Below are 72,089 nucleotides of genomic sequence, written 5' to 3'. Positions count from 1 at the left end.
ATAAGAGAATTCAGAAGAGAAGGGATGAATGGATTAGAGATAGGGTAAGTAGAAACAGAAACAGGCTAGGGGAGGGAAGGTAGTGACAAGGTCAGTCATAGACAATTCAGGCATTTACCATGAGAACAGATGACATCCTAGGCAGACATTTGCTCATACATGCACGTTATTGGACCTTTGTTATTTACATGAGGATCTAAGATACTCTGCATCCTTTCTTCTCTGCCACAGCTGGCAGGATTTGAGCCCAATCCAATTTGCCTAATGCCTTTCATTGTGTTCTGTCTCACCTGCAAAAGACTTGCAGCAAGGAAGAGATCAATAGTTCAATTGCATCTCCTTTTGCCTAACTCACAATCATAAAAGGTGGACTATTTTGTGGGGCTTTTTTTAAGTTTTATAAAAGCAGGCAGCCCCTTGGCAGACATCTAGTCCCAGTAAGGGGCATTAGATTGCATAATAGCAGTCTTTTGTTCTCTTGTCCCCAGCAGGCTTCAGTTTCTCCCTTCTCATGCAGATGTCATTCCTTGTCTGTTGGTAAATGTGACCATGACCTGCTAGACTTCAGCCTAGTTACCAAATGAAACATAAATACCTGCTATAATTTACTGGTTTCAGAAATTTGAAGTGGTTGATCTGAGTGTACAACACCTAGGGAGAGCTCAGTATATTGAAAACCTTGATCTGCTAATCAGAAATCAGAGGCAATGCCATGCAAAGTAGGAGGAAATTTATTAGTTCATGAGTTACATGTGGAAAGTAACTATTTTGTATAGTATAATGGAGGAATTGAAGGGTAAAATTTGCCAGTTGCAGTTACCAAGGCAATTCATACTTCACTAGAACCATAACATAATTAAGAAGATGCCTGTGATCAAAGCAAGTTGTGCTCCTCCTTTTGAACTCATCCACAGGAAAGGCTCAGTCAGCACTTTGCTTCTATAAAACTGAAGCTCTCAACCTTTGAAGTTATTAAAGACTGTAGAGAATTTTTTCCATTGAAAAAACACCCACAAAGTTTAGCTAAGTCTCTAAGTACTTTATATTTGAAATAAGCATCTCCTCTAAAATTTTAACTACTTCACTTGCTGTTCTAAAGCATCTTGTGGTGTTACTTCACACAGCTAAGCAATAACTGCATCACCTTGTAGCTCTTAGTGGTTCCTGTCAACACAGTTCAGACTATGTAGTGAAAAACATTTTGGGAAGTACAAATACACTATCTTCAGTTGCCTGTAGAATTAGGTGTTCAGAGACATTCAGATCTACCCTACCCTTAAGGCAAAGGATATCTGGGGTATTAGGTAGGTCATTTCTGCTACAAAGTCTAAAGATAACTGCAATGCAGCCACAAGCAGCAAAACTGTCAGCCACTGCTAAACATAAATGCTGTTTGTTCTGTGCCCTAGGTAGGACAGTGGTGCATTAGAGGAGCTATATGCTTTGGCCTGCACTGAACAAGATACTATGGAGACTACTGTGCTTTAATTACAAGTCCAGCTCCACAGTATGCAAGATTGTTTTCTGTAAGATTGGCCCTCCTCAGTTTCTGCTGAATAATGGATACAGGAAAGACAAAAGGCACTTATGTTTCTGTTGCTTGATTATGGATGAAAATCAGATGCATCGTAGATTAAACTAGAGATTTAAATTACAGATTTGGTGCTCAGATACTGTGGGAGCAAACCTTTGAATTTTCCCAGACATTGTTCTCAAACCGTCGGTAACTTTCACTGCTTTGCCACCCATCAAGTAGAAAAGCCCATGGAGGTTACTGGTAGGTGCACGGCACTGCCAACCTCCACAACTATCTCCAGGCACTCTGAACTGTTTCCCTTGATGTTATCAAAGATTTTGCTGGTTATTTTTGTTTCTACCTTGTAACTTTTCAGACAGTTCTTAATCCAGCCATTTACTGTTCAGCACAGATCTTCCAGCTGCCATCAGTCAACAGCTCTTGAAACAAACGGTCAACATTTTGGCAAGATCCTTTAAGATTCATTTAAGATTCTGCATGTGAGAAACAAGAGGTTTATGTGAGGCTTCAAATCTATTTTTAATGATCTTGATCAGGTACTTGTGTATACTGAAAACAGTAAAGCATACCATACACATTTAACAGGACTAGACCTGGTAGATTTTACACACTAACACTCACTTCATTTAGTTACATATTTACTGACTGTGGTCTTCTCACATTTTCCCTTCCTTAAAGGAAATAGAAAAAAAAAGATAAAAAAGTGAAATCAGCATAAAAGTAGTTCTGTTCCTTACCTCTGACAGTCTAATGACTTGTCTTCTCCAGTAGAGAAGTGATTTGCATTCACTTTTCCAGTAATAGTTATTGCTGATGAATGCTAAGAGCTAACATCAAGACTGTGCAGAATTCAGTCATTGTAACTAGCACACTGCCATTTGTGAGTAGCTGGGGGTTGGAGGAGTACTCCTGGTGCTTATTTTTAATATTCTACATTTGAGATGGTGGCAAGAGAGCCTCTGTTACATTGATCAGGTTTTGCAGTGAACAACTGTAGTTTCAGAAATCTCTGAGTAGAACGAAATGACTGCACACAACTTCACATCTACACCACAAGCCTGACATTGTATGGGTGCATCATCTTTGTAAGGGACATTGCAGTAATTATGTGAGGTCTGCTAGATACTCACAGGTGTGCCTGCTTACTGGGAAATGAAGCTTCCACTGTAAAAGTTTCTCCTGAGAATAAAGTAATTTCAGAAAGCTTAAATACAAACTGTGCTAACTAATAATAGAGTGTTCTTGACATACAAAACATTTCAATGCTATAGAGTCTTTAATGTTGCCTCAGTCATTAACTTGATTGTAGTTAATTTCACACACTGCCTGGAAGCAAAGATCTTGTAGTTGCACAGGTCCACAATAGAAAATGAAGACAATTAAACTGCATCTCATAAATTATGGGTTGAAGACAGTATACAAAAGTCCTAGAATGTGCCTGAAAACAGCTACCAAATGGGAGCTGCATTTGTCTTGGCCATTTGACAGCTTTTGTTCTGCATTCCACAGTTTTAAACACTAAATTGCTTTTACATTGACTCACTTTTTAACTTTAAACATTATACCCAGGAGGCTTTTGAGAACATCTGATAACACACAAGCAGTTTGCACAAATGGCAGCATTGTATTACACACTGGCTTCACAGATTCCAAATTTTCAGCTCTTAGCCAATGAAAATCTTACAGAAACCTTCAAATGTCACCCCAGATGTAACAACCAAGATTATTTTTGCTGATTCTTAAACATGATATCACTTTTTTCCCAGGACATTTTCCAAGACAAGTTATAATCTGGGTTTATGTAACTTTGACTTTGTAGATATCTTTCTATTACCATCAGTATCACAAGTCAAAACTATTGTGAAGAAAAACAATTTCTTCTGTTTTGTGGAATCATCAAATGGCAGTGATTGGTAAGGGACCTCTGAAGACCATTGTGTCCAACCCCCCTGCCACAGCAGCATCACCTAGGGCAGGTCACACAGGAACACATCCTGATGGGTCGTGAAAGCCTCCAGAGAAGGAAACTCCACAACTGCTCTCAGCAGCCTGCTCCAGTGCTCTGTCACCCTTACAGTAAAGAAGGCTATGCTCATGTTGAGGTGGAACTTCCTGTGTTGAAGTTTGTATCCATTGGCTGTTTTCCTATCACAGGACATCATTGAAAAGAGACCAGCACCTTCTTCTTGACACCCACCATTCAGATATTCACAAACACTCATAAGATTCCCCTTCAAGTCTTGTCTTTTCCAGACTAAATAGCCCCAGGTCTATTATATCATGACACTAACAACTTGCTCACTAATATGTTTTTGTAGTTTTTTTGCTAAGCTCTTCTAAAATTTTTTATGTTTTACTTAAAACATAATTCATTTGACACAGGAACTGTATTTAACAAAGTGGGAAAAACACTTTCTGGTTTGGGTGATTTGTAAATCCTATTACTTTATAGCTGTATAACCCACAACAATTGCCAACCACTCACAGCTGAGACAGGGACCTTAAATTGACTGAGGTTTCTATGTCACTGATAAAGAAATTCTAGAAGGAGGAGAAGATGTGGGGTTTTTTTCTGGGTAGCATTTGTAAAAGCACCTTGGTGAGTTAGTGACTGAATATCCTAGATGGACACTTACCCAGGAATCCAATTTTGAGTGCACAGCCAGCTTTCAGTGCACAGACCCACAGCCCTTTTGATCATGCAGGAAAGTACTTGTACAGTTTTGAAAAGCCCAGTAGGTTCTTTAGCTGACCTTTAGGCATTGAAATTCAGTCAAAATCTGGCTTAATTCATAATAGTGAGACTTGATTTACAAGCCTCTTTGATTCCAGCCCTAACTTCTGACTTACCCACACTGTGGCATGATAGAGAAAAGCAATACGACAGTCTTCATGCAGCCTACTCTTGATATGATAGCCAGCTTGAATCAGCATAAGGCCATTTCACTCACTTCAACAGGTTTTGGATCTGCCCCCAACTGACAAAAAAAACCTCTGAGGATTGCTTTTATTAGTGGCATTTTTCATCCATTTAATTATTTCTCACAATAGCCTTTAAAAGGATTTATTTTCTACACAATGCATAGATAAATTATACAGATAAAGCCTAACATGACACCATTATTTCCTAGAAAAATAGTCATGGCTTTTGTTTTATTTTTCAGATGTTTAATGCAACTGATCCTCCATTTTCCCTGAATAGAGAAACCTGTGTGCGTGATTATTTCCAGCAAAGATCAAAGAAGAATTCAATTTCACAGCTTATCAATAAGAAAAATCTTTCATTTTCCCCAACTAATGTTTATATTCATAGGTTGAAAACTGAGATAAACTGTTGCAGAAGAATGAAAAGGCAGTAACACTCCTGTGAAGATTGCAGTCTTGCAGTTAGAAAGAAAAAGCTTCTGCCCAACTCCTTGCTCCCTGACTAGTTGGCAGGCAGAAAATGAGGACAGTTTTAGTGTTTCTTCTTCTGCATCAATGCAGCAGTTAGCAGAGTGAATTTGTCCACCAGTTAAAACAGGAAAGAGGACTGAAGTGTGACTTCCTGGTTTGAGACAGGCAGAAAGGTGCTACTCAAGTCCCTGTGCTCCGTGGCAGATGACATTGATGCTGTTCTTCACTTTGCTCTTCTGAAAAACAAAGAGAAAAATATTTACTTTATACAATATGTACGGATTTGATGACAAAAAAAGCACAGATGTTATAAGCTGCTGAGCAGTTCTATCAGATATAATTTGCAATTAATTGAGGAACTCATAGGGATCCTAACCTTACAGGATCACAGCTTCAGAGAACTCAGCCATCTTTTCAAGCACGCCATGAGCATCAGCCCACTAAAGACAATAATTTATGTCTGACCATGGTATAGGTACAGTATGTGATATAAACAAGGAATATATATTAAGATGACCTGAACCTGAATTCATTAACAAGTTCAGAACATAATTAATTACTAGTCAAGGTTATGTCTCCAAGAATGACTAAGCATGACTGGCAGGACTGCTGTGATTAAACTAATGTCCACCTTAAAAGTGAAGGAGCTGTGAGAAATAAGGAATGTGCAGAATCCCAGAGCAAATGACACACATTCATCTTGCCCATGCTTGCAGAATCGTCACCGCTAAATAAGACATAGGACCACAGTTTTCTAATAAAAGCCTGCATTATATGAGAATGAGATTTATTATGTTGATAAGGATTTTGAAGCTGAGAAAAGTCAGTCAGAGAAGTAGAACTGGTTTGTAGTGATTTCTTAACATAACAAGCAAGTATTGGGATGAGATGATCCTTGTTTGGCAACCTGTAAATGGAGTAAAAATACCTTCTTCAGTTGTAAGCCTGTGACTCATTCCAAACTTCTTTAGTGAAACAGGGTTGTGCTTATGACTCTGGTGCAACTCATGGTTCATTACTCAAAAGATATTCTGGATAGCCTATTTCAAGAAAAAGAGATCTCCAAGAATGTAATTTTGATTTCAAATCCTCTTCCATTCCTAGAGAAAAAGTTTGACGTTAAAGTACATTTCTTTTGCCCACAAGAGGCAAAATAAATATGCTGGAGCCTCCTGGCCTGCAAACATGTGCCATTCCACCACAATTAAACAATATCTTTTAAAGTTTTCTGATGAGATGAGTACAAATTCTGTGCTCTCCAAATCACCAAGACCATATTAGAGAAAAATTAAATATGTATACATTTGAATTCATCTCAGATTTTTTTTACTGCAAGAGGAAGGCTTGGCTGCAGTACTTAAAATGTAGGAAATTAATGTGGGTTTTCTCCCCTCTGAAGTTTCATCTTGTTTATTTTACAAGGCTAACATCTCAAAAAGGAGAGTGATGCTCCAAAGCCACGTGTGAGTAATTTCCATAACTTAATATAACTCAAAATAAACAGATCACCAGAACTGACTCAGCAAAACACTAAAATGCATGTTTGAGTGCCTCTGTGAATAGATGACTTCTCCTAAAACTAATCTGGGCTCATGAGTAGGCAGTGGTACAAAGAAGTGACTTTTTTCAAATCAACCTTTTCATCCATCAGTCCCACTCTGTATCACCCATTACATTAGTGTTTTTCCTTGGTGGTTTTTTTTTTTTATCATCAATAATTTTATCTAAGTATTGCATTTAGAAGCAGATTACTGAAACAATAGGGCCCACCACAGCCAAAAGACTGGCAGGTGTCACCAAAGACAGACATATGCAGGACAAACTCCCTTATGAGCAGAAGAGCACTGCTGATCTTTCTTTCATGAAAAAGCTCAAGAACAAAAGAGAAGATGATAGCTTAAATCATGAGGCAAAAGATGAAAAGGAACTTACAGTACCTAACATTTTAACTAAAAGTTTAGAAGGACACCAGAATAGTTGTGCTGACAACCATAATACTTTTCTAAATTTCTTATTCTACCCTAATGTGCCAACTCAACAGTATTACCCATCTTGTCAAGACTTAGAAGGAAATACATAGTAAAGGAAAAGCTGAAAGGACAACAGTGAAAGAGTAAACATAATAAGAGAAATGCAATTTGACAGGGAAATTTCGGGGTTGTTTTTTTTTCCTCCTAAATATAAATGTAATTTCCTAGAGTACAGTTGAGCTCAGATTGTGGACCCACCAGTGTTCATCATAAAGGCATCAATGTCATTCAGCCTTCATTCTGATTTCGTTAGTCCTTACAACAGCTCCATGTCACCCTTCACTTCAGGTTTCTGGTTATTTCTATCAAAACTGACAGCCTCCCACTGCTAGTGAAGTCTGATGAACAAAACAGAAAGTTAGGAAGAGGAGGAGCTAAAGGAAGCAATATCTGAATTTCCTCTGCCCTGTAGAGTACTTCTTTGTGGATGAAGCCAGGCCCCTAATCTTCTCTGCATGGGAGTCCCACTTAGTCATGTTTTGGAGGACATTCACACTTCACCTTGAAGCAGAAGAAAAACAGAAGCCCTACTACTGCAGCTAGGCTACGTAGCTAAATTAGACCAGGGAAGAAAATGTGACAATGGCAGCTAGGACAGGACCAGTTCTTCCAGGTGTACGTTTTACAGCATTAAGTCAATTAATACCGAAGGAAAATACATTGCCTCTAGAAATTACTGTTTGCCATGAGAATCAGGATTTCACAGTGGTCTAAAAATGAACAGCCCACATTGTTTTCCCAAATATCATTTAAAAACACAGACACAGAAAGCAAGCCAATTACCAGCCAGCTGCAGCTATGCAATCTTCAAAGGCAAACTAAGATCTTACTTAAGCACTAGTCACAACTCCACTCTTTCCTGTGCTTGAAAAGAGCAAGTTACTCCTAAACCAAAATGTACTGATGACCTTTGCAAAGTGCTCTTCCACCTATTCCTGAACATCTTTCCCTGCTACCACCCCCATCCCCCATCACTATTTCAGTGTTTCTGCTTCAAAGCATTTTAAATTTAGTTCTGTCATTTCCCATTTTACTTCAGGGGCAAACTGTAGTTGAATATGGAATAATGTCATAATTTTCTGTCAAAGTTATTGTCATAAAATTATGAGATAGCAATTTCAACTTCCAGTGTATCTGCTGTTTATAGCATTGTTTAACAGCCCTTGACATACACAGTGCTGGAAGTGCTCTTCTCTTATTGTCATCATTATGCTGAAATGTGTGGATCTGAACCTGGATTCATCCAGTTGCATTTTTAAAGCTAGCCAAAGCAGAAATGCTGAAATTCAGACTGGCTCACACTGTTACGGAACATTACTCTGGCTACAGAAGACAAATAATACCTGTTCAGCACAAATGAATTGATATAAAGTTAACTTGCCAATAATTTTAAATCTTATCAGAACCTGCAAAAGGTTTTACACAGGGTCAGCATTTTTGCCATGTGCCTATAGCAATTTTTTCCATATCTGGAGTACTAAATAGGAATTTATTATATCACTAAAAATGCAGTCCAACTCTGCAAGCTACAGAGTATCTGGACAGAAGTGCAGGCTTTCAAATGGGAAGACCTCAAAATCAGTTTACAAATCAGAATTATCAGAAAACAAATTCATAAGTTATACACAGTAGAACAGAACAGAGTGAAGTTTAACCCAGTATCTGTCAAGGTTTAGTAGTACAAGTATCATAAAAAGCCCAGATATTCCCAATTTATGAAATGTTTCAAGGTCCATGAAAGGTAGATAGCTTAGGAAATTATAGCAGAGCACTGAATCTGAGTAGCAAAGGAGGGACACCTTGCCCAGCTGCACTGCAGTCAGGTGCTGTCCTCAGATGCACACACATTCCAATTTCTCTACATGGATGAAGGTCATGTGTAGCTCACATCCCCACAAATCATGAAATGTGTCATCATTCTACCTTCCTTCTACACTTCGAAAAACCCCCTCGAAATCCATCAGGACTCACACACCTAACATATCACCTTCCTAAAGCCTGACGCTCTCTTCAAAGATGCAACAAGACTTGGCAGCATTGCCAAGAGGAATCAACCTCTATGAGCATGCTGCTTTAAATTAGGTAAGAGCATCTAAACTTCATTATATCTGGTACCCTGGAAGGCTCAGCTAAATGAAGAGTTTACAATAATAGCTCAGCACAGTAATTACACCAGTCCTAGATCTGTTGTTTTGAACTTTATCCGTAACCTTCAATTGGGGTTTCGCATGGCTACCGTTGCAGAATTGTCATTTCAGTTCTGTTTTGCATATAATTTTGTTTAGCACTGTCACTTCCATCTACTACTTATACTACATCACATCTTTGTGACAGCTTCTCTCAAGCTAATGACTCTTGGCAATGCACAGCAGATTAAAATAACTCTTATTAATATTTTACCATACTAAGTCTATTCCAATACGGCTCTGTAATTCCATCTGCCTTTCAGCAACGGGGTTTTTCTGAGCTCAAAAATCAACCTGAAGTGATTAAAATGTTTTGAAAATTCTGTTGTGTAGGGGTTTTTTGTTTGGTTTGGTTTGGAGTTGTTTGTTTTTGGTTTTTTTTTTTTTGGTGGGTTTCTGGTTGGTTGGTTTGGGTTTTGTTGTGTGCCTTTTTTGGGGTGGGTTTTTTTTGTTTGTTCCTTTCTTTTTTTAAGAACTTTGAATTATGCAGTGAAAGATCTAATGGTCAGAATAAAGTGCCACAGTTCCTAGAATAGAATTTTCTCAGATAAAGTGCTTTTTCTCCCATTTGAATTAAAATATGAACTTCTATTACTTGGAAAGCATCTATTTAAGATATAAAATATACATATACTCAACATTTTTAAATAGTGCAGCAAGTTCTTTGTTTTGAGAACTGTTAGTCTAACATTTCTCTGGTGGGTCCATAGTAAGATCTGACCCATTAATTTCACACTCAATGTTTAAGCCACTTGCCTAAATAATAAATATAAAACCCAAATAATAAGATAAAATATAAAATACTAATAAAACCAAATTAAACAATTAAAAAATTAATTAAAAAAAGATAACACAGACACATGCTGAGAAAGTATTAATCATTTACATTTTTATAATACCTTTCATCCAGGAAAAGAAGGAATGGTTTTATAGATTGTACAGTTTGTTATTACTGTGAAGAAGTACTTCTGCAAAGCAGCGCTTCAGAATACAGGAATCTTCTAATAATAGATAGCAACCTTCCACATAAAAGAGAGAGTAATTTATTCAACTGAAGTTGGAAATTCAATAATTTAATGTCAGTGCAGTACCCTAGATTCACACTGGGGCTCTGGCTGATACTGGAGTGGAGAGTGCCTCGCTAACCTTTGGGAAGCTCTTGCCTTTAGGCATAAAAAATTTTGTCTGTGCAGTCTCTACTGATATTCATAGAATCACCCAGGTTGGAAGGAACCTCTAAAACTCATCTAGTCCAACCTCCCTGCAGCGAGCAAGGACATCCTTAACTAGATCAGGTCACCTAGAGCCCTGTTGAGCCTCACCTTGAGTATCTCCACCTCTCTGGGCAACCTGTTCCACCCTAATTGTAAAGAACTTTTTCCTAACATCCACTCTAAATCTACTCTTCTTTAATGTAAAACCACTGCCCCTCATCCTATCACTACAGGCCTTTATAAACAGTCCCTCTCCAGCCTTCTTGTAGCCCTCCTTCAGGTACTGGAAGGTGGCAAGAGCTTCAAGTTGCTGTTTGGAGGTGGCTGTTGAAAAACAAACTCAAAATCTGAAATGTTCTGAAACCCACAAGCATGGATGAGAGCCTTGGCTGTTTCAATGCTAGGTTGGAAACTGCAAAGCCTAAATGATTTTGTGGTGCCAGTGACACTGCCACACCTCTTAGAGAGTATGCATGGTATTCCCTCTAATGATGATCCCAAATGCTCCAGTCTGCCATGGGTGGGTTTTGTAAGCAGAGTGACATCTCTTTGCATTGCTTAATTACTTCTACCCACATTATCTTCTTCAGTCAGTGTTTGGTCAGCTTGCTACAAGCCTCAAGACAAGGCATATATTCATCTGAAGAATTAAATAGGACAGGACAGCAACTCAGAGGGAATTTGTGTAAAGTCTAAATAGAGCAAATGACCATGAACTCATTCAATGGGTGTTTCACAGCATGTAGCCTTCCAAGGTGTAATTTTTGACCTAATACCTGTCAGAACTGCTACCTGCCTAGCTGAGAGACTGCCTCTGGCCCCCAAATGCAAAGTGGCAGTTGAAATCAGCTAATGCCCTACAGCCAGCCCTGCTTTGAAAGAATAAGCAGCTACTTCAGCAATTTCACAATATTCCTGCCTTACTGACTTGCAGTAGCCAGTTGTCTGACCTCTAGGATGTGCTGCAAGGCTTTTTGCTATTGTATTTTAAAAGTGCTGAAGAGTAACCATGCCACAGGCACAGTGGTATTCATTACTGGCTCTGCAGTTACTGAATTAGGTATTTAGTGATCACTAGTTTTCTTTCTACACTGTTTACAGTGTTTATTCACCAGTTTTCTGGGCTTTAATTTGGTTGGTTGAAGTGCCTGAAGAACAAGTAGTTCTGGTCCTTTAATAAATCCAGAAGAAAAATCACAAAATAACGTAAAATAAATGTGCTCTGGCATTAATCTACACTCAAGAAAAGTGAACTACTTAGCTGATTTGCAGCTTTAATTGTGCTTTTCCTGAAGCACAGTTTCTGGAGAAAAAGGCAGAAGTGCCAACCACATGTTGTTTCAAGACCCATCCTGCCATTCCAGGACAGGCAGACAGCCATTCTGGGCACAGAGGCACATACTGCTACTTATTTTAGGAACAACTATCACCTTTTTAATCACAGATAAAATTCGACTAACTGGCCAGAAGAGACCTAATTGCAACTACTAACTGTCCAAGCTCACTCAGGCTGGGTCCAGGAATGCAGGACCCATGTCTTATCCCAGTCTCACCCAACCCCTCCTACCTTTTTCCCCATTGATAGAATATGAGCTAGAACGCAGCTGCCAAGTGAACTGGTTCATGGTGCTGATTCAGAAATCCTGGAGCTGGAAAGCTTGTTTTTTTTTTTTTTTCTCATGAATTTTCAGTTCAGCTGCATGAACTGACTGACCAAACAACTGCAGGTTTGCCAGGGTCTAAGTGAGGACAACAGCAGGAATACAGAGCTCAGAGTGCAGCAGTGAACAGTTGGACCTACAGGCTCAGCTGCTCTCTAGAAACTTTCTTGAGCATTAGCTTGGCAAAAGATAGCTTCCCCAGTAGCATAAGAGCAGATCAAAGGTAAATTTTATTCCTGCATCTTATCTCCTGAACTTGTATTTTAAATCTTTTCCTAAAGCATAAATCTGTATTTAATAGAAGTATTTGGACATGAATTAAAATCTCCCACATTCAAGTCTCATCTCCACCCTGCTCAATGCATAGTGTAGCTAGGTTCTCTTTTTCTATCCCACCTATCCTGGACTATGTGCATATGAATGTCATTTAGTTATTCGAGATCTGTATCAATATAAATGAAAGCACAATTGCTCTCTCAACTTAATTAACCAAGCAGAGAATAAAAACCACAAACAGAACACGACAACCCCAAACAAATGCTGTCTCCAGGAAAACAAAACAAACATAGGAAAGAAATCAAAACAACAAAATTAAAAATTGCATAACTTCAACCTAACTTCATTTACAAATAAAGAACAAGCTAGAGCATACAATGGTGAAACCTAAAATCTCACTTCCCATAGTGTTGGCAAAGCTTACCCTTTGTTACTCCACCATCTTACTGTTGTGAAATTTCTCTTGCTACCTTTTCAGAACACTATTTTCTGTGTTGCTTGTTCATTGTATAAACTCACATGAAAAGGTAAACATGTATTTTAAATTATCTAATATGCTTGGCCTGTAACATTTAAATGTCCCAGTAAACCTTCCCATGTAGTAGACTGCCAACGTGATAGCCTCAGAAAGACCTAAAATCCAAATCTTTAAAAATACTACTAATAATAATTTAAAAAAGACAAAATGTGAAGTTATTTTACATAACTGGAAAAGGTTTCTGAAAGTTAGATACAATGTTCCCTTTTGCCTAAAGTCACTGCACTTGAAATCTTAATCATCAGTGTCTCTAGCACTTTGGATATAAAGGTTTCAATAAAATAGAGCTAATAAGACACTTTTAAGAGTCTCCACCCCTTTAACAGTAGTAGGTGCACACATAATGTGCCATCACTTAAAGAATTATTGGCACAGATTTAATATGACCTACAAAGTTAAGCCATGGCTTCACTATTTCAAACTTGAACTCATGAAACCTTTGAACTCATTACATTATCACTTTGTTTCACACATACAGAATTGGATTTAAAATCAATATGTAATGCAATTACTAATTTTGTGAATAACAGATCTCTCCCAATATTCTTTTTCCCCCCACTGTAAAGGCATGCATGGGTTGATATAAAGAGTTTTGGATGTCTTTTCCTTTTAACTTGTTGCATGTTTGCAAAAGGAATACAATTTTGATGATTCAAAATCATAAACCTCTCTGATCAGATACACTCACCACACAAAGCTGGCAACACCTAAACTAGACATCTTCAAACATTTGAAATGGGGCATAAACATCACCACCACTTGAAAATAAAGCTTTATGTGTACACTAAAGGACATATCCCATAAGTTAAAGAGTAGATGGTGTACACTGCACAATGGTCCCTTCGGGGGAAAACCAATCTTTCAGCTCTTTGGTTTATACAGCATACATATTGCCATACTACACTTTTCATTGGATTTGGTCTCCAATGATGTATTGTAGATCCTGCTGGAGACTTCAGAATGGCAATTTCCCCCCCCCACACACACACACACACCTCCCTTGAACAATTAAATTGTAATCTGAAATGCAGCACTAATTTACAATGTGGCTGCAGGCAAAAGGTCTGCTGCAGATTCTCTGTAAGAAATGCGATTGACACAGCTAATATCAAGGTCATTCTCAAAGCCTGCTAAGAGCATCCACAGCAGTTGCCCATCTTTTTGTATATGGCTAAGCTTCAAAGTTGATTACATTAACAGATGCATAAAAGATCTGATTTTACATTTATTGCCAAATTATTTTAATGACTTGGGAAGCAGAGGCTCCAAAAATAAATATGTCTCCAACAAAACCTTTAATATACAGCCTCATTTAAAAATTTGCAAAAACAGTGTGTCTTAATACTATGACATGTAAACATAAACCATGCTGGGGGATTTCTGGGGGTTGAAATTGTGACCTCTGTATATTTTCTTAACTAAAAACTTAACTTGATGCTTGAATCTTATAGGTTTTAGGCAGTTGGCAGCAAACTTTATATAAATAAATGTTGTCTCTTTCCCAATAATCTCCATTAGGATGTAGCAGACCATGAAATAGACTTCGCAAGATCAAGCAATGTGCTAAGGCTCAGAAAAACATTATTTAAGCTTCCAGCTTCAGAAATTATGAAGGAAATGAGGCACTATATTGCAGTTTGAAGCACACACACTAAATAAGCCTTTTTAGCCAAAACATTAGGAAAGAGAATTGCAGATTACTCACAACTGTGTAAAGGATAGTTAGGTCATTTGGCACCTGCTTCTTAGCGTTAAGTTCCTCTTGTTATTAACTTCTTACAGAATGTGGATTTTGTGGAAGAGAAATTGTAATATTTCTAATACAGGATAAGGAAGAACTCATTTTAGACACCAGGGGAAAAAATATAGTCTAATACATTACCAGAATTTATTTTGATTTTGTAAATGAGTAAGATATGGCAAGCTGGCTTCAGACTTTGCAAAGACCTAGATAATTTAAGTCTTGGAGAGGGGAGCAACTAAAAAAAAAAGAATCACAGAGGGAATAAAGTTTTGATTAGCAGTAGGTGGCTCAGGAAGGACACTTGTGGAAGGGTTGGGGTTAGCTTGTTTTCTTGTGAAGGCAATGCTTACAACACCACATTGCCTGTCAAGACAGGTTTTAATCCTTCAGCTGTTTTCAGGCAACCCTGAAAAAGGAGCTGTGGCTTCAAACTTAATTGTACTCCTCAAGGTTTCTTGTCAGTTTGTATTTGCAGAGAACAGAGACTCAAACAAGTACCTCCCAAAAGGGAAGATTAGCAGAACTCAACCATCGTCAGTGGGCAGCAAACGTTTGACTGGTCAGCATTCTTCTAACCATAACACCTCTGCCCTCAGTCTGCAGTGGGATGGAAAGCAAATGAAATCAACTTCTTCTGGGAACTTGGGGGGGGGAAAGTCCATAATGAATAAGCTTAATTTACTTAATACTTTAAGAAACAACTTGTTTCTCTTAGCTTAATAAAAATATATTTTTCCAGTCTGTGACTCCCATAAAAGAAAACATTTGAAAAAGAGAATGTTGTTAGTCACAGTAAGAATGTTTTCAAAATTCCTTATTTAGCTCTTTTTTCACACTAACTTTTTCTGTATCCATATTTGAAATAATCAGAACCAACTGTTGAATTGCCATTCAATTTAATTTGACCTTACACGTGTAACAATTGAAACCAAACTTTTGTGACACTGAAATCAAACCACCACAGTAAGATGATCATAAGGATAATGGTAATACAGTAAGTTCCAGAAGTGCATTCAAATATAGGTAGATAGGTAGGTAGGTGCTTTACATTGCCCATAAATAAATTAATCATACTTTTGTGGTAATTTACAGTGTGCAATGTTTTTTCCCAGCAATTCCAACTTTTGTTTTTCAAAATATAAACAACAATCAAAGTTCTTTCCAGAATCTGCAGTTCTTCTGTGCAACTGGCTTCTATCCTTGTATCTATACCATTATTACAAAATGATAACAAAAGGGGAAAAAGATGTCTGCCATGTTAGTGATGTTTATGCATTTTTCCTGATTAAAAGTTTAGGTACTGCATACTTACAGCCAGTTCCTCAATACTCTCTCCCTGCAATGGATGCTGTCTTTCATCTATTATATTATTTCTCCCAGGCTACACTCTTAAAATAACTTGAAAAGCTTCTAAAATGAGAGATCTGGAGAGCTTAAGATCAAGACTGTAATTCCTTAGGATGATTATAGGGTTTTCAGCTTTAACTGATAAACAATAGAGAACAGGAAAATTAAGCAGCACTTACTGCAACTCATTCACACTCCATTCCTCCAGCCTGCTCCACTGTGTTATATCCTGAAACAACACAGAGGCTTGGCAGCAAACAGACCTCTGCCTTTCAGCAGCTGCCTTTCACTATTCTCTTGGTCCAGCTTCCAGGTCCCTGGAGCCATTTGCCATAATTTTTATTAGCATGCAACTAGTAGGAAATGTATATCATCTGCAAGACTTGAGCACAACATTCCATCCTCCATCACTGTTTACTGGCATATTTCAGGCAATTTAAACCTAATATTGAACTGTACAGCCCACAGAACCTCATGTTCAAAAAAAAAATAGCACAGTCTTGTAGGGTTGTTGAGATAGCAGGTAATCATTAATTTCTAGGGGGAGAACTTTAACTACTAAAAACTTCAATTCATTCAAGAAAAGTACTATGGGTACTATCTGTCTGTCTTTGGGAGACATAAGCTCACTCACTGCAGGGCTTTCCAAAGAAACCATACTCAAAATCACACTGCAGCTCTGAAGCGGATTTAGCCCTTTTCTATGACTACAAACACATTTGAAATATTCTTTCCTGGTTCCAGGATAGCTCATGTCAGTCTCGCAGGAGTTAACTTCCATTCGTGCCCTCCTGCCAGAGCTAAAGACAACCCTTCCGAGCTCTTTCCCACAGATCTTTTCCCAGCCTCTGAGAAAATGCTTCCCATTCATCTCACTATAATTAGGTCATGTTCAATAAACCACTAATCATTTGAGATAAGTTATCATCTCTCTTAACAAGACAATATTAGTTTAAGACTCTAGGATTTGGGGGCTAAGTATAAATTGTTGAAATAAACAGTTGGAACCAAACACTGTCCTTATGTATTTTTCCTTGCAGCAGCTGCCTTTGTGAGTCCTTCCTTTGTAGCTGGATCTGAATCGTTTTTGTACTGGCTTTGCCCAGGACTGAGTTAACTTTTCATAGCAGCCTGTGTAGTGCTGAGGTTTGGATTTGTGACTAAAGCAGGCTTGGTAACACACCAGTGTTCTGGCTCTTGCTGACCATTTCTTGCACGCTGTCGAGGCTAGGATGTGCACCCTGAACACTGCTTGCACCTTCCTTACCAGGAGCTTGCTGAGAGTGGGCAGGAGGCTGAGAAGTGACATAGTCCAAACTTACTAGACATTTAGCACAGATTCTGCATTTACTAGACATTTCGCACAGATTCTGCATTTGACTTCCTTCCTCCCTCAGAAATAACTCTTTTTCATAATTTATGGGGTAAGAGTCATAAGGGCAGAGGGATCCGACTTCCACTGACTTTCTGCCTCTGAGCAATTTGCCTTTGTTCTTTCAAAAATACTTCTGAAAACACATCTATCCCCCCAAAAAACAATATACTTCCAGTGCCATGTTGCTTAACCCATTACACATGTAGTGTTTGGCAAATAAATACTACATGAATTGGAAAAGCACTCTTCCAAAGCACTAAATGCAGTTGTGAGTACACAGTCAGACATTGGAACAGGTTGTCCAGGGAGGAGGTAGAAGCCCCATCCCTGGAGGTTTTTAAGACCAGGCTGGATGTGGCTCTGGGCAACCTGATCTAGTAGAAAGCGTCCCTGCCCATGGCACGGGGGTTGGCACTAGATGATCCTTGAGGTCCCTTCCAACCCTGACAATTCTGCAATTCTGTAATATTATGAACATATTTGCAAATCAAACCAGAAAATCCAGGAACCACATTATTGCTGGTTATCCAGCATTATTGGCTTAATCACCTCATTTTTAAACGGTCAGGTTGAAAGACTGACAGTATGCAGCTTCATTGGCAATGGTTACTAGAGATATTTTAAAAGGAAATAAAAACCCAACAAACAGCAAGTGAAAACACAGTGTTATGGCAGCATTGTGAAAGTGGGTTCCTTCGTTCTTGAAGAGTTACAGAAACAAAAGGGTAACACTGGAAACTGCATAGAGCTGCTTTTTGCTGAGGACAGATTTTTTCCAATTTTGCTAGTTTGCCTGCTAAAAGGCAATGTCCCTGTGGAATAGATCCATGGAAAGCCCAAGTGCTTGGTGAAAATGACAGCTCTGCACATCTCTCAAGGAGGATTAATGTGTTGAATCTGAAACAGGTTTTGTTTTACTGTAACCACTTTTAAAGGTTATGAGCCATATGTAAGGGAAGTGTGACATTTCAGGAAACATTCATCTTTGAAGTTCAAAATACTGAAGAACCTTTTACAGTTACAACCAGCTCTCCCATACACATGCTACTAGAACAATCACTTTTTTTTTTTAGCTCATTTGGGAAATATTAAATGAGAGTTCCACATTCACATATGCCTCCTATGTTAGAAATGCAGCAGCATTTTTGCTGTCTGCTTCTTCAGGAGAATTTCCTGGGTTTCACCTTCTCCTTTATTTTCTTAGCTAATATTGTAAAATTTGTATTTCTGGAAATAGGTTCTAGAATTAGCCCGTTCTTCAATACAAATGTTAAAATACAACTTAGCATTTAAAAACTATATACATTCCCTATTTATGATCTTAGTACCATAGCAATCAATACTCCCCTTTCTGTAACAGCCCTCTACAAACACCAGTCTTCAAAAACTGGTAGCCTCTAGTAACACACTAAACCTGCTGGTAACCCAACAGTGATTGATTTTAAAACTCCACACAGACCTTGACACACCACGTGCCTTCACAGTGTTGTTTTAGTACTCAAACATTACTTCAAGGAAAGCCCAGGTCTGGATGTCTTTTCCGTAAGGATTAACTGTGCGGCTGACTTGTCTGTCTCTGGCTAAACTACAGAGACCTGCACTGCACTTTCTTGTGTGTATTAGCAGCAAGAGCTAAGTGCTGCCTAGGAGAAAGGAAACAGGAACTAGGTATGTTTATTATATTTTTAGTAGAAGAATCACAGAACTCTTTCCCTGCTTTTCTGGACTATCTGTCTTCAAAACAGCGTTGCCTTCAGTATGTTTTTTCGGAGGAAGGACTTCCCTGGGATAGTGTGGAACAGCAGGTCAGGAATTGAGCAGATTAGTTTCTTTTTTTGCTTTTTAATTTCTCCAAGCATTTTTTTTTTTTTTTTGTTCCACTGAAAATCAAGGTGGTACCAAAATCTCATATTTTACAGAAATCCTATTGTTGTACACTGGTTAACTGTAATGAAGATATCCTCTATCACATGGTACTATGAAAACAGAGACCTTATGAACAGCAAACAGGAGGAAGTGAAAGGTTTAAAATAGCCTGCCAGTTAACACACTGATTCTTTTATTCTACTTTTTTTTTTTTTCTCACCAGGAAAATTAGTTGGCAATTAAGACATACAGTCTAGAATTCACATTATCAAAGTAAATATTACTAGATGTTAGGATATTCAGGAAGTAAAATAAATGCCACCCCTTTCCCTGCTCAGTTTTGAAAATGTGGCTAAGTATTAAAACATTCCTAAATACACTGGGAAAAAAAATATGGCAATGTACAAATCAGGAGGAATAAAAATTATATCTGTGAACATTTTGCCTCCAAAATTGAATATAATATACAAAATTTTAAAAAAATTAGAAACACTGCCTGGATTTGATGCCCTTGAATGCATGCAGCATTTTTCTTAAGAGACCAAATTGCTTCAAAGCATTTCTGACACCTCATGCATCTATTCAAAATTACAAAAGCCATAAGGTAGTGGTATACTGTTGTCTCCATGGTTTGTCAAAGTGCTACAGATGTTAAGAGGTGCTTACAGTTATCTGTAAATAAGACAACTAGCAACAACCTAGAGGCCTTATTAAAACACTAGAGAAGAATGGGCCTCAATTAGATATATCATTAAATACTACAAATCTCTGAACTGCAAACATCTGAACTGAATACTCTCTAAAGTTTTCTTGCAGGGCAATCATCTGACCACATATTTCAGCCAGTGTGAATTACCACTCAGTTTCCCTTTTTATTGTGTCCACTGACAGTGAGATATCAGTTGAAAGAAAAGTTCCCTAGAAACTGAACTCAGTCTAGTCACAGAAATTGCAAATGAATCTCCAAGATACATGGCTATTCCCAGAGTTAAACACTGCTTTCTCTTTAACTGGAACCTGACAAAGGTGCACTGGCTAATAAGCTGCCTTTGTAGGCTGCCTTTTGCAAGCTACTAATTTGCATCAAACTGAGCCAGAAAGTAATACATCCCGATCCCTTTGAACACTGAAATGTTACGCAGGTGAAGCATTCAACCTCTACCTGCAGTAATGGTTTTTTTGGTCCTTGAAGAGAAACCAGTATCTACCAATACCTGCCCTTAGACCCCTTCATAACTAGGTAAGGAACAACGTGAAGTCAAATTTATTCTGGCTCTTGACTGCAGAGCACAAAATGTTACTGAAAGGAAACTGGTGGAATAAAAGATCAACATCTACCTGGAGCTCAGGACAATTGTGAGTGACTGAACAGATTTCCTTCCGTGGATCTCCCTCAGCTGCCTGGACTGAGGCTCTGTTTCAGCAGACATCCTCCTCTCATTGTTTCTCCTTTGGAAGAAACAACTCTTAACCTGGTTCGTGGTCTTCTAATTATATTTCTTTGCTTTTTGCTAAATACTGAGCACAAATATATCTTAAAAACAGATCCTGCCCCCCCACCCCCAAACCCAGCTCTTCCTGCAATTCAGTATGTGGATATCACTGTATACCAGATGTAAATCACCACATATAGCTCACTGGGAACAAAAGCTCTTCTAAACATAATCTTCTCTTTCTGGATGACTTTCCACTGTGTGGATTTTTTTTTTTTAATATGGTTCACTCTCCCTGCAACACTGCAATGCATGTGAAGTAAGAGAAGATTGATTTACATCCCAGTGCTATGGTGTATTTTCAAATCAGCCCACTTCCTCTAACCTAATTAAGTATGTTCATCTTATAGCAATACTTCCTAAGTCACCACACACACTCAGAAACCATTTATCAGCTAGATACCATACTGTTAGTGCAATTTTTAACATAAACCCAACACTTCATATTATAGGGACAGAATACATCGCTTCTTCCCCATGCACTCTGATTGTAAAGAATCCACCACAATGCTATAAAAGAAGAAATGGCTTAAGAACTGTTTTCACTATTAAAACTATAGCAGAAATTAGTTTTTAAATAGATACTCACTGTAACACAGCCCTATGTTACATCAAAAGACTCTTAATTTCACTGTAACATGGTGATTATAGATCACCAAATGGTCTTTCATAGATACAGAGATCTCCCAACTGGTTTTAGCAAGGTAAGTCCCCCTTTTTTCACATCTTCCCATCACTTACCTATAGCCACATAGTTTCTCACATGCCTTGACATGTCACCCTACAAGTTACAACTGGCCAAAGAATATTAAATGTTGACTTTTAATAACATAATATGAAACAACTCTTTTTGGAAGACTATGAATTGCTAATTACCTGTCGTAGGTAATTGATTTAATTGTAGTTTTTATGCAGCCTGTCTTCCTGCCCACTCCCTGACTGATCTCATATCAAAGCAGTAACATCAATTCCCTTCTTTATGTTTACAAACCAAATGTAAGGTTAAGAAATAGCCTTAATTGCACACATTTTGAAGGTTTCACTGAGAAATTATCTGATTTAAGCTGACTGGCCTCACTAGAAGTGATGAGGGATGGGGCTACCCCTCTCTCCCCACCTCCCTGCAGTGGCTCGATGACGGCTAGATCGTATATTCTACACCGTGCTCACTACACAACAGGAAGGGGTTGGATGGGGCTTATGGCACTTGAAATATACTCCATAGCTTGTGGGGTTTCCTGTTCCAGATTTTTGAGATTTACTCCTTGGCTTCAGGGCCTTTATTTTGTTCCCATTCTGGTTTGTGCAGCTCACAGTGGGGTTTGAGTTTTCTTGGTCTGCTGCCTGTGTCAGTATCTTTTTCTTTCCTGTTTTGTATAATCTGATATCCCTGCACTAGAGTAGTAAATTGCCCTTATCTCAACTAACAACTCTGCCTCCCAGGCCACTTTCCCCCACCAACCCTGTTAGTGGCGGTGGGGCTTATATGACAGCAGGCTGTGTTAACCCAGGAGAGAAATAATAACAGAAAATAAAAATCTTAAATGTTTAAGATGTGCAAGCAGATGAAAAATGTTTTTGAGGCTCTTTTCCCTGCCCTTTGAAAGGGATGGCATCATCAAGGCAAAGGGTTTCTGCAGAAGGCACCTCTATTCTAAGAGCAACTTGCCAATGTTTGATTTAAATTTGTACCATAGCAGCTTCTAAGAACATGCCAAGTCTTAGACTTCAGGCATTCTCAGACGATAATTTTCACAGCTCTAATCAGAGCTGCTCTTAATGTCCCCACTGTGCTTGTGCCAGTATTTCTCAGCATCTACATGTCCTCTTTAAATCCTTATCTCCCACATCTCTAAATACTTCAGCAATCCAAGCTAGCTTTTTAAAAAGCTTTTTAAAAAAAAGCTTTAAAAGCTGCTTTAAAAACTGTTGGCATAAATAACCATATAAGGTTACATTTCCATCAAGTGAATGCCTTCAATGGATCCAAAGGGGACTTTTACACTTGTAGTAGCTTACCTAGTGGAAGATACAAGTTAGAATTCAGGTATAATTTATATAGAGAGATGTCAGTCTATATAAAAATCACATTTTCGAAGAGGATTGAGGAAAAAAAAAAAAAAAGAGATATGGCCATACAAGATTGCATAGGTCACACAGGCCTCTTGAGAAAAGATCATTAAATAGGAAAACTAGAAGAGTACTACAATTTCACAGATACACCTGGAAGTGTGGAACCACTAAGCAGCTGCTGTGCTTCATCTTAGTGACTTTCTTGGGTATTTGCAAAATTATACGGCAATACACAACACAATATACCTTTATTCAAGCACTACTAAAAGAGCATCTAGATTAATGTGTCTGAGCTATAAAAATGTTGTTACCTGCAGTCTACTATATATTATTCATATATAGCATAATCATATTCTTCATTATATCACATTCACAAAGAAGGCTTTGTTAATTTATAATTTTTATGTATTCTGCAAAAATCTCTAGGATGCAAAAATCTCTAGGATCTCTCCCTGTCCTTCCTAACATAAAAACCTGCCCTGTTTTCTCAATCAGAAAGAAAAAAAAAAAAAAGGAAATTTTCCATTTGTACAGTGGATTTGTTTCTTCTTTTCCCTTTCTTGGATGGTCCAAGTTGCCTACTAGTCATGATCATAACATCACCCTGACATGACATGGTAGCTCACATGATCTGTGGTGTGAGCTATACAAAAGCTGAATGCTGACTAACAGAAAGCCAGCATACCCAAGCCATTTGATACACAGCAACAGAATGGCTCACTGCTTAGATACAAACTCTTATCATCTTAAAATTACAAAAATCCTACTTAAAGCACCAGTATAAATTTCTAAAAAGTTACTTTTTCAAGACTTCAACATTATAAAGGCAGCATAATTAGATACATCTCATGAAGTGTAATCAGATACTAACTCCAGACATGAAATAATGCAGAACACCTCCACTCCCAAAAACCAAAGAAAAACAACAACAACAAAACAAAATAAAAAATCCCACCACCTTACAAGACTAAAAATGATCTACAAGAAAGTATTTTCTCTTCTCACAAAATTTCAGCCTTGAGGAGGTGGGGGACATTCCAGTTGTTCCAATACACAGGAATATTCTCATGCTTCCAAAATCCAGGCATTAAAGGAAACAGTCTGCCTCAGTTCTGCATACAGGGTATAGCAAGAGATGAGGCCCTGTGGGTATGTTACAGAATTCCTGCAATGGTCTCTGATGAGATCCACTGGAATCTAAAAGTCAATGTTGCAATGTTCTCTTACCTTACTGACAAAATATCTAAATTTAAGTCTGTAAGACTAGAATTCTAAATCCAGAAAACATACAAACCTTAACAATTACCAAAACAACCAGAAATTCCAGTTCCTTGTCAGTAAGGTACTAAAACAGAAATACAACAGTGGCATGTAAGATCAGTTATCACATTAGAAATAAAATTAAGAATGACTTAAGAATAGAAAGATGACAGTCTGCTTCAAATAACAGCTAATTACAGATTAACATCAGCATAAGATGAGTTACTAGGTATTTAAGACATCAGATCTGTTGATCAAAATTACTTATGTAAAGACAGCAAAGCAGGGAAATAAAGTTCAGACTTCTCACAAGTAAATTATGACCATTAAGTGAAACATCAGTCTTAAGAACTTGGGAATTCAATCAGAATTTTGCAATAGCAACTTATGCTAAAGATACCTATGTTCATATATGCAAATCTGTGTGTAGATTTCATTTTTTATATAAGTAAAATATACATAGGTATAGACACTTGTATATATAGATAGCATTTTAATATGTCATTTGTAAGCAATAAGAGATAAACTGCAAACAGAGGAACAGAGGAAGTTCAGTCAATGCCTAGTAAAGAACACAATTAGCTCTTAGTCTTGATTTACATTAACATTTTGTTTCAGAAAACTAAACAGATTGAAGTTCATCTCTCAATCCTCTTCCCACTTCCAGGTGTTGGCTTCGTTGTAGAGCAGTGTTGATGCACCTGAATCAGGTTCCTTGCAGAAAAAACTCTTATTCATCTGCATGGAAAATATTTTCCAAACCCAAACACATACAGTTAAGTTCAAATTCCTAATGAAGCATAAACATACCAAAGACTTTCAGTCGAGGAGACACGTATGTATCAAAATGTAGACATGCTGTATCAAAATCTGACATGCACACAGTGAAGAGGTGAAGGCTTTGTACCATTTGCTGAGGAGCCCCTGCTGCACTGAACGACTCGGTAGGAGAGCCACAACCACGTACTAGCAGACACAGCAGAAGGCAATACCAGTGAAAGTATGGCTATGGCCAAGGGACAAATATGTCCTAAATGTTTGTTTTCTTCCTATTCCACTTGCTCCTAAAGTACCTGAATGATGTAGTCATATACACAAGAAGCCTTTATAAATTCAGAAAGCAGTCCAGAGGTAAAGAAATTCTACAAAACTGATTAAAACAGGATTTTAATAACATGTTTATTTCGTCATGGGGCAGGTGTACATAAAAGCAAGTAAATGCCATATAAAACTAGATGTTGCTCCATACTTTTACAGTAGAGCAAAATTTCTCATATTCAGTGAATGCTTCTATCAGCCAGTTTCTCTTTAGCCAGTTATCACCATCCTGAAAGGACCAGGGAATGAGATGACCTTAATCCTGTTCTCAGCTGCCAATTAAGTAAAAATACAATGTCAGTAGAAAACAAATCCAATCAATCTATATTGTAACTGTGCCTGTGCTAAAAATAAACAGGATAAGCAAAGCATCACTTAATAACATAGGTATACATAATTTTATTATTTGTCAGAGAGAAAATGCCACCTCTAATAAAGATGCTAATAACTCAATATAAAGCTTTGTATAATGACTTTAGAAAAAAACAACAGTATTCCAAGTAATTAAAAAAATAAAGACATTGTAAAAGACATTGTAAAAAAGACTAGGGGGAACTGTAACAGTATGTACAGCTGAGAAGGGTTAGAAGGTGAACAGCTGAAGGGATAGCCATTAAAATGTTTGTCTTCCCTGTCAAGTTCTCCTCCTTTGTAAACTAGGAATTTCTTTAACAAAACAGCAGCACCACCAAAACCAAACACAATCAACAGCATGCAAGTCAGAATGTAAGACTGTAGTCTCAGAAAGAAGCATGTTTTTTCCATCCTTTTTCAAGTCTCATCTTCCTCCAAAACAATCTGACAGCTGCCAGAATTAGTGAGAAAAAAAAAAAAAGGTCAGGTGTTCACATGTATAGCATTTATAAAACAGTAATCAAAGAGAGTTTCTTTTAAAAATATACAGATTAATGGTCCAGATTAGAACTAGGTAAGAAGCAGGAGATGAGTTTCAAGAAGCTAAAACCCAAGGTATGCTTTGCCATATTGCTGTAACTTTGTGTGCTGACCGTACAAACATTCTCTGCTCACTCACTCAAGTGTGCTGTCTGTTGATAAAGAAAGAGCTCCCTCAAAGACAGCAATTCTTAAAAGTTGTTGACAACTACATCTGCTTTCTGCCAGAGCTCTAAATGTACCCTTGGGAAAGCAAGCAACGAGCATGTTAGGCTCAAGCATCTCAAAATACAGTTTTTAAAATGAGTGTATCTATGTAAACAACTTGAACTGCTCTTGATATTCTAAAAGTGAAATAATTAAGCCTATTACTGGCATACTAATTTTGTACTGTAAGGCACTAAAGTCAGCAAGTTCAAAATATTCCTCTGACATTTTATTTCAACAGAATTCTGATTATTATTTCTTTGTGCTCTCTCCAGATGGAGATAGCCCCTTCTTCCCACAGTGAAACTAAGAGTTAATTTGTAACAGCAAGGAAAAAAATTAACATAAGAAACTACCAAAAAAACCCATGAGATAAGAAAACTTTGTTGTCTTTTAAGGAAAAGATATCAGTTAAGGTCTAGATGACATAGCTGCATGCTGAGAACTGCTAGATTTTACAGAAACCCAGACATTCCTAGCGCAGTCTGAACAACCAAAGATGAGAACTATCAAGCCAAAATTAAACTGCATTAATGGTTGGCAGCAAAGAAATCAGCTGCTCAACTATTTTGACAAGTTTCAGAATTATTTTTGGAGAGGAAAAAAAAAAAAAGTACAAATACAAATGCACTACATTTTGGAAATTCCATTCCCGTCAAAAGATACAAGGCATCCGTTTGGGAATCTGTAGCTATAACAAGGGCACATTAAATAGATGCTCTAACCACTAATATTATCAAAATTAGACTCTGTAGTGAAAGTTAAACATATACCAAAGCCTCATGTTCCGAATAGAAAGATGTGCATTTAAAGTGTCTGACTAGTAGCCAAACTATTCATAACCAACACAAACCCCAAAATGCTCTTCTATGTGAACACAAGATGCATATTAATAATGTCTGTTTTGCTTTGAAGTATATTCTTCTTTCACATTTCTGTTCTCAGGAGACTGCAGTTAACCCACCAAATATAGAAAACGGCCTTAGATATCTTTCTCCAAAGTCAGAACTCTACTGCTCTGACCTGAACATGCAAGTCAGCATTTGATAGCAAATGCTCATTACCAATGCTCCTGAAACGTGTTCAGCTTTTCAACCACACAGAACAGGTATATCCTCCTGTTTCCAGCATGGCAACAACAGACTCAGCTGCTGCCAGAAAACCACTTTTCACTGTCCTAAGATTACATGCACACTCTACAAAGGCATCCTGCAGCCACAGGGCCTTTCTCCATCTAGCAAAAGCTCATTAGTGTAGTGTACAGTACAAGTCAGGCTACCAAAACCACATCTGCCTGGCTGAATAGTGGAATGTGTTCATAAAACTCAATATGAAATATAAAAATAATTTGATGCCTTGAAGAACCCCAGGCAAGCCAAGGCTTGTCAGACATGGAGAGTCACACTGAAATCAAAGTGACAAATCAGCACAGGAAAAAAATTTTAAAACACCCTAAAACAAAACTAGGAGAAGATAAAGGTCTGCTTAAACTAGCTGTACACCTCTGAACACGATCTGGAAATAAGGAAACAAAAACCAGCAGATATTTAAAGCAGAAATATCTGTGATACTAACAGTAAAGTGAGTGAACCAGTCAGACGAAGACTATCAAATAAATTAGCAGGTCTGTATATTGCAAGTTTAAAAAAAAAAAAAAAGATTAAATCAATGGTAATGAAATTTCCATTTGATGGACTAGATTTTTAAACACTATGAGGTATGAAAGAAACCATGAGGAACTTCAAAAGCAGTTTAAGGAGGCTGTACACCAAATCCTCAAACTGACAGTATTCTTCTCTAACAGAACATTTCTGATACTCACTAGACACGTGCATTTTACAGAGGTTTCAGAGTCTAATCTCTAAATCACAGGTCCCAAAAAAGAGACAAATAACAAAAGAGCTTACAACTTAGTACCGAATTCTGACCTGCTATATGGAAAGAAAAAGGCATCCATGAAAGCACCACGTCTGGTTTCTACAAAAACAGATTCAGTGTAAAGGACAAAAATATTTTAGTGTCTTTAAAAGGTAAACGAAGTAATAAACTTCTGTTCTGCTGTAATAAACTTAAATAAAATTACTTTTAATCTAGTCTGTGCTAAATCAGAGTAGAAAACACAACTTAACATATTTTATGCATCTCATAAGAGAATTTCACAATGAAAAAGCACCTAGTAAGAAAGTACCAGACATACCATGTCTTGAATTTCAAGGATCAGGCCATGCTATACTCTGGAAGCTGGTCAAAGAAAAGGTGCAGCAAACATTCATGTTAGTTTGTTCTTAAAATCATAATGATCTTGACTTCTAAGGCACACTGGAAAGTCTACAAGTTTCACTCTGCATGTTTGCAGTTCACAGAGATGTAAGATGAGGCAGCAGGAGTGCAGCTAAAAAAAATAATTAAAATATGCAAGTGTTTGAGACATTGCTCCTATTATTTCCACAGGTCAGGAAGTCTAAATGGAACATAGGCTCCAATGTTAAGTGCAGAGCTTAGTTTCAAATACAAATCCTCACTCAACAATCCAGAATAAAAGAGAAACATCAAAAGTCATTATGCATTTATATTACATTAATTGCTATAATACTGTACTGAAGAGACAGTGGTACTAGCAATATAAATTACTCTAAAAACAAGGAAAAATAAGTTTCTTTTAAAATAGAGATGGTATCAACTTGTTTAATTTGAAAATATTTTCTTTCAGTTAGAATAGAGATATATTTTCTCAAAAATGATGATCAAGCCCTAAGTCCTACTTAGAATAATCACCAAAAATATTCCATACTTCAGATCAGTCTACTAGGAAGAATAGGGGGTAGTGGAGGGGTGCCCTGTCGCTTTTGACAACAGTGAATTCTGCAACACTACAAGAACTAGTTCTGTGCATATTTGAATGCATCCTAGACTAAATCAATCTTAACAGACTTACTGATCTGAAAGAGTGTGAGGTGAGGTTCTTAAAGTATTCTTTATTAATATAATTAGAAGTTGCAGAAACAACTTGTAATATAAAGGCACAGGAAGACAGTTTTGATAAAATATTTCAATCAAACAGTAACTTACAGTACAAAAAGACAACTGCAATGCACATACAAGCCCCAAACAATTCATTCAAAAATATTTCACTGTGTTCATCAATAATAATGGGCAATGACTAAAAATATAAATTGTTATTGTACAATAAATATCTGATAGGTGCAAACAGAACAAGATTTATTGCTCTCCACAATGTTTTCCCTGTAGTGGTTTTTTTGTTGTTGTTGTTTTGTTTGGGGGTGGGATGTTTGTGGGTGGTTTGATTTTGTTTGGTTAATTAGGTTTTTCTAAGTTCCAAATTCCTTTTATAATCAGCTTTAGTAACTCACTTCTGAGGGAAAGAAACCTCAGAGCAGACCTGATAGGACATTCTGATATTTACAGAACTGCCTTGAGTAGTAACCAAAACTGGCAGTGCTTGCTTCTTTACAACATTAACAACCATACTCCATAGAGTCACTGAGAAATGTGGTAATATAAAAAAAAAACCCAACACAAAAGAAACAACATAACAATACCCCAAATAAACAGGCAAACAAACAAAAAACAAAACCCACCAACAAACCCCATCAACTTTAGTGATAAATCAAGGCTTTTATAGCACGATTGTGTTGCCTAGTCTGAGAGTATGTCTATTTTCTTCAGATAAGTAGATTTTGATGAAAAATGTACTGCTCTGACAGAGCAAGCATGTAAAAGTGTTTTCAAACAATGGGAGAAATAAAAACTAGAGTCTGTATTGGGCTTCTAACTTCAGAAAACAAAACAAATTGGAAGCAAATTAGGATTGGAAGCAAATTAGGAACTACATAGGCAAAGATGGCTTAAGGTGAGAATTCTGAATTCTAAAATAGCCTTAATCTAAGAAACCAAAAAGCACTGTGCATCTTTACATGGCTCCACTTTCTGAGCTTTCAGAAGGAAGGGGCAGTCAGTGAGTTTGCCATTTTCCTCACCATGCACTTGCAGCAATTTGGTAAAAGTTTACACCAGTCTTTTGACACAGTATGAGAGGCATACTAACTTTGCTCTTGAAAGTAGCACATGCTACCTTGCTCAGAATTCTATTTAGCTTGAACAAAATATTTCTCAAATGTGTTCAAAAAAGAATATTATTTTCCTTCATTACTGTTACAAGAAGCAATATGCATACATTGCCTAAGAGTATCTTTTTATGAGTAAGACTTGAGAAAAATGAAGCATTAGGCTAGTTGGTTAAAAAAAAAAATAGGAGCAAGTTTTGAAGTGAATTCTTGCAACAGTAACTAAGGTTTTTATAAAAACTGTAACTTATGAGAACAACTCCAGATTTATACAAACCTTAACAATTCAATTTTAATTGTACTGGGAACAGTCAAACAGTTCAAGAAAAGGAGTCTAGACTGAATACAGCTTAACCAATTGAGCTCGTAAATCAAATGAAGAATATTCTGTAAAATTCACTACACTTGAATTGAACAGAATTGGAATGATGTTAACTGGACTAACTTTCAAGACATTATTCATATTAAGGGTTGCTTCTAGCATAAGCATATAGTTTTATAAGTTCTTCAAACAGTAATAAAGGACCACTGAAATTTTAATTTTGAGAATGATTAGCTTCACTGCAGAACAGCATTTTTTCCTCCACTATTTGTTTTAGTTTAGAAACTAATAAATGAAACCATTTTCTTTGGTTTATGTTTAAATACACTGGACTGGTGAATTTGTATTTTTAGTCAAGCTTCTATCCCCAATTTAAGTTATCATAAATCCTTTTATTGTAGTCTCTCTCCAATTCTTAAACTATCTCCGTTAAAAGAGTTTGCTCATACCATGATTTCCTGCTAAAACCAGTCATGTATAGATACTAGCGTGAAGGTAAAGGTTTTGTACAATAATTACATTAAGTAATATTTCCAATGTCAGAACTACAAAAGACATCAAATGAATGTTAGTTCAAATGACATTTGAGTTTATGACAATCCTAAAAACAAAACAGAAACAAAACCCACAATGTCAAAGCATAGTAAAATACAGTGTAAAACCCCTTAAAATTAGACAGTAAACATGGGAATCCTGCACTCACCATAGGAATGTACTGCACAGTATTAACGTGAAAGCTTGTTAAATTCGAAACAATGCAGACAGCTAGATTTACCTGGATGCAAATGCCACTTCAAGGTGTTTAAACAAACACAAAAATGACAAAATGTCAGGAAAAAGGCCTTTAAAACAGGCCATCAGGCTAAAACTTGACTTTCCAAGTAAGAACATCAGCTTCACAAAACTGTGACACTAATGCAGTTTTACGTAAAGTACTCTGACACACAAGCTGTCAATTAAGCTATCACAGTCTTTTCTGACCTACTCCCTTTTAAGTAGTTAGAGAGAAGAGTCAATAGTTGCTCAAGTTTTAATTCAGTAAGTACCTTGTCTGTTTGCAAACAAACCATTATAACACCATAAAATTACACATTTTTATGGCATTTAGAGGAAAAAAAAAAAAGGATAAAGTAGTTGTGGGTTTTATTGTTTTCTCTTTTTAATACCTAAGTTCAACATTTCCTTTGTTTAGTGTTTTTGCAACAGTGTTTCAGCCATAGTTGCAAAGCGTTTTCTCTGTGGACTACCTCACGTTGCTATTCAACTGTGCAAGGTATTCACGCAGCTCTTTCGCGGCTTGGAATCTACCGTATCGCTTCTTTGGGTTGGCACACTCGTCCAGCAAGGCCTCCAGTCGGCCATCTTTGGCAATTTCAGCTGGGGGGTCATGAAGTAGTCCTCCAGAAGTGCCACGCCACGTGGCATGTCTTGATAAAAGGTTCTGACAAATAGCATAGTAGTTGTGGTCCACAGTGACGCGGGCACAAAGAATCTCCTTCGAGAAGGACAGACAAGCTTCCTTGTCACAGTCATCAAATTTGCTTTCATACCATACATCCCAGTTTTCAGGTTTATCTGTGAAATGTAAGGAGACAGTAAAAATAAATAAAGTGAGAGAGTAGGAAAGAACACATGTATGATACAATCAGAAGCTCAATACACAGCAAACTGGTAATACTTAAAACTAGAAACCAACTTCGTTTAGATGAACTCCTGAGCTTCTATCTGACAGTTTGACATCCCCTTTTGCTGAAATGGTCATAGCAATACAAAAAATAGGGGGGGGGGGGAGCGGGCGGGGAAAGAAAGAAAGAGGGTAAAATGGATAGCAAAGAGAAGGAAGCAGGAAAAAAAGAGCCCACTACACACATGAAATCAAACACAGGAAATCTACATTCACACACATGCCTAGAGGAAATAAATGTAGCACAAACAAATGCAAGAGAAGGATCCACTGCTGAACTTAAGAGAAAAACAAGCAAGCAACACGGTTCATTTTAGCAGCATAGATCTGATTTCTCCAGCTGCCCTGAGAACTAACATGGTAAAGTGGTCTACCAGTGAACAAAAAACATATATTGTAAAGTAATTGCCTTAAACTTCTGAAACAGTATCTTCCAACTACTTATTTTAGACATGGTAGTTACTAGAAGTGTGTATAAAAAAAGCAGATGCATCACATACAGTCTTTGAAGAAAGAAAAAAAACAAAACACAAAACTCATGGCATTTATGTACAGGTATAAACTCTTTATATATAAAAATTGTCAAAATTTAAAGGCGTAATTAGTGGCCTTGCTACAAACTTATAACTTAAAACGTGACCTATGTAAAGTATTTTATACAACAGAAATATACAAAACGTTAGTTAATGTGAGATGTCCTGAATTCTTAGAATCAAAGAATCAGCCAGGGTTGGAAGGGACCACAAGGATCATCTAGTTCCAACCTCCCTGCCATGGGCAGGGACACCTCACACTAGATCTTACTAGTTCTTCTTAAAAAACTTTTCATCTTAAGTTTCTAGACTACTACCAGCTTCAAGAAGACATCCTTATGGAGTCTTGTAGTTTTGTAGATGTCTTTTAGCACTATGATGTAAAAAGAAAAATTTAGTCTCTAAGCTAACTACTGAGCCTACCCATTCATTGTGCCCTGCAAGCCAGTCTAGAGAAAAGGGTACAGAAGGATGACTTCTGAAACTGTAAGAATGTGATACAAAATTTACACAAGAACAGCAGACGTCAAAAGGGAAAAAGCCAGCAACAAAGGAGAATGGGTAAAAAGGACTCCTGCAAACTCAGCTATGAGATCCCACATAGATACAACCGGACAGAATGCACATATTCACGTATTAACTACTCCAGGCAGAGATTGTTCAATTAAACTTTCCAGAACACTAATGAAGTCAGTATTAAATATTAAGTTTATACAATAACTGAGAACTTTGTGTCCTCATTTGTTTTCTGTGTTCTTGATTAGTTGTTAGATTACAGATCATGCAGCAAAATCCTGGATAGATCCAAATTAGTTTGAGAACTATAGACAACAGATGTAAGCATGCGGCACTTTCAGCATTCAGCTTCTGCAAGGATCTACTTGCAGGATCCTATTCCATGTGAATATCAGATTCTTCAGAGTTCAAAAGTCAAAGAAAAGAAGAAGAAGAAAAAAATGAAGAGAGAAAAAACAAAAGTTTGTGTGGCCCATAAGTACTGAAGTAAATGTACTGGACATCCAATATATTAAGAAGACTTCTTGGTAGGGTCAGATAATTTTAATCTAGAACCCCTGAGAACACATTATAAAGCTAATACACACAAAAGAAACAAACCACCACACAACCAAACAAAAAACCCAAAACCCCAAAAAAACCCATGAAAATACCAAACAAAAGGGAAAAAAACAAAAAAAACATAAACCCACACACCATCAAAAAAAAAAAATCCCCAAAACATACTTCCTTGTAGAAAAGTGCATGGATATCAAACAGTCTTTAAGTCTTCAAGTTAATTTAATTCTGCAGTTCAGCATATGAATCCTGTTTGCAAAGCTTAAAAAAACCTCCATTCACCCAAGGCAAACTGGAATGACCTGGCCTATTGCCATGAACTTCTGCAGAACATAGGATTTCATGTTCAATGTCTCTAGCTCTTAGGTCTGTAAAGTTTTATTTACAAACTCAAAAGGAATGTAAACCTACGTAATGCCATTCTGTCAAACATCTCTCCTGCTGCCATTATTTTGAGCTTTTACAGATGACAGAACAATGATTTTTCACTATTCTCATTTGGAAAGAGCACTAAAATTACCCATTCCTTCCATTCCATTATTACAGAGCACCAATGTGAACAACAAAGCCACAGACAGGCAGTGTAATTAAGGCAAAGTGAGCAGCAAGACTGTTTTGTCATTCACAGAAAACAGAATGCCAAGACTTCCATCCTTACAGATGTCTGGAAAAAATGAAAGCAATCTCATAGCTAAGGTAGACTAGTCAGTAAACCCATCTGCCTGTATCTGTCCATCCTTCTGTAAAAGTCATTTCAACATCCAAACCCTTTCCTCCCACTCCCATTTCTCCATTTAAGCAGGCCTACAGAGATTACAAGCATACGTAAATTAAATTCAGGTAAACTCAACACTTCATGAAATTGACAAATTGGTAAGTTAATTAGTAGCCTAATTGCTGAAGAAAGTTAATTAGCTTGTTAATTAGTAGTCTAGTTATAAACTAACCAAAATGGGTATTTAGCAGCTACACATACTTTAAATATTGTGCTTGAAGAGGAAGAAGGTAGAAATCTGGGGGGAGGGGAGAGAAAGGAGACACTTACTCTGTCTGATTAACCTTTTGTCTGCTACCAGAACATTTTCTGCATCTACAATGATAACTTTCCCATCTCTTGGTCCAACTGCAAAGTTGTCAAAGCTGACATCAAGGAGGTAGAGTGCAAATTCAAAGTCATTATTTGTCAGCTGTTCAGCTATTTCCATCAACTGCCAGGCCAGGTCCACTCGTTTCTCCCACGGCGCGTTAAAGTAACTCCACAGCTCTTCTCCAACATAATTGACAGCCACCATTCTTCCACATGCTCCTAAGTACTTTGCAAATGGCCAACCTTCATCCGATGGAAAACTCTGTATATAGAAAGATTTTTTTAAAGCTTTCATTAATACAAACCAGCTTAGATTTTAAAAGGCTGTTCAATACAATTTATAAAAGACACTTGTAAATACCCACCGATACTACACTGCATTTCCATCATTCTAAGTTTTGAAAGGAAAAACAAAACAAAACAAATACATTTGTGTGAGCAAGAGGCCTTGCTGGACTAGTAAAGAGTTGGAGGAATTGAAATAATACACAACCCCTACCTAGGTTTCCACGTATTACATATACTCACATATATATGTATGATTCCACCCTCATTTTCCATTGGTATTTCACACACATCTGTTGCACTAAGGAAAGTACACTTCCCACCAAGATAACTTTTCATCTGATATGTTTAATTGATACCAATTTTTTAGTAACACAAAAGTGCATAAAAATTACACCTCCTTCTCTTCAACATTTCCTCCCTCCCCATTTTTTACCAGTTCATCAGATTTCTTTAAGGATACTCACATTTGAAGATCTCTTCTAGAAAGGGTCACAGAATTGAAGTACAATTGAACACGAAATTGAAGAAGTACAAAAGAAATCTCAGGGTTACTTTCACTTATAGTACCCCTTAACAATCTACCACTGAATCGCTATGCACATACTTTGTTTCATAGCATTTTTATCAGAAGTAAAATGTCTCAAATAGCAAGCACAAGAGACTGAAAAGCAGTAACACACTACAAGCATTAAAAAAAAAAAAAGACACCAGACCCACATTAACAACAGAATAGGTTCACAGCTTTTGGAGTGCCAAGTATTTGGACTTCTACTCTATTTCCATCACCTGATCTAACCACATAGGCCAATACAGTCCTGAGGATGACACAATTAATTTTATGGGCTTAGAGATTAGTATATTATCAAGCAATGACACCATACTCTTTGTCTGTCTATACTGCTATAGACCATCCTCAGGAGCCCTAGACACCTTAGGACCCAGAGCAAGTCAGGATAAAGGAGGAGTTTGCCTTCGTTGATGAGCACTGGGTCAGGGATCAGTTAAGCAACCTGGACACTCATAAATCCATTAGTCCTGATGGGATGCACCTGTGGGTGCTGAGGGGGCTGGTGGAAGTCATTGCTAGGCCACTCTCCATCATCTTTGGTAAGTCTTGGAGAACAGCAGAGCTGCCTGAGGACTGGAAGAAAGCAAATGTCACTCCAGTCTCCAAAAAAAGGCAAGAAGGACAACCTGGGTAACTATAGACTGGTCACCTTCATCCCTGGAAAGGTGATGAAGCAACATCTCCTCAGCACTGTTTAAGGCATATCAAGGCTAAGAAGGTCATTGGGAGCAGTCAGCATGGTTTTACCAAGGGGAAGTCATGTTTAACCAACCCAACAGCCTTTTAAGAGGACATAATCAGGTGGATAGATGGGGGCAGTGCAGTGGATGTGGTTTATCTTGATCTCAGGAAAGCATTTGACACCATCTACACAGCATCCTCACAGCCAAACTGAAGAAGTGTGGTCCATATGATCAGGTAGTGAGGTGGATTGAGAAGCGGTTGAAGGAAAAAAAGTCAGAGTTGTGGTCAATGGGACAGAATCTAATTGGAGACCTGTAACTAGTGGAGTCCCTCGGGGGTCAGTACTGGGACCAGTACCATTCAATATATTCATCAGTGACCTGGATGAGGGAACAGAGGACACTGTCAGTAAGGTTACTGATGACACCAAACTGGGAAGAGTGGCTGACACACCTGAAGGCTGTGCTGCCATTTAGTGAGACCTGGACAGGCTGGAAAGTTGGGCAGACAGAAACTGAGTGAAATCCAACAAAGATAAGTGTAGATACTTGAATGTGGGAAAGAACAACTCCATGGACCAGTACAGGTTGGGGGCTGATCTGTTAGAGAGCAGCTCTAGGGAAAAGGACCTGGGAGTCCTGGTGGACAACAGGATGACCATGAGCCAGCAATGTGCCCTTGCAGACAAGAGGGCCAATGGCATCCTGGAGTGTATTAGCAGAGGTGTGGCTAGTAGGTTGAGAGAGGTTCTCCTCCTCCTGTACTCTGCTCTGGTGAGGCCCCAGCTGGTGTTTTATTTGGTTGGGGGTTTTGGTGTGCTTTTTTGTTGGTGTTGTTAGCAAAATAACCTTCCCAAAACGGAAGTATATAGTAATTCAGTGTTCCCCACTCTACCACTGTAAGAAAAATTCGTGCCTGTGGCATAACCACCAAAATGAGATTTTAGGTTTGCTGTTCATCAAATGAAGCTAGTTCTTTACAAGGGAATGTGTCATTTCACTCAAAAAGAAGCAACAAGGAGATGGTGTTAAGGCCTAACCCTCAGAGAACTCTAGGCAGGAAAGAAAATATTTCCTTCCAGTGAGTGGGATCAAGTAGCATACATAAAATTCAAAATATTGCCTACCACTATCTCTCAGAAAAGGCCACAGAGCTTCCTATCAGGGAAGCCCAAAAGTGTGTACCCATGCAAGTCTACTTTATCCATCTATTATAAATACAAGTTTACATCTTCAACTGGAGCAAAATTTCACCAAACGTGCACAACATTTTCATATTACAGGATTTTATCAGCACACAATGCAATATATTCAACTGTGACAGATATGAAGCCTAAATGTTTTTATTTAGGTATGACTTTGGACCATCAGACTCCTTTTCTACCTACCTCCTATATTCTAATTCTGCTTTGCTTAATGCCTTTGCCTCCCTCTGCAAATATAAATTCAACCACGAACAGTGGAATCTGGCAAAGGCTGTGCTACCTTTTTCAGTGAAGGTGTCCATCCCTTCCAGCCCATCAAGCACAGTCATTTCAATCCCTCCCTTCATATCATTAGGAAAGCAATGCAGTTAGTACTTGCTTGGCTGGTGTTCAGTTGGATCAGTGGCCTGATCCAGCTTATCACACCACATCATGGTAGCACTGACAAATAGAAGAAGGCCCAAATATCTAGGTGCAGAAGAAAGGAAAGGAGGTAAAATGGCCTTTCCTTTCCAGCAGTAGCAGGTATTTTGAAAGTATAGTGTTTGTCACAATGGTACACTGATCTTCAAAACACACCTATTACACTTCCTGCCTTGCGTACACTCATTTCATTACACACAGGAAATTCCAGGAGCAGTCTACTTTATTAAGTGAACATCCCAAACATTACTAGGTAAAATAGCTGCATGGCATACTGTAACAGATATATTTGTAACACTGTGGCAATAAAAAGATCTTTTGACAACAGGAAAGCAGGGAATCCTGCCAACATCTGCACATGTACAAACATCTCTGTTTTGGCTCACCTCCAACTGGCATGTACATATACACTTCATTACCCACGTCAGCAGCCGAAGAAGGGGATAAAAATATGCACAAGTGCCTCATTCAGCAGTTTTATATCCACTCAGTGAATCTGACAAGAATATTAATTGAAGTCCAGATCTGTTGTCTCAGTAAGCAGAGATCTGTAACTTCGTACTATTTTATTTTGAACACATCTTTGTAGATGGAATTGAAGATAACATGAGTACTTATCACTTCATTCATTGACATTTTGAAATCCAATATGACACAAACGTGTGGTCATTAAAAGTTTTCCATGAACAAGTTGCATTTAGAAGTGAAAAGCATGGTAGACAGCTGCCAAAAGTCTCAGATTTCCATGATGTGTAAAATCATTGTGTCTTAGAAGGGGTGTGGTTAATAGGTCCAGAAGGGTTCTCCTTCTCCTCTACTCTGCCCTGGTGAGGCTGCATCTGGAATACTGTGTCCAGTTCTAGGCTCAGTTCAAGAAGGACCTCAGGGAACTGCTTGACAGAGCCCAGGACAGAGCCACAAAGATGAAGGGAGTGGAACATCTCCCTTATGAGGCAAGGCTGAGGGAGCTGTGTCTCTTTAGCTTGGAGGAGACTGAGGGGTGACCTCATTAATGGTCATAAATATGTGAAGGGTGAGTGTCAGGAGGACGGAGCCAGGTCCAATGATAAGACAAGGGGCAATGGGTGCAAGCTGGAGCATAGAAGATTCCACATGAACATAAGGAAAAATTTTTTCACTGTGAGGGTGACAGAACACTGGAACATGCTGCCCAGAGGTTGTGGAGTCTTCTTCTCTGGAGACATCCAAAGCCCACCTGAACACAGTCCTGTGTTACCTAGTGTAGGTGATCCTGCTCTGGCAGAGGGTTTGGACTAGATGATCTTTCAAGGTCCCTTCCAACCTCTAATGTTCTGTGATCCTGTGTGATTTTAGTTTTCTATTTGAATTCTCCAATTAGTATAAATATTTAATGAGGTAATTTTGTCCTTGAATATGCTATTTGAGGACTTGTAATGTGCATTTGATAATATTAAAACTAAGGTCCTGGTCCAAACCAAAAACATCTGACAAAAGAATCTGCAATTCTAATGCACCCACTCACATTTTATCTGTGAATATACACAAAAATGCCATGGAAACCACAGACAATTAAGCTTTCTGAAGTGTTTCAAAATACAGTAATGCATATGTAAAACTATGAACAGGTAGCTTCAGTTTTCCCTCATTAAAGTTATCCTTCTCTATTCAAGAGGAATATACATATTCTTCTAACAGAAAGATGGACAATAGCAATGATGACAAAAACTTCTGCTATCTCCATTCCCAGTACAAATACCTCAAAAAATAATTTAGTTGCCCTAATTAGTGTAGCTACCCAATCTCTCTCTCAGCAAGGCTTAAAAACCTAAACAAACCCTGCCAACTGGACAATGGACATTTTGCTCCTGAAAGAATCATACAGTGTTCATGTCTTTAAAAAAAACCCAGCAAACTATATTCTCAGAATATTGAGAATTAGTAAAATGAATTTTTCATTGCACTGAAGCATAAAACACTATCACTGCATTTGTCTTCCTCACTTGTGCCTAAACATGAGAAGATCTACAAATCTGCCATTAGTTTCGTATGTTCAGGAGCTGCAAATTAGTTCAGTGAAGGCTTACAAACTGATATGGTCTGTTGTAATCTGCAATAACATTAATCCCCTTTGAATTAATAGTTAAAAGAATAAAGGTTCATCAATTATCACCAAGCATATAATTCATCCTAACAAGTCCAAACAAAGCTTTTCATTTTCAAAACTACTCAGAAGATGCTACATGTCAATAACAATTTTGAGTCCAAAAAAAAAACCAACCCCAAAACCAAACCACAAAAAAAAAAAAACACCACAACCCAAAAGCTACATCTTAAATATGATGAAACTTAAAAAAATATATATAATAAAGCATGCAAAACAGAGTAAGGACTTATGACTCTGAAGACTTGCATGGCAAAAACCACACTCTTTGTGACACCTTTGCTAAAATATTCCTACTAAACTGTGTTTGTCCACGCACAACATTGGTCTGGCAAGTAGAATTTAAATCTGCTACTCTTCAAAAAAAAGAAAAAAAAAGTTTTTCTTTCTCACAGAGTACACTTGATTATGCAGTGTAAACTAAAGTAGGCAGTTGTATTAGTCACCAAGGCAAATAAGGAAAGCTCTGAAACCACAAAGAGCTAGAGATGTGATTTTACAATTAAATTTTTAAAAATCAAAGAATATTAAATTGCATGGTCTTAACAGAGATGCCTACTTTTATCAGGAACTGATCTCCATTCTAGAAAATATGTATTCAAAAGTATTTGTGGATGCTAGTGAGTATAATGAAAACAACTTAATTTTCAAATATATGCCACTTCAGTTGACATTCAACTGAAATTCCCATAGAAATATATACTGAATGTGGACTTCATGGAGTATTCCAAATATTAGTACTCCTGTTGAAATGAAGTTAATTTTACTTTTGTTCAGTTTTATTACACTTCAGCCAGTTCCTGCATACAGTTCATGCCAACAAGGGGGACATACTGACACACTGTAGGACCAAAATACATTGAGAATTCTACTCAGAATTAGAAGTTTCTTGATAATCAGGTTAAACTCCTGAACTATAAAATTTATATTTTACATTGTTATCAGCGATCTGTAATTTCACCTAACAAATTAATAAATAATGATTAAATGCAAGAACCACTGTAATGAAAATTGAACATTACATTGGTTTTTACCTTTACATATTAACCTGTACTTCACAAAAGTATTTTAATTAAGTTTACATCAGATGAAAGCGAACACCATCTACTTCTCCTCAGTTATGAGCTTGGAGTGTATTACCATAAAGAAGTCCTAGCAGAGATGGCATACACTTATTTCTGAAAAAGTTCATGCATAAAGTTAAGGAAGACAAAACCACAGCCTCGATTAGTCACTCAGGGAAGCAAAACCATAGCTCCCTCTCGACACCAGACATAACAGAAGCAAAGGACAACGCTGGTATTTCAAGGTTTGGAATGTGGGATAACAGTTTTTTGTTACTGAAAACTGCTGAGAGTTACAGTGTATCAGGAGGATTTCTACTGCAGTCAGAGTGACAGTTTCTCGGTAGCCCCTAAAGACAGTCACTCCTTGTAATACATACCCCACAACAACTTCAATGATTTCTGGACTATTCTAAACCATTCCTCACGTTTTCACTTTAGGAAAGTTTCAGCAGAAAGGAAGAAAGCTGTTTTGATCATTTAAGGAACACAATTAAATATGGTGGCATGACAAGCATGAGACAGTTCTGGCCAAACATGCATACCCATGCAAAAAAATAACTCTTCAATTTTCAGTACAAATTAGTAGAATATTCTTTTAACAGAAGGCTACTCAATTTTAATTCAGTAGAACAGTGATAGTTTTGCTTTTTAAAAATGTGTAGAATGGAAATTCAGGAATGGACAACAAATTCATCTCCTTTTTCCACAATACTCAGGAGTATGTAAAACAGGAATCAAGAAATACTAAAGCCTCACTTTCATATTTAAAATTTAAATCCTTTGCTTTCTGGATTATCTTTTCTACAGGTGTCAGTCAACTGATTTGTGTAAAAAAGAATTTTAAGACAGATATAACACGGGGGGGGGAATCTATTTATCCATAAATTACATAAATTAGCACTTGCAGAAACGAGTATGTTTAATGCAAAAAAAATATTCCAACTACATGGAAATAATTTGAGGGGAGGCAGGAAGTCATGATTTATAATCATCTGCAGCAGATTACAGTGAATCTTAAAAATGGAAAAAGAAATATGAAACTGTAGATAATCAAAATCCTCAAACAAACTGGAGATAAGGACAACTAGTGACAAAGTTAAAACCTTGTTCGAGATCAGTTTTCATAAAGATCAAAAGAAAATATTTGACATTTTAAAATGCTACACACTAAATACTACTCAGTATGTCAAAATGCCAGTAACTATGAGCCAGGACTTAAATACTACAAGTCTACTAGAGGACTTATCAGGTAGTGCAGATAACTATTTTAAATCCTCTACTTGGTGTTTAGCAAAGGAATTATGAATCAGAAACACCAAATGGAGTAATAAAGTTTAAAAAGTATGAAAACCCTCGGGCATTTTAATAATGTATTTAGAATAGAACTACAGAAAACAACCCATGACTAGAACAGTGCATATAAAAAAAAGAAGAAATCTCAGGCAATAAAAATCTTCCTATTTACTACTTATTGAGTTATACGTGGCACAAAAAAATAATACTGTAAGATATTTTGCTAAATTGCTACTTTGAGTAAAACCAGCACCAGAAATTGTTTCCAAAAGAGATCACAGTTGATGTTTTTATATGTGTTTAGCAGATGTCGATTACTGTTCTTCCAATAACAAAACCAAACAGAAACCCCAATGATGACATTAAGACAAACCAAAAGAATTTTAGGTTATGTGGCAACAGACTGTTCATGCAGGGTAATTATACTAGGAATAGAGATACAACTGTTTGTTTGGGTTGTTTTTTTCCACAAGGAATAACAGTGATCAGAAGCTGTGAGAAGAAAACGGCCCTTAAACCGAAGTATTTAGAAAGCAAATACATATCTGAGGGAAGGGCAGTGATTTACACAATCTATTTTAAAAATGCAGAAATACTGCTGTTTTCCAGATAGCTATTGGAATTTTTCTTTGAGTCAGCAAAACACAAGTTTTTGAGACTTGTAATTTACGTATAAGACGCAAACATTCACCATCATTTTTGAAGAATCTCTATTTTAAACAGGCTGTTAAAAGCTACAGCTCAAGACAAAGTTGCATTAATGCACTCGGGATATCTTCTGTAGTTTGAAAAAGACAGGTTACTTACAAGCATTTTATTTACTTTTCTTTTAATAGCAAGGTTTGCACTAAAACTTTAGGCTCTCTGAAGACAAAGTGAATCCAGTTACTTTAACAGTGCATCTGGCAGTGCTGTTGACCAATACAGCAGCCAGCACAAAAGGCAGATTGAGACCATCTCTAGGTGCGCTGTTGACAACAGTTTACAGAACCTCTGTTTCAGTAATGTCAGGACAGATGGAAGCTGTCTTTTCACCTAGCTGTGTTTTCAGATGACTTTAGGATAAACACAACCACTTCACTGAAAAATATAATTTTCTTATTTAGAAACAATTTCTTACTTCAGCAGCAGTGAGTTACACTGTAGTCTCCCCAGCTCCCAAAACAAGGAGTTCTCCACTTTGCCCTGTTTTCTGCTGTCAGATTTTCAGGTTTTTTGGTGTTCAATTACAAAATTTTCAACTTTGCCACAGGCTTTGTTGGACAATGTGGTGTTGCATACCATGGCTCACAGAATAGCAGCTACAGACTCAGTGACAGCAGCTCAAGAAACTGGTAAGAGGCTGCCACAGTCACTCTAAATAGGAAACCTGGAAGCTAATAGTGATCAGTGAAGGAGCTCTATAGTAAGTAAAAGGTAGGTCTAGAGAAAGCCTAACTATTTCCCCAAATCTTTCTGTTTAAATACTTGAGTTTGAGGAAAAAAATCTTATTCAGAAATGATAGGAGAAAGGAAAAAATTAGAATTTGTGTAAGAGTCAAAGACTGAACAACACTTAGTTCTACGGAATGCAGCAATAGGCAGCAAGTGTTTTTAGTTCAGCAACAGTAAGCTTATGTTTGTAGTTTTAAGACAAGACAAAAATTAATCATATTATTTCATAAAGCTGAGTAACAGCCATTATTTGAATGCATGCCACAGTTTAAAAACCAAACAAAAAAAACACCACCGAAACCAAAACAGTTTCTCCACTACAGTTATTTTTACAAGACAAACTAGAAGGTGGGTGGTTTATAAAAAGTCATAGAGTGAGGATGAATCTATTTACATCCATTCTGGTTCTGTGAATTCTGCAAGAAGTGAATATTCACAGTCTGTAATCCTACTTATTTTAAAAATTCTGCTATTTCTTCACAAGGCAACTTTAGGCAGCCTATCTTTGCAAATGCTTGATGCACATAGCCATCACACAATTATAAATCAGTTGTCATGCACATACCCTATCCTCCAAGTGATTCCTATTTGAAATACTGTTTTCTATTACATGAGTTGAGAGGAGCAGCAACAAGGTTTCTTGTCCCTTTTGTCCAAACAAGCTGTTCATGTTTATATAGAACATCACCTTAGATGTAACAAATTGTATGTATGTTGTTTCATTCAAATGTGAATTTAGATCCAAAAATGTGAGAGAATTACTACCTAGTTTTGCAAGATTCTGCAGAAGGAAAAACAGTATTTTTTTCATCTCATGAAGTAAAATGGCAAGAGAGACTAAGTTTTTCACTAAGTACACCTAAGCAACCATTTAACAAATATGGATAAAGAAGGTTAAAAAGAGAGCTATTAAAAAATACAAATATTTAGGATTACAGTAAGCAATTTACACAATCTGTGTATTAATACAGTCATCTGTGCTCTTTTGTTGCTGTTCAAAGACTTGTAACAGAAGTGCATCATGCTATGGGTTAAAGCCCTACATGACAACTTCCTACAGCGAAAGCTGTAAATCAGTTGTGACAATATGCAGCTTGTAAGCAACACCACTTTAGGAATAATCCATACTCCAAAGAGGATCCAAGCTAAAATCCCTGGTATCACTGATAAAAAGTCTTATAATTCACAAATTACTAGCCCTAGTAGGTGACTATGGTAACTCTTCCATTATAAGTCAAAGACTGAGGTTTAAAATCAGTGATGATTTACATCTGACTGTTCCTATAACTTAACTAAATACCACAGATATTCGAAGCACCAGACACAGTTTAGAGGTATTTCTGCCTCTGAATCAAAAGTGTTACTCATGATGGTGTTCTGAACAGTCATAACAGTGTTTCATGAAAAGCTCAAGAGAAAAACTAGCAATGTTTTCCTTATGGTGACAAACAGACATCGCTGGCTAAATGCATTGATTATTTCTTTAAATATTTAAAGTCTATTCACATGTCATGCAGGTTTCCTTTCCTGGAAGCAAATGATTTTTAGAACATGCTTCCACATCTCATTCCCAACCCAATACCTCATCAATAATGCAGAAAATGTCCTGTTTTTTCTGGGTCAGAATCCCAGGCCAGCCATGGGCTTCAGTCTATCATCAGTTCTGAGTCAGCCAGGACAGCTGACCTGAGTTGATTCACAGGTGTATCCCAGACCATGAGCATCACACTTGCTATAAAAGCAGTTTGCTCCTGATATTGCTCCTCTGTTCTTCTCCTGCTTCTCCCCTTCCCTGGAGGGGTCCTTTACCATACTGCTCCTAAGAACTCCCTTCTCATTTGTTGAGATTGCTGTACACTTGCTGGGTGGATTACAAGTTTGTATACTTGATAATGGCATTGATATTAGTTGGGCTGTTTTGCTAAATCTGTTTTCCTTTCAGCCCATGGGTCTCCCCTCCTCTTCCTGATCCCCTTTCTCTGCTGGAGAAGGGTCACCAGGTGATAAAGTAATTGCCTTAGTCTAACCCCACACACATGCTGCACATAGATGCTATATCATAAAACGGAGAACACCTTAGAAGTGTTTCAACACACAAAACTGGCCTGAAGTTCCCCAGAAATATTTTCCAGGATATACCTCTTCACCAAAATTTACAAGGTTCTGCAAAACGCTTTTGATCTGGTAAGAGGTGACTGAACTTTACAACAGTCTGGACTGGTAAAGGCTGCCTTATTTCCCACCAATATGACCTGCTCTGCTCTCAGCAAGCAAAGTGCTTGTTAAGTTCACATCCAAAGATTTTCATCTCTTCAACAGATTTGCTTGATAGCCTCAGGGATCATCCACAGCTTATTTAAGAAGCTGACAGAAATCAAGGCACTTAAATCAACCAGTGCTGGCCACTGCCTTTGATCCACCCTACAATAGTAAATACTGCAACAGTGCCATATCCTGCATCTGTAAAGAATATATTTGCTCCACAAATTATGATGAAATGTACAGAATTCTTTCTGGACATCCAGGTCCATGCTCAGTACATTGGAACCAGCTTTCAAAACCAAAACCTAGAAGCTGTATGCAATGTAACCCAAATAAATCAATTTTCAAAGAACTTCCAAATAGGCAAAGCAGTTTGGATTTTCTTACCTGAGTTTCCTTTTTCATCATGCTAAAGAGCAATTTTACAGCAAAATGTAGGAGACATACTGTACCCTCTGTTCACTGAGAAGTGAACTGGAAACTTACTTTGAAAACAAAACCCAAGAGCTGTACATAAAGAGGCTAAAGAGCAGAAAACATACTACCTAAACCGGTATTTTTAATCAAGGAGAGTTCATAAATACAGTCTCTAGAAATTATTCTAAATTTGCTGGAGGGTAAAGCTTGCAGCACTGCTTTCTGAGCATTAGATATTTCTTAGCCTCTCACTAAACAGCAGGTGTTTGTAACAGTAATCATGTAGTGATGCTCTGAAATGCATTTGCAAAGATTCCTTTTATCAAGGCAAGGAGGGCTCAGTGGTTAGATGACACAATTCTGAGATCAAAGTTACACACTAAAGGCATACTTGGAATTCCCTCAACAGTGTCAAGAGCCAAAATACAAAGCTCCCATTCTAAACAGGTATCCCATAGAAGCACCTGAATGATGCCACAGAATAAAACAGTTTCCTACCAAACTTTCACGTAAAAATTTACATAACACGTTAAAGCACACACTTCTGGTCTGTGTACATAACCGGTCCTCCCAATGAAAGAATACAAAATATGCAACCGCTAAAAAGAAAACACTGTTCATTTATTGGGTACTCCATTTTTCGTCTACAGAATAGCTATTTATGTTTTTACCAACAGAAAACCAAAACCTGGTCACACTTCACATAAGAACTCGATGTCAAACGAGTTCCTTTTAACAAGGAAAGCACAATAGCATCACAGTAGACTCTCTGCCCCCTATCTATTAAACTACACCCTAAAAACTAACCACCGATTCCCAGAGCTGCCTAGGAATCCATGTGTTACGGGAGATACCACAGATAAAAGCTTAACTCTTAACGGTAAGAAGGGTATAAATCCACCGGAAAGCATCTAACTACCTTGCAGCAAGCCACCCCACCCCGCTTCCCATGGAATAGCTGCTTGCTTTCACCGTTCGCTGCAGAACAGAAAAGCTACATGGGAAAGGCGAGAAGAGCGGAGAACAAGTTAAAATCTTAATGCACCGAGGAAAGCTAACCAGGAACCGAATGTGCGAACTCTTTGAGGAAGAAAAACTATGAAGACTGAATGACATAGAGATACACCCCTGCCCTGAGTGGAGACGCTTTCCTCAGGGTATCGTTACATAGGAGTCACTGTCAGGGTAAAGATCTAGAGAGCCAAGCGTCTCGCTGCTATTTCTGGGGCCCGCTTCCCAGGAGTCCCCCTCTCCTTGCTATCCCCAGCCCGCAGACAGCTGCGTGCGCCCGGCGCGGCGGCAAAAAACAATCCGGCCACGGCTGGGGAGGGGGCGAGGAAAGGCCACGGAGGACGCTTAGGCGGCACGAGGCTTCCAAAAAGGAACCCTCCTGCCACTGCTTGGCCGCGCAGCATCAAGGAGAGCAGTCGGGGGCAGGCGCGCTTTGCTTACCTGCAGCACCAGCGGCTCAGGGTTGAAGGCGAGGGTGATGAGGAGCTGCATGCGCTCCGAGTCCTTCAGGTTGCGCAGCAGGAAGCTGCCCGAGTCCTTGGTTTCGGCGTAGCGGCGGACCAGGCGGTCGAGCAAGCGCTGCGAGGGGCAGTGCACTAGGTCCGACCAGCCCTCCACAGCATCGGGGGTAAGGAGCCGCACATCGCCGTTGAGACTGGCGAACTCGGTGGCGTGCAGGGCCTGGAGGAGGTCGCAGCGGCCCCTGCCGGTAGCGCGGCGGCAGATCTTGGTGTCGATGTCGGCAAGCTCCTGCGCGGAGCCCAGGCGCTTGAGGACAACGCGGCGGCTGCCCTCGCGGGGCTCCCCGTAGCGCGCGAAGTAGACGTTCTTGACGTTGAAGAAGTCGAAAAGGCGGAGGCGGCCCCAGCTCTCCAGCCGCAGCTGCCCGTTGAGGAACTTGCGGCACCAGCTGGTGCCCCAACAGGCCGGGCACTTATTGAGCTGCAAGAAGCGCCGCTCCGACAGCTCGTTGCGCTGCAGCGAGGCCAGCAGTGAGTGCGTGTTCAGCACCAGCGCCGCCGCCAGGCTGCCCAGCACCGCCAGCTTCACGTAGCGGTACAGCCGCCCCAACTTCAGCGACACCAGCCGCAGCATCGTCCCGGGCCGAGGCCCCCCCCCCGCCCGCCGCCGCCGCCGCGGTCGCTCCCGCCCTGGCCGCGCCGCAGCTCCGGCACCAATAAACTCTCCGCCTCACCGCTCAGCCCGATAAAAGGCAGCCAAGTTACAGAGGGGACGGCAGGGAGGGGGAGGGGCAGGAAAGGGGGAGGTACCAGCAGCCCCGCCGGCCCCGCCCCCACAGGCGGGGCTACGCCGCCGGTGCCCCCGCTGCCCCCGCTGCCGCTACGGAGGTGGGCACGAGCCGCCCGACCCCCTCCGGGGGTCCCCACCTCCCGCCACTGGCCCCGCCTACTCAGGGGCGTGACCCAGCGCGAGAGCCGGCGGCCGCGGCGGTTGGTTGCACGTGATGCGGTGCTGTGGCGCGCGCCCCTCCCCCTTGGGGTGGCGTGGGGCTGCGCGCGAGGGGCGGAGATGGAGGGGGCGGGACTTGGAGGCTGGAGGGGGCTGTCCTTCCGTGCACGCGCGCCGAAGAAGGAGCGGTCTCGGGGCGACGAGCCGCTGGGCGGCGCTCACCCACTCGTCACCCTTGGCTCGCATCGGAGTCGTGAGGGCTGGGTAGGGGGCGGCGGGGTCCGTATCTGCGGACGCCATGTTCTCTGCCTTTCGCCCCGGGGCAGGGGCACTCACCGGCTGCCAGCGGCATGTGGCCTGCTTACAGCTGGCCCGTGCTAGCGGTGCTGGGCGGCCGGCGAGATGCCACCTTGTTGGTGGCAGTGCGGTTTCCGTAACCCCGCGCGGCCCGAGCCGCCTCTCCTGGTTCGCAGCACTGCGGGTTCTCAAGGGTTGTCGCCGAGGTTACGCCGCTATCGCCTGGTACCAGCGCCAGTGCAGCTCAGCCCTGCCGCTAAGCGGTTGCTCGCTGACATGCGTCGCGCTGCGTCGGCTGTAGTATACCCGGCCAGTGCCCAGGACGCCCAGGCTCAGCGGGACTTGGCACCGTGAGGAAAGCATGGCCTGTGTGTGCTGGCGTCCAGCAGCCCGCTGGGGCTGGAGTCCTCCCATTCGTGCGTGGCTTGGGGTGCTTTTCACCAGGAAAAAAGCACAGAACCGAGATTCGTGCAAAATACTTCATATAACGCTGCACAGTAAACCCAGCTGCACAAACCTGTTTGGTTTGCTGGGGGCCACAGGATGGATCTTCCACCTTTAAATTCCAGTGATGGCAGGGGCAGTTCGTGTGTTTGATAATGTCTCAGTTTTATTGTGGGACCACTATATCTGACCCTTTGAAATGTGTTCATCTCATTCCATGTATGGAGGGCAGAACCTAAAGATTGTAGCCATCCAGTCAACTGAACAAAGAATGTGCAGATTATCTTCTCAGATTTCTGTCTCTCTCTTGCTGGCCACGGTTTAAGATCCAATCTATAAAACCAGGAAGAGGGAAAAAGAGACTAAAAGGGAATAGAAAAGCAAAACTCCTAATTCTTTCAATACCGTAGTCTCCAAAGTTCAAGACAACATTCATACTGCTTGCTCAGTAACAAAAGTGCAGTAGGGATATGATTGTTGGGGAAAGAAGCGTAGCAGTCTGGATAATTTCCAGTGGTTTCTGTAATAAATCTAAGTGTGTTGTATATGCAGTACATTTGTCTTTTTACATTAGCATGTACTTCTCTCCTGTACCGTGTTGTGACATATATGTATAAAAACAGAATTGCAGAATTGTATAGGTTGGAAAAGACCTTTAAGATCATGATAAGTCCTTTACTAAACAATATCCCTAAGCACTATGGCTATGTGATTCTTCCAGGGACGGGGACTCCACCACTTGCTCTCTAGACCCTTCACCAGCTTCGTTGCCCTTCTTTCAACATGCTCTAGTATCTCAGTGTCCTTCTTGTAGTGAGGGGCCCGAAACTGAACACAGTACTCAAGATGTGGCCTCACCAGTGCTGCCTACAGGGATAAAATCACTTCCTTGGTCCTACTGATCACACTATTCCTGATAAAAGCCAGGATTCCATTGGCTGCCTTGGCCACATGAGCATGCTGCTTGTTCATGTTCAGCCAGCTGAAATCCCTGGGCATTTTTACAGACTCTGCATTCTACCTTCATGTGATCTTCACACACTTTTCATTCATGCTTTGGTTCAGTGGTGCCTGCCATCTTCTGGCTATTGAGTTCCTTCATTGTCTCATGGCAGGCTGTTATCCTTCCACTGCTGTTGATGCTTGTACCCTCCTTATCTAAGCTAAACAAACAGCATACTATATCTCATTATAGTTCTGAGTGATTCATTCTATTTAAAACTTAAGCTAAACAACTCGTCTCTCTAAACACTGAATAAGCCTCAAAATAAACTACAGGAGTTATCCTGTGAAGATTTAATTATATATGATAATGTGATTCATCAAAGATTCCAGTAACTGCAATGAAAATACCATCAGCAGAGTGCAAGTGCATGAAGTTCTTAGATATATAGCAGGTTATAGTTTAGTTACAGATGGCTTCTTTTCATTAGCTCAGCAACTGAGTTTCATTTTATGGTATGTTATGGAATGTCAATCTAACAGTTACCTATTATTGCTGACTCCATATGCAGATTTTTCACATCTCCCATAACACTGTTGTGTTGGAGTTATGTGTAGACCTTTACGATAAGTGGACATCATATACTCCCACTGTTTTCAGTGACATCAAGAGACTTCATGAAAGTCATACACTGTATGACTACACAACATTATCTAATATATTGATTTGAAAGAAGAGTTCAACAGATGAAGGCCTTTTTTTTCATCCAGCAATTCAGTGTTGAGGTCTGATAGCAGATGCTAATTTACTAGGGGCACTTCCCTCTGAGCTATTCCATTTCAAAACACAGAATGAGCATCTGTCCAAAATGATGTCCATCTCAAAATCTTTGCATGTGCTGCTAAACTGGAGCTTGAAGTGTCACCCTTTTAGTTTTATGTTTGCTGGGTTTTTCTGGTTTGTTTGGATTTTTTTTTTTTGTTTATTTGGGTGGGGGTTTTGTTGTTGTTGTTGTTATTTGGGTTTTGGGTTTTTTTAATTGTCTAGAGTGTTATTCCCAAATTCAAACACAGAATCACCTTGCCACTTTCAAAACAAGGATAAATGTCACCTTCACTAGGCAAGTCTGAAAGATGCACCAGGAAGTTCTAAGTTCTGCACATTTGTAGCCAAGAGTTTACCTATTTCTGTTGGTGTGTATCAGACAGACTGCATTCATGTAGTTCACAAACCTGTGTCCCAGCAAGGGCGGTAGTGGGCATGCCTGAGACTGGGGGATATCCAGAGACTGAGACGAACATTCAACATCCTCAGACATCTTTCATAGAATCACAGAATTGTTAGTGTTGGAAGGGACCTCAAGGATCATCTAGTTCCAACCCCCCTGCCATGGGCATGGACACCTCACACTAGATCAGGTTGCTCAGAGCCACATCCAGCATGACCTTAAAAACCTCCAGGGATGGGGCCCCAACCACCTCCCTGGGCAACCTGTTCCAGTGTCTCACCACCCTCATGGTGTAAAACTTCTTCCTAACATCCAATCTGAATCTACCCACTTCTAGTTTTGCTCCATTCCCCCTAGTCCTATCGCTACCTGACATCCTAAAAAGTCCCTCCCCAGTTTTCTTGTAGGTACCTTTAAGATACTGGAAGGCCACAATAAGGTCTCCTCAGAGCCTCCTCTTCGCCAGACTTAACAGCCCCAACTCTCTCAGTCTGTCCTCATAGGAGAGGTGCTCCAGCCCTCTGATCATCCTCATGGCCCTTCTCTGGACATGTACCAGCACCTCCAGATCCTTCTTGTAATATAGGCTCCAGAACTGGGTGCAGTACACCAGGTGGGGTCTCACCAGAGCAGAGTAGAGGGGAAGAATCACCTCCCTCAACCTGCTGGCTATGCTTCTCTTCATGCAGCCCAGGATGTGCTTGGATTTCTGGGCTGCATTTGATCTCTTGTCAGAAACAGTCTTTATATATGGCTAGGCTGTGTAAACCATCTATCCAGCCAGCCATCTATCCCAGTCATCTTAGAGACCAAGAGGGATTGACACTGCAGTGGTGTAAGGACATGTAACATAACCTCTATTCTGTGTGCTGCCTTCTGCAGATTCAAAAACCTATTTCACCATATTGCACCACTTACCGTACAGCACAATGAAATCAGTATTGTGGTTCTGGAATAATAACACCTAAAAGGAAGTTTAGGTTAATCTGCCATATGAGAAGTGAGAGGGAATGTCCTTCCTTAACCAATGAACTATTGCAGGAAATTTGTGGCTTAATTGTCTATGTACAATGCTAATTCCTGCACAGAGTGAAAGCAGAAATGAAAAAAAAAAAAAGCCACACACCAAAAACCCCAAACAAAACCCTCCCACACATACACCCAAGGTTACAGGGTCAAAATTCATGCTCAGAACATACTTTACAGGCTGCAGTGTAACACACAAATAATAGCTCTGTAGAATTGTTGCCTTGAGTAATTTGGTGGTTTTCCTCAAATTTTTCTCCCCTGTAATTGCTAATTCAGCTTTGAACAGCTGAATAATGTTACAAGTTATTTTGCTGAATCAATATCCTATCAAATGTGATTTACTATCATGATATGTACATTTGCTGTTTATAGCACTGAACTTGAATATAACAGCTGAAAAATTAATTTTAAGATCTCCCTTCTCTTTTCTGGCATTTTCAGGTATGGATTAAGAATGGTCTCTGAGTTTTATTTTGTTAGGAGCAGAATGTTCATGGCATGGAAATTTTAGGCCCCTGAAAGTTATTCTTCTTTTTATATTATTTTATATCAATATGAACCTGATAGGGCTGCACCAAATTTAGTAGAAGACAATTGATTGTCTTGGACTTTTTGTGAGCTGTCCTGGATCTGATGTTACTGATTTCAAATGATTATTTACAAGTAAATATTCAGACTGGAAGAAAGGAACTGAAAACCATCTCTCTAATTTACTTCAGCATGATCCTTTAGTGGTCACTGTCCATCTGTTAATGAAATTGTTTCACTATAAACAGTGAGAATCTGTAATAGACGAAATTACATGAGTGTTGTTGGCAACTTTTGCTTTCTTCTTTACTAAAGCCACTATTATTATTATAAATGAATCTCTAAGTGACTATGGGAATGCATTGCTATGGTAACCAGTCCACAACAGCAGCTCCTTGCTTTTCATTGCTGTTGCATGAAGAACTTAAAGATAATAATGTCTTTTCTTTCAATTTTAATGTGTTTAACCTGAAAAAAAGTTATCAGTGTTTTGAAAGCTAAACATCTGATGTCACATAAAGCCTATCTATAAGTTAAATCTATTTAGTCTTCCAGTTTCAGCCTTAGAGTTGTTGAAGATTAGCTAAAAACCTTAGCTTTAAGTGTGATCTTTTGCCATCAGGAATTACTGCACAAAAGGTAACACGAAGAAGTCCCTTCCATACTGTTTTGTCAGATACAATAGATGAGATTTTTCCAGTAATTGTTTCAGAAAATGTCCTTATTATCAATACTTATTTTTTTATACTAATCCTAGACAATAATTATGAAGAACTTTTCTTCCCTTGCCAATCCTTCCACGATTACTATATAAATGGGGCTTGTGTTCCAGTAGCCCTTCTTCTGCTCTCCTGGTGTGTCTCTTCTTCCAGCAGGCAGAGGAAGTATAAAGTGTGTTCCTTATGTTATTAAAACAATCCCATTAATTTTAACAACATTGTAAGAGAAGTGTTTTATGTTATCCCTGCTTTAAATATGAGGAAAATATAACACACAAGCTTTACAAGTCAAATTGAAATCTCTAGTATTACTTGTAGAAGTAGAATGTATATGTAATGTATAGACAAGTAGAATGTATAGACAAGGGCCAAAAGCATTAAAATCCTATGTTATGGTTCACTCTGCTGGTCCAGTTATCTGCTATGTCAAAGTATGTAAAGGAAAGGAACCTGGAAAAGGTTCTGGGAAGGAGCTGAAGGATTGTAATGGTTTAATACTGCCACTCACTCACTCCTCCCTTGGTGGAATGGCAGAATCTGAAGAGTAAAAGTGAGAAAACTCATAGGTTGAGACAAAGTCAGTGTAATAGGTAAAGCAAAAGCTGTGTGATATGCAAAGCAAATTACCACTTCCCATCAGCAAGCAGGTGTTCAGCCATCTCCAGGAGAGCAGGGATCTATCACGTCTAACTCTGAACACCCCCTCTTCCTTCTTTTGCTCACAGCTTTATATGCTGAGCATGACATCAGATGGTTTGGAACATCCCTTTGGTTAGCTGGGGTCAGCTGTCACAGCTGCATCCCCTCCCAATGTTTTGTACACCCCCATCCTACTTGGTGGAGAGTGGTGTGAGAAGCAGAAAAGGCCCTGACTCCGTGTAAGCACTGCTCAGCAATAACAAAAGCATCTCTGTGTTATCAATGCTGTTTCCAGCACAACTCCAGAACACAGCTCTATACTAGCTACTATGAAGAAAGTTAACTCTATCCCAGCCAAAGCCAGCATATTCTAGCAATAGGACCAAGGGAAATGGTTTTAAGCTGAGGGAGAGGTTTAGACTGGATCTTAGGAAGAAGTTCTTCAGTACAAGGGTGGCACGGCTCTGGAATAAGCTACCCAGGGAGGTTGTGGATGCCTCCTCCCTGGCAGTGTTCAAGGCCAGGTTGGGTGAGCCCTTGAGCAGCCAAGTCTAGTTGAGATGCATCCCTGCCCATGGCAGAGAGGTTGGAGTAGGTGATCTCTAAGGTCCCTTCCAACGCAAGCCTTTCTATGATTCTGTGATATTCTCCAGCCCTTGTTGCTTTGGACCAGACCACAGTGTTTAACATTGCAATGAACTCCTTCCCCCTTACCCCTGCTCCAGTTTGGATTTATTACAGACTACAGTCTCTTAGAGATATATCTGCTCCAGCTGGAGCCTTACCTGTGGGGGACAGCCTCTTCAGCCATACTTGTTCTGAGGTATGCCTGTTCCAGCGTGACCTTATCCATGGGCCATACGCCTTCAGAGATATAGCTGCTCCAGTGTGGACAGAAACTGAAAAGTGGAAAAGTATTGAATTTATATCTTTGAAAAGCAGGGAGCAATTACCTTAGTACTATGAGAGTGAGCAAAATGGAATCATCTGTGCTCAAATACAGGCTTAGCATGCAAGTGCTCCATGATCAGAACTCCAGTTACAATCATTTTACTTTCTGCAGCTTAAATATTACAGCTAGAAAGTATAAACTTAACCCAAAGCTAGTTGAAATGAATATTCTTCAGTCTGGTTTTGTCTGCAGGATAAGAGTGTGCAGAGGTGGAGACAGGTTTCTTTTTTTCTTCTCATTAATTCACTGCATGACCCAGACTTTCATTAACTGGAAAAGGTCTAGAGACCCAAGACAAACACATATATATTTCTTAAGCCATTATTCACTTATTGCTTACTAAAATAAAAATGAAGAAAATTGCTTAAGGTGAAACATTTGGACAACAATGAAAACAGTGTTGCTAGTAATATATATTTTGAAGTTTCTAACCTTATATTTTTTTTTAATTGTTTGTACTGCAAAGCACTCAAAAGGAGATAAGTTTAAGGCTAGATTTTTTTTTTATTATTATTTATCTGTCTCCTGTTCAGGACACAGCTATACCTCCAGTGGGATTTCAGAAGCTGTATTTATCTTGAACATTTACCAGGTTCAAAAGTACCTTAAAAATGTTTGCAATGTTATTCTAGTCATAAAAGTGACATAAAAATAAATAAATTAAAAAGTGCCTCGTATTTCCTGGAATGAAGCAGTCTGCCTGATTTTTTTCAAATTAAAGCATGGGAAAAAGTAAGGCATACAATTAAGGTGGCACTTCATCTCATTTATTTCAAATTTGATTTTCACTGGGTTTGGTTGAAAAATTAGTAGTTCCCAGAAACAAACATAATATGTTGCTGGTTCTATAGTTAGAAAAATGGAGGTTCATTAATTCTGAAGTATTTAATTTGAAATATCCTGGGTTCAACAAGCTTTTGCTGAATCCAAAGTAGGGCTTTCTCAGAACTCTACAAGGATGCAGCCATAATAGTAATTAACAGCCTGAGCAGCACATTATGAGATGGAGTAACAAAGAGCAGGCATCCAAGCAAGCTGTGCTGGGGGAGAAAGAGAGTGAGATGCTTTGTTTTCCTCCCTACGTACCTGGTTGTGAGTCTTCTCAAACAGTTCCTCTGTGAGTACATTACCTGATGTTTTGTAATTGACTGAAAGTCAGTGCCAGAACCCAAAAAGCTATCTGAAAGGTTGGAGCTTACTTGCCGCACTGTTAGGAGACAATGTGCTTTGGGTCTTCAGACTGAAGTTGTTTATCCAAAGAAGTTTGCAGATTAATTACAGAGCAGCCTGATTTTGTGTCTGAAGATCACAGTCTGAAAATAAATGGTTTCTAGCATGCAACCATGAAAATTAACAGAGCTGTATTTTGCAATTTGCAGTCCAGAGAAGCTTATTTGTAGGGATGTGAGTTCATAGGCTTGAGAAGCGGTATTATAGAGTGTTATTTTTATTAAAATGACATGTCTTTCAAGCTCACAAATCATTCCCATTTCAGAGGAAGTTTTGCAGCAGTCCTTATCAATCACTGATAAATCATGCATGAGGGAAAGAAAAAAGGAAATGGCCTCATCAAGTCAAAACTTCACTAGTTTCATCCTTTGGTTCTGAATCAGTTCCTACATAGCCAGAGTCAGTTAAATTACATTCTTTCTGTACTTTACTTTGGCTGACAATCTGCTGGTTGTAATGCAAGAACACAAAGACTCAAATAGATTTTTCTGACATGGTGTACCATCTGGCACAAAACAGTCTTTACAAGCGCTGCTTCCCTGCTCTGCTCTGCTTTTGCCGCTCTAGTGACGGCATAATTGTAAGCCCTGTCAGTTTTCCGTTAGCTTAATGCAATCTACCCGCAGGTATTAGAATCACTGTTGCCAGATGCAAATGTTTCATGAGCCCGACTAAAAGATGCAGAAAAATTCTCCCAACATTAGAAGTGCAGCAGGATTAAAGCAAGAAGTAGGGAATCGTATCTGTGACTGTTCGCTTAATAAAATAACACATTAGGTAGCAAATGAGTTATTTCACTGTTACTGGGCCAATTTGTGATTTCATTTCCTCAGATGCAAGAGAGAGGAGAATCTGCTTTTAACAAGAGCAGCATTAACAGAATGAACCATCATGCAGCAGTACCGGTGAAGTGTTCCCAAGCACCACTATCAGTACATCTCACTATTGAGGCAAGGATGCGTGTCTGTACCTTTGATTTCCTACCATTCTGAATGATGCTAGAAAGTGTGGTGATACTGCACAGATGGTGACCAACAAAAAAATTACTCTTTCGTTTGTGACCCAGCTCAGAATTCAACTCGAGATCTCCAGTAGGGACAGGAGAGTAAACCAACCCTCACTGTGACAGTTGTTTTTCTTTCAATGAAATTTTCAAATGTCTGGCTAAATAGTGCTGTTACTGATGAAAATCTTGTTTCTCACACATTAACAACAACACAAAGAAAGATCAATAGTTCTAATGTAATTCCATGACCAGCATGACAGAGGAATGAAAATGTAGGAGTCATTATATGATGCTTTAAGTATAAACTTTCGAATTTCAACCCTACATCATTAATGTGTGTGTGTGTGCATAACTTCTTCAAACTGCTACCTTAATCTTAATGCAGAACTTGTTTCCTTTCTTTCTTCTCTACCAGGAAGTTAAAGATAACAAACAAGCAAACAAACAAACAAACAAACAAACAAACAAACAAACAAGCACCATTGAGCAGTTTGGAGCCTGATCTAAGCTGCCTCAGGCTTTGGACCAGATGACTCTCAGGAGTCCTTACAAACCTGATTTATTCATTCTGATTTTATGATGCTAAATCAATCAGAGATTCCAAAAGATAACTGCACAGGATTTATGATGCGCAGTTGTTAAACAATTCATGAGCCTCTATTGACAGAAAAAGTAGCATGTGTAAATAACAAGAACAACCAGTTTTCTTAACAGGCTAGTATCAAAAACAAAGAAATGCCTAATATGGACTCTGATTATCAGATGAGACTGATCACCAGAGGAGAGCAGAATTCATAAAAGAATCTTTTTCATGATTTATTTTAGAAGTTTTCCACAGCTTATCTTTAGAGAGCAGGAAAAAAGAGAAACAGAAATGCCTGGTGAAGCAAGAAGAAATGTCAAATTCTAAGGAAATTATCTGAAGGGAGAGGAATGATAAGTGAGTCTGGATTCCCTCAGAGCCTTGGCCTGGGTCCAAAAAAATTGCTACGGAACAGTAAGCACACAAAAATCATGATAGTACACACAGGCTTCTAGTGTTCTGCATATATCTGACAGTACCCTTGGAGAGACTCTAGCAGACATCTATACAAAATGTGCTGATGCAAGGTGTGGTTAACTAAAGACTTTGTGTTTTCTGTTGTAATTGCAACGTTTCTCCATTCCATGCTTTTCCCTTAGCAAATACAAAAAAGCTCCCCTGTGGTCATTGTGGCCTAGATATTTAGAAAAGGATCAATTAGAGTTATTTCAGGTACTTTCATGATTTGCTTTCGTTTATAGGTACAAGTTGCTATTGGGGACATTCGGACTGGATGTCAGAAAAAGTTTTTTTCGCCATTCTAACTATTAGATATTGGAATAAACTCCCAAGGGAGATGGTGGATTCCCCTACATCAGACAGTTTCAAGGCCCAGCTTCACAAGGTGCTGGGTCATCTCATTTAACTATATTCTTACCCTGAAAGGCTGCACTAGATGATTCTTGAGGTCTCTTCCAATCTGGTATTCTATGAATCTATTCCCAACTACTCAAAATGAGCAGATTTTTATACAAAACATGCATGGTACAAGTAAGAGGATTTCCCCTTTTTTTAAATTTTGCAGCAGCTGTTGAAGTAGGCACATCAGAGTTTTATTTTGAGCATGAAAGTTAGACATTTTATGATCTTGCCCATAACTTAAATCTTATTGAGGGAATCAAGCAGAAGAGCTTCTGTTCTAACACAAATTCACAGCAGAGTGAGAAGCTCATAGATTCACAAAACCAGTGGATAAACAGGAGAACAGTAATGAGTTCCTGAAAGGGCAGCCAGATGAAGGAACAAGTGACTCAAACAGTGATAATATATGATAATTTTGGTGTAGCCTCACAAAATAAACATAAGTGAAAGTATATGTAGCACTTTCCAATATCAACTTATACTTGAATTGTATTCCCATACTTTAAAACTATCTTCAGGACACCTTAAATAGAACAGAAATAGCTCAAAGGCAAAAATGAATAGATGACGTTTTTTCAGAGGTCATCTTCATAATGTCAAGAAAAAAATAAAAAAAAAAAATCAGGGAGACTGCCAAGAAATAACAGCCTTTTGAAGAACAGCATTACATTTTGCATCCCCCTTTTTAGTAGGGATACCCCTTCTAAGATGTGAAAATATTTCCTTGGAAAGGTTTACTCCTTTGTTACTATTTCAACAAAGCAACAATATGGAAACAATTTTATTTCTCAGTTCTTCTCTTTTAAAAGAAAACACACACCCCCTGCCAAGAACATGATGGTTTTGATCTAAGAATTGACTGTTTCTGTAATATTAAAAAACCACCTCAAAACTATATTTTACATCATTCTTTACTAAAATACAGTCACAGACATCCAAGCTTTGTAATGGGGTGCAGACCCAGTAACTGAACAACTGAATGAAGCTATACTCTGCCAGTGTGCTGAAAGTAGATTCCTTTTGTTAGCTGTGCATGCAGACAGTTAGGATCAAACTGTGGCCTCACTGAAGTTAATGGCGAAACTCCCACTGACTTCAATTAGAACAGAATTTGGCTCACAGTCTCATTACTGAGTATAACAATTAAAAGAAGATTTTACAAGCTGTATTGCTGTGTAAAAGGGCATGAACCATGTAGCAGATTTCATTGAACCCATAGCAAACAGTCATTGCTATAGCAACTGAGGTTCTAACAAAGGTAGTCACTACCTCTGTAATCATCAGGTATCTCTATAGCAACTAGAGTTTCCAGAGAACAAGAGAGAAACATTTGGAAAGTGACAGTTAGAAGAAAAGACTTCTGTGAATAAGAAGGTTGGAACCAAAAGCAACGTAAGGATAAAACAAGAACCAGAGTGAGGAGAAATGGTTGCTCAGAACCTAAGCAGACAATGGCAAAGAGGGCACAGGCTAAGGGCTAGACTGGAGATCAGAGGAGGAGTGCTTCAGGTTTTTCCCTGTGTAAGAGAAGCAATATGGCACTCCAGGAAGATATTCCCAGATCTAAATCAGTTATGTTTTGAACACAATTCTCTTAAAGATTGGTTACCTCAGGAGAGAAGCAGGGCTGAACCTCATCTGCAATAGGAGTTTAAGTCCACTGGGATTTTCAGAAGCACCTACTTGTGCTTCTGCTTTCTACTTTCTCTTGAGTAGGGAAGAACACAACTTGTGTTCTTGAAATGCTGCTGATAACATGGTGCAATGATGTAGAAACAGTGGTTAACTGTTCTTAATGTTTCTTATTTACAAGATTTTAAAGAGTGTTTAAAGAGAAGAGGAACAGCTGCTGTTTGGATACTGACAGAGATGAAAACAGCATTGCTCATCATTAGGCTATTTTAGTAAAATGGTTTTAGGCTCTCAGGTAGGAAGACAGCAGAATTTTCTTCACATAAGAAAGGCCAGCCTATACAAACATGAGCCTCTGCCAAGAAAAATACTTTAACAGTATTGGCAGAACCCATCAGACAATAATTTTGGTCTAATCCAATTCTTATTGACCTTAGGAAGATGTGAATTTGGGTGAAATGTTTTAGTTAGGAGATACCCAAAACGTTCATGTTCACAGACTAAAAATAATTCAGTTGGACCAGCATGAAGACACAAAATTAATTATGCATTCTAAACGGGGTCCTAGCCAGTATACTGATGCACCAGAAAACATTTCTTGTATAGAGCAAAACTGCTGTCAATAACCTGAACTGAAAGATCCACTACTGCTAAAATACTCATTTCATGTGTAAAGACAGCCCTCTAGTGGAATATACTTCATCGAAAAGAATGGTCCTTGTCACCAGTTACATCAAATTTTTGGGTTTTGGTTTTGGTTTTTTTTTCCACTTTCCTTAGCAGCATTTTTGTTATAACCCAGGGCAATGTAATATAATTTGTATCTGAAACAAAAGTCACCAAATTACATAATGTACTTGAGAAAACAAAGAAAGCACTGTGGCAATATACTTTGTCAGCCAGTTTAGGGTGGGTTTTTTTTGCTTGTTCTGGTTTTTCTCCAATATTTAAACATAAACCACAGTCAAGGCGTTGGGTGCTGTGGTGTGGCAGTCATGGATTCCCTTGCATTTCTGTAGCTGCTGTATAACCAACACCATTGAATTCAGTGATGTGGTACCAGTGGTCATATGGAAGAGGGGGATAACATCAACAGCACAGGAGGGCTGACTGATCTTCAAAGGCAGCTTCCTCAAAGCACAAGAACCTCCCAATATGCAGAAAGCAGAGCAAGCATGGCAGAAGGCCAGTGTGGATGAGTAAGGGACACCTGGCTGCGCTCAAATGGGAAAAGGATACACAAAGAAAGTGTAAGCAAGAACAAGCAACCCAAACCCAGAAGGAATATAGAGACGTTGGCTAATCATAGAGAAACAGTTGGAGTTGAAACTCACTAGGGAGATAGATAGATAGATAGATAGATAGATAGATAGATAGATAGATAGATAGATATAGAGAGACAGACAGACAGAGAGACAGACAGACAGAGAGACAGACAGACAGAGAGACAGACAGACAGAGAGACAGACAGACAGAGAGACAGACAGATAGGGGCTTTTATGAATACATTGGCAGCAAAAATGGCTATCAAAAAAGTAAGCTCACAGCTCAGTGGAGCAGGGAAACTAGTGACAAAGGACATGGAAAAAACCAAAGCTGTTCAATGACTTTTTTCCTCAGTTTTCATTGATTAGGTTTGCCTTCACACCTCCCAGCCTGCAGCAGAGTCTGTGGGACTGATGCATTACCTGCTTCATAGGAAACTAAAACCAAAAATGGACTCCCTGAGATAAGAAGCAAATCAACCCTTATATGTGCTTTCAGTGGATGAACATTATATTTCATATTGAACTCCCTTCCTCCTTTAATTCCCCATTATAGGTTCCTGGTGGAAGATTACTGTTTAAAAATTACCTTTACAACTGGCATCTTTAAGTTAAATCTTGCTGTCTAGACTGTTTTCAAGTTTATTAAAACAGGAGAGAGGGAAAAAAAAGCAAGCAAGCAACAGGGCAGCAGTTCAAGCTGAAAATTAGCATTAAACCCATAGAAGTAAACCTGAAAATATTTCCTTCATGTAGATTAAACTATATAAATAGGTAATATCAGTTTCTCAGACCTTATTTCTGAACCTATTGGCTAAATCTGTCTAAAATCAAGCAGATCAACTGTACTTTGACAACTCATAGAGACAAATTGTTCTATCTTTCAGAGCTTTCCTGTCTCCAGAAGTGCTGACATTTGTGTCTTCTCAGAGAGAAAATGCACATATGCATTTCAGTTGTCTCTTAATTGGAACTGGTCTGCAAATGTTGGCTCCAGCATGATGATTACAGCAAGCTGAGCTGGTATACACAGGGTGCACTGAATTCATTGGTGCTCAGAAGAGAGAAAAGATTGTCCTGTGTTAACACAAAGCCTGAAGACATTGATGTATGAGCAGAAATATTACAACTCTCATGGGAGATTAAAAAGCCAATTCCACTCAATTCAATGTATATTTATCATAATTACTATTGTATTTCTATTAGGCAATAAAATCCAAGGAGGGGAAAAAAAAAAGAAAAGACTTTGCATACTAGATAGAAATATGCATTCCAGTAAGATGAAATTATTCTTAAAGTTATTTTTTGGCAAAGAGCAATAGCTGTAACATACCAGATATATAGATTATGTGGATTTATTTCTCTCACAAGGGATTTTGTGACCTGTGTGACAGTATACCAGCAACACTGAACAAGAAATAGTAAAACCAGAGTCTGATCTCAGGCAAAAAGAGAGGACAAGAGCAATGGTTATCAGCAAACAAACTGATTTCTTTGGAAGGCTCCTCTAAGCGGTAGAACAGATTTCAAAACACATTGAGGACTGGCAGTTACAAACTGCCACTTAGCCTGCCACTGTGGACTTAGTGGCCTTAACCCACAGTATTTCATGGGCAGTTGTCTATCAAAGCAGAGCCTAGCAAGGCAGATCTTCTTGGCTGGAGAGGATTAGAGAAAGATAACCAGTTGTGATCCCAGTAATCCTGTTCCCATCTGTCTGGGGATTTTAGGCAACCAGGCTCTGACAGAACACTTGTTATCTGTGCACTGGTTGATTTCTCAGTTTCAGAGCTGAGTTTTCTTGATTTTTTTTATTTACATATATAGATGCATATGTTTTCAACATCCAAGTTTACTTTTGGATGTACTTTTCTTAAGGCTGCTCAACTGCCAGCATTGCTAAAGCATTGCCTCTTTGCTTGACATTCCAACTAACTGTAATTATATAACTAATCACAAATTGTACATGGTGCTCCTTTTCTGACTTTGTATTTTCCAAAATGAGAATCTCTACTGATTTACAAGAGTCTACCTGCTTTTATTTCAGTCTTAATAGTTTCTGTAAGACCATACTTCTACATCTGCCAAGGTAAGGGAGGAAAGAATTACTGTTCTGTAAAATTCATAAAGTAGGGTTGATAAGGTGAACATAAAAAATAAGCAAGGCTACTACCTCTTGTTTGTAAAACATGCCAAGAGAGATGAAGCAAATATTATTTGTAATAAGTACATGGCATTATGGGAATGATTTGACATGCTACCTTCCAACAGAAACTTTTTTTTTTGTCTGGCCTTTGTCCTGGTTTAACACAGTCAGAATATCTTTCATGTGAAAACTGCCTTCATTCACCTGGTAGCCTGTAACTTCTAATTTTATGTAGATCTCTTCCTTCTTGGTTTATCATCTGCTATCGGTATTGCAAATGAGATGCAGCTGCTGCAAAATACTGTTGCTCTCTCTGGCCTGCAAACCAACTAAAACTTGGAATTATTATTTCAGTTAGGAGAAGGAATTGATGGGGCCTGGATACAACTGAAAATGTTGTTACATAGAGGAACATGGAAAGACCTGAGCACAAAAAGAATCACAAGGATCAAACAGTTTATCTGGTTACATTGCCAACTGTTTTTTCAGATCAGATCTTACACTAATAAGATTTTCTGAGGCTAAACTGTGTTTCTGTGTGTTTTTCACAGGTAGCTCCACTTTTTTAGATCTGCTTCTCACCTACCCAGGCTCATCTTTTTTTTTTTTTTTTCCAGAATTGTACTTAGCAAAATATTCATGAAGAATCATTAGAGAGGTGATCTGATTTAACTTAGCTCAAGAAGTATCTGGTTCTGTGTACCTGTATTTCTCTTGCAGAGGCACTTACAAACAGACAGCAACAGCCACCTGAAAGCTGCAGATTTATTGCAATTAATCTGCCCTCCTTCTGACACAATAAAATTAAGGCTTCAGGTGCCAGTTAGGAAAACACTGTTGCACAACTAATTAAACTGTTTGGAGAGATAAACCAAAACATGCACACAGTCACTCAGAAAAGGAAAAATCTCCCTGCAGGTATGCTTACCAAAGAAGGGTGAGGACTCCTTACGTCCCATTCAAAGGGAAGAAGATCTGAGTGCCAAGCTGTTTCTGTGTGAAGAGAACTCAGCTCTCTCTACAGCACAACCCCATTTATACTCTTGCTAGCTGATGTGCTGTGGTCAATTTCCTAATTAGTTGGAGGGCTGACTTCTAAGCCCAGAATGCCAATTCAGTTCTGAGGGCCTCAAGCTGATCCCTATCAGCTTCTAGCAAGCCCAGGCCCTCTGCTTGGGACCATCAGGACCCTGCACTGTTGGGAGGATAATCCTACCTGCCACAATTTCTAATAAAATATGGCATATAGATAACAATAATACAGTCATACCTCACAAAATGTAACAAAACTGTGTTGCAACTTTAAATATAGCCTTTTTTTATTGCTTACAGCTTTTGTAGTGGCTGTACTTTGTGTTGGATCCTGAACATTTGAGATATCTTTCTGAGTAGCCTGTACATGCCAGAATGTCATCAGATTCTTAAAAGCAAAAAGCATTCTTTAGGTCCTGTACCAGTTAGTTCCAATATCTTGCCCCCTGTAATGTGTGTCTAAAATACCCACCTGCAAGCACTGCATCAGACAGCTTGCCTTGACTTCTCTAGCTTCTTTTTCTTTCCTTTATTCTTCCCCCTCCCCCCCATTTCAGATTGTGTTTAGTAATAATCTGACAGTGAACTTCTATGTGGATTGCTGCTGCTCAACATCTGGCCCACTTAATAAAATATTAGTAACTTAAAACTCAAATGTGAAAATTTCACTTCTCTGTGTCCTCAGGATTAAAGTATTTTTCAGCTGCCTTATTTGATACAGGAGGAACAGTAAATAAGCACCAGTCCCTATTTGTAAAGGAAATGTAAAATAACTAATACCAAAAACTGGTAAAATTAACTTTTATTCAGACAGCACTTTTCACTGCATGATCTCAGACCATTTACAAATATTAACAAATTCCTAAAAAGCCTTGAAAATGATGTAGGCATTGCTAATCCTATTCCTAAAATTGGAAAGCACTGTACTATCTAGAAGCAATCAAACTCAATCAGATGAAGATAAATTGCAGCAGTTAGCTGAAAAAACCCAAGTATCCAGTATTTGTAGAAAAAAAAAATACAACATTTGACTTCGTTTTGTAGTGCTTCTTCATAGTGAATGAATGATGACATGAAATTAGAAAGATTAGAAAGAAAAATAGTCACTTTCAGCAAATGTGTTGTCAAATAGGAAACAACCACATTGTGAGACACATAACATTTTTCAGTTATATACAAGGATACTTTTCTCTGTATTTAAAAAAAAAAAAAAAAGGAAATTATTCTTTTTGAGCCCAGTCCCTTAGTACAGATCTCCTGATAAAAAGTACTTGCATGTTTCAGTCTGTATTACTACTCACAGAAGTCTGAACATCAGCTAGCACTGCACAAGAATTTCTTCCAAGATAGTGGTGAGAACAGTAAAACTAGCCACAGAGATTGAAAAATGTATCTAGTAAACAAAGAAAAAGCATTCATTTAAAAAAACTAGAAGAAACCCACTTTACATACAAAATTAAAGAGACACATTAAAACCTGTAACATGGGATTAAATTAGTTTACAAACCAAACAGAATCGATCATTTACCAAGAAAAAAGTATTTTACAACATTGTATCTTGAAGCAACAGTGCCACCTTTGGAACACTCATGCTATTGTGAGCTGTAGCCCTGAAATTACTGAGTCTGGATCTCTAAGTATCCCTGGTTCATTCACCTGTAAGAAATACCAGATGTGGAATGGATTCTGCACAGGTTAGGTTGGCCCAAAACGTGAAGAAAAAAAAATCTTATTTTTGGTCACAATTTCATGAGAAAATAATCCTTTTAATGAGATGCAGAATCAGGGCCTTTTTTTTTTTTTTTTTTTTTCTCTTGATGAAGAGGAGAGTTTATTTGGAATTGTCCAGTATAACACTTGTATTGCAGCCTTAGGTTTGAACAGAACAGCTTCTCTGAGTATTAGCTATATATAGTAGAATGATTTATACTGTTTTCCTGTCTTAAGTAAATGTAAACATGCCAAAAGCAGAAATGGTGGAAAGTAAATTCCACTGCATTTTATTTGGAAGGGTTTTTTTAAAGTGCTTTTCATTTTAGCTAATCTGACCCTTGCTTTTACAGCGATCTCTCAGTTTTCCTGTAGGATCAATACAAGTTCAAGGCCTAAATCTTGCAATCCTTATTAATAGTTTTGTTTTCTTCTGTCTTTGCACCATAGTACGTCACTTTTTAAAAGGGGGAAAGATTTCCTACTTCCAAAATGTAGTGAAGGTTGCTATGCCATTGTCTTAACACCTTTATTTTTCCACCTTAATCGATTTTACAGTTCAGTTTATGTTGCAAACTATAGTAACAAACATTGGGAACACAGAGTTTTAGAAACTGACAGAGCCTGAGCCTCTGAGGCTATTTGCACATCTGCAGCCAGAGCAAGCCCAGTCCAGTCCAGCAATGCAACCCTGACATTAAAAATGAGACAGGGCAGCTTTAAGAGAGAACCAGGAAGCTGTGACTAGAATCCAGCCGAATTCTGAGCTGGGGCACTTTAGCAGGAGGCTGCAGATGAAGCAGATGTGGTTGCTGTGAGTTTCTGTACTATCTGGAATTTAGTTTTCTTCTTTTAATTTGCACATATTTTACAAAAAGGGAATGAAATGGGTAAGTTGAATACATATGTATAAGTGAAAGATGAAGCTCAGTTTTATCATCAAGGAGTTGTGGAGTTGCTGGACTTGAACTTTCTGGGCATTCTTAACAATATTAACCATTTGGTTGTTTAAAGCTTGCTGATTCTGCTTTCTGCATGAAACCAGAGGAGCTATACTTTATGGTGGGTATAATACAAATTCAACTGCCAGTTTAAGATGGGACTAGTGACATATTTGTAATCAGCTCAATTGCCACATCAAGTGCTGACAAAGCTCAGAATGTGCTGAATGGAAGTATCATCAGCTCTATAACTGTATAGTAAAATAACAGTGTAACAGCATCTCTCAAGAACTAGCTAGAGGCAGACATGTTTAAGGAGGAACTTTCATGGGCTGATTATCCTCACAACGTGCACATTATCTTCTCTATGGCCGGACAGCCACACCATGACACCTGGGGAGTTAAGGAGTTCAGTTATTAAAAGAATAAAATGCCCTCAGTGAAAGAGGTTCTTTACTTTGCTTATTTTCATTCTTGTTTTGGATAACATTCAAAGGCATTAGATAAGGAGCCTTGTGGATACAACCATATTATCTAATAAAGTTTAAATGATACTGAGATTTTTGGTTTTTTCCTCTGTGTCTTTGAAAAACACACTATGAAGAGTGCCTTTATGAAGTCTTCTCTGAATGCTGTTATTGTACTGTAATGTCAGCTTGTCTGTCTGGTCCTAATATTCTTCTGTCAAGTTTTGAAATACTGTTTACCACTTTCATGTACAACTTTGTTGTCCACTGATAAGAAATGGTCACCAGTTTAATGTATAATGATTTACACATCTAATCATTTCTTTCGTCACTCTCTTGTTACACTTTGAGAGAAGTGTGAGTGCCATTTCTGTTACCATAAACACATATAGGGAATAACACTGTCAAAATGAAAGATATAAATCAGTAGCTCAGTCATTACATATCTATCTGCTTTGTCTCAGACTCACTTTGTGCACATCAAGTAGCGTGGCAGTGTAATACTCAAAACTAAGTTTGTTAATATCACATATTTGGAAGAATATTTATCATGGCATACTGCATGCAAAAAAAATTCAAGGAGGTTCAGCTGTAAGCCTGCAACCAAAAAAAAGCAACTGACCTTTATGTTTTGAGGTAAGAGCTTCATTTGCTCCTTAAGCATTTTAAGATGATTTCAGTTCCATGGGACTGCAGTTAAGATCACAATCTTAATTGTATTCCTTCCAAAGTATCTAACTAGATAAACCTGCAGTATGAGATTCCAAGAACACAAGATATTTCATCTTCTTGGCTCACTTGCTATCTTTACAAGTGACTTAGTGCTTTGAAAGAAAGCAACGAGACACCCTTGTATGAAGCCACTCACTGAGCCCCTAGCACATGGATCTGTGGGATCTCCTTAATTCTCATCTAACTTGCATTTATTTTGAAGTTTTGGAAAAGTATGTAGTTGATAGCATGACTTTTTTTTTGGTAATCTTGAAATCTGTTGCACGAAGGAAAAACACTTCAACTAAATCAGTTAAGACTGAAGGACACACCAGTAGTTAAATGGTTTTCATTGTCAGACATCGCTTAGATTGTTCACAGTGTTAGGGAGTACACTGAGAATACATTTGCTTGTTGCATTTCTATTAACATCTCTCAAAAGGGAAACAATGAAACACTGTGCATTCATTATGAACACTCATTAAGATCGACTTGTAAATCATGGAAATGTTTTTGTGATTACATGGACAACTCTTCTGTAGCAGCTTCCTTTACACTATTGAGCTGTTTCCCATGTGTGGCTGCTGACATTTATTAAAGATTTAGACAAAAGCCTATCAAAATAGAAATTAAATATGGGAGGATACAACACTATACAAATAAATCAGTATTTAATTAGTTTTACCTGCCTTTTGGTTCCATTTTGCTGCCAGCAGATCGTGAGGATAACCAGTTTGTGATATTCTTTTGATCAGATGAGAGATTAGTATGCCAGCAAGACAGAGCTTTTGAATTATTAAAATATTTATGAACAAAGAAAACATTCCTCCTGATTGTAAATAAACTACTTAGTCTTGCATTATTTATGACAACCTTCAAAGATGAGGGGAAAAAAAGCATATTAGTGGGATCCCAAAAGCTGATGATAACCATGTTATCCTCAGAAATTTTGCATACAGATTTAGGTACCTTTAGCACTGTGGCATACCAATAATGAAAAGTAAATGGGATTCCAGGTCATGACAGAAGCATCAGATCAACAGACAGATGCTTTGGGAAAAAAAAAATCTTTATGGCACCATGCACTGGTAGTGAATTACATCATGTCCTCATTTATTTTTTGCCTTCATTACCAGAACATTTATGGTTTGTATCTTTTTTGTACAATAGTCTCTGCCCATTAAGCCATATGCAAGATACATGACTAGCAGCACAAAACCCCAGTAATTTTGCTTCAAGTGATGGAAGAATATGGCCTCTTACTTGCACTGTGTCCCACAGTATGATAGATGGGTCTTATCAAGACAGCATGCCATTAGGAGTATAGCAGTGGAAAGGAAAGAGAAAATGAAATTTGAGGAAGACCAGGGAAAACAAAACAAACCAAACCACAAAACTCTATGGAAATACAAAAGAGGAGTAAGTTTTACTGCAAAGTCCTCAACAACCAGAAACCAAATACTAGAAACAGCCCAACAGAAAGTTCTGTTTAAAGAAGAGAATGAATATAAGAGGTTGTTTGTAGTAATTTTGTGCGTGTGTGTGTGTAAGCTTTGTAGGAAAATGCAGTTTCAGGATGAATAATTGCAGCTAAAAGCAGCCCATACTGGAAAACTCCCTGTTTAGAAACTTAAACCCTGAGATTTTTCTTTTATTATTTTTTTAAATCAAAGCAATGCTTCAACACTAGGTGTAGCTATATTTAAAATTAAAAATCTTCCTGCAGTTGCAAAAAAAAAAAAAAAAATCCCAAAGCATTTAGCAAAACTTAGAATGAATTCATAAGAATTCAACATTATTTCACCAAAAAAGAAAAAAAGTGTACATATGCATATATACATATATACTTTCCAAGGCATTTAATTTGAAAGTATTTAAACACTCTAATAGCTTTATTTTGACACCAAAGTGGAAAAAAAAAAAAAAAAAAAAAAAACAAACAATAGAGAAGAACATAGATTTACCTGTTCATTCGTTTCTTGATATTCCAGTATCTCAAACAAGTTTTTCTGCACACAGTCACTTGGTTTGATAGACAGGCTCCAAATATTGATCAGCTTCCTGATTTCCATATGTCAAGAGGGCAGATGCATATGAAAGAGTAACTTTGTGACATCCAGAAAGGGAAGAGCATCCTTTAATATACATTATCAGAAGAATCTTTTATACAACAGTGTGGTCAGAATTAGTGTGGGAGGTTATCTGCACAAGCAGCAATCAAAACTGAATGCTGCCTCTCAAAGAGTAGGTGGTCTCTCTTAGCACCAGACCCCACAGGACAGCCTCTTAGTACTAGACAACTATATAATAAAAGACCCAAGATCCAATCAGCCAGTTCCTGTGTCTTTAGACAGAATGTCATAAAACATGTGTCAAATTCTCCCCCCTCCCAATAGCACTATTGCCTTAAAATGTTGTCTTCTGTGTCCAGCAAGAAGACTTACTGCTATCAGTAAGGATGATGTTCATTATCATTGGAGTGACGGAAGCAAGCCTAGTAGAAAAGCAGATCACTGTCTTACGTAATTTTGGAAGATGTACT

At 38.6% G+C, this 72,089-nt stretch overlaps 1 protein-coding gene across 1 annotated transcript; it reads right to left on the bottom strand.

Moving 5' to 3' along the window:
* Positions 1–31,746: 31,746 nt before the first annotated feature.
* On the bottom strand, positions 31,747–48,869 carry DIPK2A (divergent protein kinase domain 2A). The gene is made up of 3 exons (XM_054385910.1): positions 48,216–48,869; positions 34,939–35,242; positions 31,747–32,177 (listed from the first exon to the last, which is right to left on the bottom strand). Exons 1-3 carry the CDS (start codon positions 48,867–48,869, stop codon positions 31,846–31,848), a joined length of 1,290 nt encoding a protein of 429 aa, XP_054241885.1. The 3' UTR covers positions 31,747–31,845.
* Between the last annotated feature and the right edge of the window lie 23,220 nt (positions 48,870–72,089).

This window comes from Indicator indicator, chromosome 13 (genome assembly GCF_027791375.1).
Source record: "Indicator indicator isolate 239-I01 chromosome 13, UM_Iind_1.1, whole genome shotgun sequence".
Taxonomy (NCBI): Eukaryota; Metazoa; Chordata; class Aves; order Piciformes; family Indicatoridae; genus Indicator; species Indicator indicator.
Note: the sequence above shows the minus strand (reverse complement) of the source record. Positions and strands in the feature narration are given on the sequence as shown.

What these genes read in the sequence shown, in the direction of transcription:
- DIPK2A (XM_054385910.1), bottom strand. Translation starts at nt 48,869, where the DNA reads ATGCTGCGGCTGGTGTCGCTGAAGTTGGGGCGGCTGTACCGCTACGTG. An exon ending in CTGAGCCGCTGGTGCTGCAG is followed by an intron (nt 35,243 to 48,215) that starts GTAAGCAAAGCG and finishes TTCTATATACAG; the next exon opens with AGTTTTCCATCGGATGAAGG. An exon ending in CAAAAGGTTAATCAGACAGA is followed by an intron (nt 32,178 to 34,938) that starts GTAAGTGTCTCC and finishes TACATTTCACAG; the next exon opens with ATAAACCTGAAAACTGGGAT.